This window comes from Acomys russatus, chromosome 24, assembly GCF_903995435.1.
Source record: "Acomys russatus chromosome 24, mAcoRus1.1, whole genome shotgun sequence".
Classification (NCBI taxonomy): domain Eukaryota; kingdom Metazoa; phylum Chordata; class Mammalia; order Rodentia; family Muridae; genus Acomys; species Acomys russatus.
The window spans coordinates 21,954,726-22,026,814 of NC_067160.1; the positions used below are offsets into that span (position 1 = coordinate 21,954,726).

At 38.4% G+C, this 72,089-nt stretch overlaps 1 pseudogene; it reads left to right on the forward strand.

Moving 5' to 3' along the window:
- Positions 1-24,601: 24,601 nt before the first annotated feature.
- LOC127207680 (glutamine amidotransferase-like class 1 domain-containing protein 1) lies at positions 24,602-33,891 on the forward strand (annotated as a pseudogene).
- The last annotated feature ends 38,198 nt before the right edge of the window (positions 33,892-72,089 follow it).

Consider the following 72,089-nt stretch of genomic DNA (forward strand, 5'->3'; position numbering starts at 1 on the left):
ATAGCAGCTGAGTAACTTCTGAGAAAGGCTTTAAGAGCAAATGTTTCTAATGCATGGTTGACATATTATGTTTCCAATTCATTATAATACTTACAATATTAACGAGTTTGCTATTCTTTCTCCCATGAAGGGCAATATTAGACTTGCCCAATGCTCTGTAGTGTGACCAATGCATGCTCTTTCCTTGGATAAGAGAGATGAGAAAGGTTAGCTTTACCTCTCTCATAGGTTGTCCTTGTAGTGCTAGGCACAGCTCATATGTTGGCTTGGTTCACAAAGCTCAAATTAGGTCACAGTCATTAATGTCTTGAATACCAAGTTGAGAGTCTTTTAGGTATTAAACCATCAGTATTACTTTCTTTAATAAACTTGAATTTTAGAAGTAAAATAATAGCCAAAATTTGTAATAAGAAATAAAATATCCAACTACATTAGCTGTATCTCTTAGAAGATTAGTCCATTAAAATTGTTGCCATTAGTGAATTATTAATGGATAAAATAAATTAAGATCCCTTTAGCAGAAGCTTTCCCCTTGCAGGCTGTGTCAGGCCTAATGTCAAAAGATCCAATTTTATATTCATTAATTTGTGTCCATTGGCATTTCCATTGTTAAATATTCACAACTAGGTTTTAAAAGTCTTGCCTAATCACCTGGGTAGTCCTTTTAGACAAGAAATGAACATAACTTCAGTTTCTTCATGCTGAATTGAATAAATGCCTCATTTATTTCAGTGTGACCGTTGGATGATAGCCATGGGCCTCCAAGTTAAAAGAGTGGCAGCGTTTGTGCTGGTTCTCTGTCAAAGTGACATACTCCTTTCCACAGTCTTACATAGTCTAAACTTGTGAGTCACAGGAGGCCCTGTAGTATTTCTGTCAAGTGCCTCTCCTCTAGCTGTTCATACCTCAAGGGTGACTCCTAAGAGCAGTTCAAATATGTGCAGATGGACTGCTTAAAAGTATCTTCCTACCAAGTTGTGATCCCAACCCTCAGTTGCAAAGAAGACAAAGAGGCAAATGAAATCTTACAGGCTTTGCGACAAGTGATTAAACCCACTCCTCCCTAAGGCTGGTCCTCAAAATAGGGAAAAGGAAGACAAAGTAGTTTTAATCTCTCTAGCATTGGAGGGACAGCTCTCTGGACACATGGGACCTATACTGGTTGTTTATATTTAGATTATGTAAGTACCACTTTAACAGTGTAGCCATCCTAATTATCATGGAACATTTAATAATTCATAGGCTCTCAAATGAGCTGGCATAGCATGCAGATTAGAAGGGATCCATATGATAATGAAGCCTACTTAGAGATCTGTATCTGAAAGAGACTTTCATAACGGTCAATGCTTTATCTTGAGTGCTAATACGGATTCAAATTGGTCTGCAGTTGGACATTTCTTCTTGTCTAGCTTTGCGTTTATAAATGAGCTGAGGATAAAAATGCTTTAGGAGAATCACCTGTTTGCATTGTTCTCACCTTTACCCTGATACTGTTATCTTCTTCGAAGTCACCATGATAGCTATTATGGTTACTGTTCATTGTCAACTTGACAACTCCTGGCATCACCTGAGAGACAGACCTCTGGCATGCATGTAGGGAATTGTCTACCTCGATTATAATGGATGTGGAATGTCTGTCCATTATAGAGATGATGGTTACCAGAACTGGGATCTTGGATTCCATAAGACAGAAGGCATAAGCTGAGCTGAGCACTTGTAGTCATCACTCTTTTTATCCATAATGTGGCCAACTCCCATAAGCTCTTGCCAATGTCTTCATGCAATGCTGGACTATTATCTGGAGCCAAATAAACCCTTTTTTCACGGAAGTTGTTTTGTCACAGTAGTTATCACAATAGTGACAGGAACTATGTCAGGAATTAGTACTGAGAGGTGGCACTGTTCCTCTGAAAATGTCAAGTGTGTGGTTCTAGACCTTCAGAACTGGCTCGTAGGAAGCTTGCTTGAGTAGTCTGGAACATTCAGGTGGAAAAGTTTTGAATGATCTAAACACATCCTAATGGGCCATTCCTGTGGGAACTTAAAAGTCATGAATTCTGGAAAAAATCACAACTGGGACCAGGGATGTGAGAATAGAAATTAGGGGGGGACCAAGGACTTGATGAGGAGCCAAGGTAAGGAACATTTGTGCAACATATCAGCCATTAATCTGGATTTAAAAAAAAAAAAAAAAAAAAAAAAGCAACTTTAAAGGCAGAGTTGCATTCAAGCTGGTGTTAAGAATAAGTTGTAGTTAGAAAGAACAGCACTGGGGAGCTGAACCAGGATGACTAGAAGTGTGTACTCAGGGTCAAACAGCGTCTATTGGAGGTTCCATCTTGTGAACATTCAAATTCATTTAAAGGAAGGCAGCCTAAGATGAAGGAGTTATTTTCTTCTTTAAAAAAAAAAAAAAAAATACAGCTTACACAGTACAGTGTTTCCTTAAGGTCAACACTCTGAAAGAGATACAACCATCTCAAGATAATGGCAAAGCTTGGTAATGACATCCATGTTGACCAATTTTGAAGCTATGGAGCTTACTAGGTTGAGTGTGTGGGGGAGACCAGTAGTAGTCAGGCAGTACATAGAAGGTCTGAGTTTCTGCCGAGAGGAGGCCATGAGAGACCATTGCATAATGCTGTGAAGGTGAAGCCCAAGATGCAATGTGGACACCAAGGTATTGGAGATGCCAGGATCCTTTAGCATTTGTCAAGGGATGTTGCAGACATGGAGTAGAGGTGGCCACGAGAAAGTCAAAGTACGCTGAAGGCAGCCGAGTGGGAAAGATAGGGATGCATAAACCTTTTGGAGTCTAGTGGGTTACATTTCAGGCTCCAGAAGCCAGGAAAGGATGGTAGGATTTAATATTTATTGTGATGGATTTTGTTTTGCTTTCATGTGATTAATCCTTGCTCTGTCTTATTCATGTATGTTGGAAGTATGGGTTTTTTTATTTGAAGAAGCTCACAATTAAGAAATGTTCAACAATAGAGTATTAGAATTGTTAAAGTCTATAGGTATATTTAACGTTGGACTATATTGTATATTATAGTATATAATGCATATAATATGATAGCATATAGTAAGCAGACAAATGCAAAACTTCTAGGACAAAAAGTGGAAGGTTATTCCTTAAAAGTGATGTGATTGACTATCAAGTTGACAAAGTGTGGAGGTGTCACAGGTTTTGCTAATTGTCAACTTGACAGAATCCAGAATATAGGCGTTTGGTCATGCCTGTGGGAAGTTATCTTGATCACAATGGTTGACCTGGGAAGACACATCTTAACTGTGGATAGGAGCATTCCTTGGCAGAGCAAGGAAAGCTGAGAAGCAGCATGCATGAGCTCATTGTTTCCTTCTGAGTGCAGACACTAGGTGACCTATTGCTGCTTTGATGTCCCTGCCCTGGTGGACCACACCTTGTAATGTGAGCTAAGATAAACCCTTTCTCCCCTTAAGCTGATTTTTGTCAGTGTTGTATTTTCTTACAGCAATAAAAAAGCAACCAAGGCAGAACTCTTCCAAAAGTGTACTGGAAAATAATGCACATTAGTAACAGAAGGAAAGCAAACAAGACATACAGGGAGAGCAGAGACATTCACCAGAGCACTTGACTAAAAATAATAATCTTTGCACTCCCTGTCTACTAAGGTAATTAATTTTATTCCTTCTCAAGTCTCTGAAGGGGTTGAAGGACAGATAGTTTAGTTTTACAATTAAGCTTAGTTGTTTAGGGGTTAAGGTGTTTTTTACATCTAGATAGATGTTTTAAGTTGATAATAATTAGATATGATAGATATTGATTTACATTCAGAATTTTAGACTCACCAAGATAGGAAAGATTTTTTTTCAAGGCTGCCAAATACAAATAGCCAGAACACTATGAATATAACATTTATATAATTCCTGATTGATTTGTGGTTCTTCTTCCTGTAGGTAGTTTATTGTATATATGTGTAATAATATAAGTGAACATGCACAAAATATTTAATAAAAATTGAAAAATAGTAATCTTGTCTCTGAATTGAACTCCTCTTTTATCAAAAACGTTAATACTGGTTAGCTCAGCCTTCATATTCCAAATCTTGAGTATTTGTGTATCATCAGTAATTAACATTAAATGAAGATGTTTCTGTTTGAATTTGTCCGGAGTAGAGAGAGAGCCAGTTTTATATCCACCATGAGTGATTCCACATCCCTTGATCCCATATCACCTCTTCCCCCAAACTGTGTCTTCATTATCTGTTATGGCTCTTCCTATCTGTCTGTATGTTGAGAGCTATTGCTTCATGGTATTTGTCTCCTCCGGATGTTTGCAATTGCTTAATTGGTTTCTAGACAATTGTGAATGCAAATGGTACATAAAAAGATATTATATCTCAATTATTAAGATTTTTTTCCTTAGCAGAAATTATTCATAGATCCTCTTGCTCACATTGAGTATTCACCTTGATTTGATGATTCTCTTGGGTCTAGTTTCTGTTCTCAATTTTTGGAGTACTTTCCACCATAAATACGTTTTAACTCACACCATGAGGTGATTTGCTCCATTTTGCTATGTATATAATTTAACCTACAAAGTATTATAGTCTGTGGAGCCAAACAGGTTAATAGGAAGGTTTTAAAGAGACATTTCTTTTTCATCTGATGGGATATAAGCATTCCGAAGAAGTTGTTATGGTCCATTGTATAAATGCTTCAAATTCATGGACTATTGGCCCAAAACATGGTAATGGATCCTGTAGAGCATTGAAAATCTATCATGTTAAAAAGCTGATACATGTGCAGGGTATGACTCTACATCCATGCCTTGGGGATTTGTGTGTAATTCTCATATTAGTAGAATAGCTTCCTATAACCTATGTAGGATGTTTTATCCAGCCCTTTATATGCTTAGGTGAAAAACAAACAAACAAACAAACAAAAAAAAAAAAAAAAAAAAAACAACCAGATCTCAGTATTTGCAATGAATTCAGTGACAATAACATATGCCTGGAAAATGCTGCCATGTCTAACAAAAATATTTGCTTGTTCAGAATTCCCACAGGAATCACAACACTTCACATTTGTAAAGCAACAAAGAGCTTTTTAAAATGTTGTTAGTTTACAAATCGACACCTGAAATCATTCAGTTGTATTCAGTAAAATGCCAAGTCCCTTCAAAAAGCCTTTCGCTGATGTTGGCAAGAATGGCTTTGTTCTGAACGCAGTATGTACATTTCTAGCTTTAAAGACAGATAGTTGGATTTTATTTCAGACAACATGAGAGGCTCAGTCTCACACTGCCCATCGTAGCTCTAAAGGTAAAGGCTATGGACATATTATACTGGCTTATTCATCACTCAGTATTAATCTGCAGTTAGAAAAGTCTTAACCCCAACCTCTCCTCACATCCTCAGATGCATAGACATAAAAAAATTTAAAGGGTGGGCCTAAAACAGGGCGTAACCAAATCTGCAATGCCAAATGTAAGCACCTGGTGGAGGGTGGCCATGGTTGAAGAAGGATTTCTAATCTGAATTAATCTGGCTAAAAAAAAATAGAGGAAGTAAAATAGACTATGAACACTCATCACCCATTTTATAGACGTACACTATCCTTATTAGATGTAATATTGTGTCTACATTTTAAGTGTTTATGTTTCATCATGCCAATCACTTGGCTAGTACCAGTTTCTTCATTATCATCTTTATCATCCTTTGTTGATTGAGCTGCCACAAGTGGTACAAGGATTGAACAGAGACCAAAGGAATGACTCAGCCCCTGGCATTCAAGACTCTCCCAGTTGCATATCTGAGGACTGTGGGAGTAAAACCAAAGGCATGCCTATGTGTGCCATGTGGATGCTTAAAATGCATCCGCATTCAAAGCTGAGACTGCCTGATTGATCTTGATGAACTTCTCAACATTTTTTTGAAAGCAATTATTTGAATGAGATGGGCTCAGTAAGGACTTACACTGAACACTTACTGTATACCCTGATATTTATATTATTTTTCTTTTCTCATAGACACTCTTTCCTGAAATCCATTACAAGATAGTAACTCTGCCACTAATTTAGCACAAATGAAGGAAAATGGCTAAAAATATATTTTACAAGGTATATTGTCCCTAGAAATTAGGGTAATCAAAAACAATTTGAGATTTCATTTTGCCTCAATCAGAGTGACACAGATTAACAAAATAACTGACAACAAATGCTGGAAGGAGGTATGAGGAAAAGGGAAACTTCATTCACTATTGGAGGTATTGCGAACTGGGGCAGCCACTATATAAATCAATGTTGAGAATTCTCAAAGCTGAAAATAAATCTACCATATTACCCTCTATACCATTCCTTGGCACATTCTGAAAGGACTTGCTATCCTACTCCACAGATACTTTCTCACATATGTTCATTGCTGCTCTTTTCACAATAGCTAGGGAATGGAGATAACCTAAATATTCTTCAACCAATGAATAAATAATGAAACCGTTGTACATACACAGTATGGAATACTATTCAGATGGCAAGAAAAATGAACTCATCAACTTTATAGGTAAATGGATGGAACAAGAAGAGACTATATAGAGTGAAGTATCCCAGACGCCCAAAGAGGAACATTACATGTTCTCTTTGTTTAAGGGGTCCTATCTCCAAATCTTTAGATGTGAGTACATATCCTGGACTAACAATAGGAACTAGGAAAGTACAAAGGAACCACCATGTAACCGTGGGAGAGCAATAGAGGGGGCAGGGGGTAACAGAATACAAGTGTTCTAATTAGGAGAATAGGAAAAAGGGATGACTTTAATTAGGGAGGGGAATGGAGCTAAATATAGAAAGATAGTACAATAGCAGCAAGGATGTCGAAAACACAAAGAATAATACTGTTAAATATCTATCTACAAACCCTATAATACATGTAAGTCTGTGTGTGTGTGTGTGTGTGTGTGTGTGTGTGTGTGTGTGTGTATTTTTAATGAAATGTTCTCATATAGGCTAACAATGCTCCCTCCAAAGCCAAAGACCGTCTTTAAAAAAAAACAACACTAAGGATGAGGAGTCCACTTTTGTGTTGTTGGTCAGGGTTGTCCAGGAGACTCCAAAAACATTACAGACTATTGCTGTTGCCCTTGGCTGCCTCACAAAAGTAGAAGGTAAGTCCCTACTTTTGAGGACACCCTGACCTTCAGACACAAAACCCAGCAATCCCTGAGTTAGAACTGACATGAATGACTTCCTCTCTAAGAACTAGATTTCATGTTACCAGAAGGTGTCATGAAAACGCACAAATGAGATAAACAACCAACAGTTCTACCTAGCCATGATGCCTATGAGCCACAACAAAGACCAGCAGGTTGCAGCACACATCCATTGGCAGTAACCAACATCTCTCTAATTGGATCTAAGACCTGCTCAATAAGAGGAAAACTATGCCTGGTACTAGAAACCTATCCACTACCCAAGGCTAGGGAAGTCATAGGTCTCAGAGAAGAAAATGCAACCACTAATTCACTAAACCAACATAATTCCAATCTGCATTCTAAATATTTGTTCTTGTTTCCACAGACAAGTAATTGTCACCCCTCACTAAGGAAACTTTTTTTTTTTTCAACAGATGGGGACCTTTACAGAAAACTTCAGCCAATCAAAATGCAGAATTGTGAATCTCAGTCCCAATGGATAGATCTACAAAGCAACTCTTACATGTACAGATTAGAGAAGACTGTGAAAGAGGGAGCAGAAAGATTCTAAAAGCCGATGAAGAAGGGAGTTTTCTGAAAGACTATCTTTTAGTGATGTCAGAGCTTCACCCATAAAGTCTCACCAACATGATTGCCTAAGCATAAGCTCAGCCAGGACAATAACAAAAGACATGACAACATGGACAGGAAAAAGATCCTCAATCCTACCCAAAAGCAACCAAAGAATGCTGAGAGTATGAGAAATAGTCTTCCCCAGAGAGGAGCACACCAACTGGTTATGCTATAGCAAATGGTCAGCACTAAAAACATTCATACAAGTAACATTATACAGACTGAGAAGGTTATAATTAGGACTATCTGTGTATATCGATATATGTATATTTATATACATATATTATGTATATAAGAATATATGTGATAACAATAATGAACAAAAACTCCATGAGTTTGAAAGAGAGTAATGAGAGGTATGTTATTTGGAGGGGAGGAACAGAAAAGAAAAATTATAGAATTACATTATAATCTCAAAAATGAAATTACCAACCAGCCAAACAATGGTCTAAGTGGCTGACCAGACAATTCTCCAACTATGAAATATAGATGACCAATAAATTTTTACAACTGTTCAATATCTTTGCTATCAGAAAAATGTAAATTAGAGCTACTTTTATTTTGTGTTTTATTCCAGTTAGAATGGCTATTGTCAAGAAAATAACAAATCCTAGTGAGAATGTGGAGAAAGGAAAATGATTATTTGCTGCTGGTGGGAGTATAGAATGGTCTAGTCAACATGGGAATCAATGTGGTGGTTAAGAGAGAGAGACAGAGAGAGAGAGAGAGAGAGAGAGAGGGAGGGACGCAGGGAGGGAGGGAGGGAGAGAAACTGCCCTTAACCCTAGGAAAAGAAACTTTACAGGCACCAGCTAACTTGATTCACAACCACCCACAATTCTATCTCCAGGGTAGCCACTGCTCTGTTCTGGATTATACAGGCATCTGCATTTATGTGCACACACCTAAACACAGACACTCATATACAGTCATGATAATTAGTAAGATTGGTAAAAAAAAAAAAAAATCTACATGGATACTTCACCAAGAACTAATAACAAAAATAAAGGGCCAGATTTCCAGCACATTTGGAAATCTGAATAGTAAGTCACAGATTGTTTGTTTCTAAGAAGAAGCTGAAGCTTCTTTGGTGCAAGATATTTTACAAGATCAAACCTAAAATGATAAGACACAGAATGTTGCACTAAGGAAATGTCATCAGTATGGTTGTCTAAACAAGACCCGAATAGTGACAACTTCATTCAACACGCTCAAAGAGATGAGAAGAAATCCACAAGCTCTGATCCTACATCAAGGGCTATAGTTACTCAATGGCTCTTGTGGGAGGGAGAATCAGGATTTTTCTGGGCATGAGTCCCCTCATAGGTTGTTCAATTGCAAATGTTTACACCTAAATGTATAAATGAATACACAAGCAACATTAAATGGACATTAAATGTTACATATCAGTTTGTTTTTAAATCTCTCTGACTACTAGCCAGGAGGAAACTGAACACGTCATTTGCAGGTCTTTTTGTAGAGGCTATAACCCTGCATGATGTCCTGGCTGTTCTTTTGGAAGATTGGGAAAGAAGCACTGTCTCCCCAGATTTAAATGTACTCACTGATATCAACAAGATTTTTCCAATGTGTCTCGAAATTTCGAAGTGTGAGTACTGAAAATGGAATAATTCACTGGCCTGGTATGAGTCATTGTGGGCTTCTTGGAACCTCTTTGACACCTGTAAGAAAGGCTTCTCTCCAGAAGGGAAGATGTTGTTGATTTGGAAATGGACCTCTTTCAAAGTGGTAGCTAGACTCTGATGTCAGCTCAGTAGGACATTTGTGAGACTCTGGTGGCAAGAGACTCTGCAGTACCTCCCATTAGAATTCCTTTATTGGGAATAGGCAAAGAAACTAGTACTAAGTTCTACCACTTTGACTTCAGACTCCATTTACCTATAGGGTAAAACAAAGGTCAAGTTCCCAAGCCCTAGGGGAGCTGGAGACTTTCCAGAAGGTGACCAGCTTCCTCTTTAAGCAACAATAGTTCCCCAAAACATGATGCCTGATCCGAACCACAAAAAGAACAAATGAATCTGATTGGTTGAACTAAAGATCTTACATTCTGTTCAAGTTGACAATGATGGAACACCTAGGGAAAGTTCCTAATCCCCAAATCCTGATGGATGAGGATTGAAACTATAACTTGGTACAGGTGCTTATGGTTTTTATGCTTATAAACTCAGCTTAAGCCCATGTTTGAGGCTGCTAGGAGAATCAAGTTTCCAAAGTCCTTGTCTGGTGGCCCAGATCAATCAGTGACCCCATTTGTGTGGTGTGAATAATAAAATGTTTTGCTATTTCCTGAGCCGGCAGGTGTATGGTCTTGCCTTCCTCATGACGTACAATGGACATGGTGTTACACCTTTTGCTTTGTATTTGGCCTTGGACTGTGCCAATACAGTGAAGCTTGAACTTGGCTGGGCATAATTTGCCAAATCTGATGCAGATCGGTCAGAGATAACTCTGAGAAATTTTCACATGAGGTCTAGATAATCGAAGAAAAGAATTAGGTCAAATTGTGCATGGTGGCCTACACCTTTAATTCTAGCCTTTGGTGGAAGACAGAGGCAATTAGATTTCTGAGTTTAAGCCCTTGTCTACAACATGAGATCCAGGACAATTAGTGCTACTATACAGAGAAAACCAGTCTTGAAAAATAGAACAAAACAAAACAAAAACTTGGAGCCAGGTCTACTCCCACGTTGCTTTTAGTGCACACATATTGTCTGATCAGCTGACTCAAGTTTTCTGGTGTGGGACAGGGACTGGGCCAGCAGTAAGTATCACTCCTTTTTTGTTTTGTTTTGTTTTGTTTTTTTGAGGCAGTGTTTCTCTGTGTAGCCTTGGCTGTCCTGGACTCACTTTGGAGACCTGGCTGGCCTTGAACTTACAAAGATCCTCCTGCCTCTACCTCCTGAGTGCTGGGATTAAAGGTGTGTGCCACCGCTGCCCGGCACAGTTGTTCCTCCTCGGTCATCTGCCTTCCCACCACTGTGTGGGCGCAGCTACAGGAACCCCAACCTTATCTCAGGCTGCAAGTCACCTGGACTACTAAAGTTAGACTCAGGGAGACACACATCAGTTCCTGTGTCCCGTATATGACTACTACCCAGCTGTCTGGCTTGTTGATATACGCTTTGTTGCAGTGCCTAACAGTTCCCAACACTGTGCCACATACCAGTGTAACAGCCTGTGTGCATGGTTAAGCTATCTCCCAAATTATATAAGAGAACTTTACAATAAGTCCTTCATTTGATGGGGTTCCGAACATCTCCTGATTGCTGGACAATAGGTAACTTATCACCACATACAGAGAATCCCTGTTGTCCATTCTCCACATAACAACCAGACAGGCAAAGCCTGTCCTCTCCTATGTCACTGATGAATCCTAGCTCTTTCCTCCTTCACAAGAAAGCTGTGGATGAATCCTAGCTCCCACTGCCTTGATGGGGAAGATGCTGAGCCTTTAATAAGTTATCCATGTCCCTCCCGCACGTTTGTGCTTCTGGCTAAGCAGAGACAGTAACTATCTGTCCCTTGGTAGATAAAATGCCAAACCACACACGACACCCTCTCTGCACTTCCTATTAAAATTTTACAGGTCAAAAAATCCAAAACCCACTTAATAAAAATTGTTCTTCATCATAAGTGACAGAAGAGAACAGGTCAATCTATGGAATAATGGCGCAGTAATTAGAAACTTTGTAGTTGATAAACTGTGACTGCTGATCAATGTTCTACTAATTAATCAATATTTTAAGCATTAGACCTTTTAAATTATTTTAATGAGCATTTCCTTTAATTCCCCTGATCCCATTGCTTCCAATAGATCTAAGCACTGTTAAAGAACAAAGGAAGTATCAGTGTGTTCAGTATCTAGCATATCTATAGACTTTGTAGAGCCATCTGCCTCACAAACCTAGTGATGGCTGAGAATGTTTAGCTGTAGATGATTAAATGAGAAGGGTATAAATTCACATGCTTTTATGGAACATTTGCTTAATGGTAGACATGATTTAGAACATGGTATTAAAATCATTATAACTTTTCCATTATCAAAGGGTGTTCTGAAACATGTGTTCCTTTCCCACTTTTGAGCTTGGGTACTGTCAGGAAATCACACTCTATTGTTTTAGAGTTCACTTTGCTTGTATGCTGTCTTTACTTCTATTGGCACACCTTTTTTTTTTTTTTTAATTCCTTTTCTCACTGAAAACTTTCTCTCTGTAACCCACTTCTTTTCCAACTACGCTTCCTCTGTGTGTTTCTCTGTTTATTTTCTAGCTAAACTCCAAACTCTTCTTATTATTATTCACCAACAGTCCCTCATTTATTGTCTTTATGCTGCCTAAAACCCTCCACAGGAACAGCACCAGAGATTTATGAGAACAGCATGGATTAGCCCTTCCTTTTATTTAAATGAGAAAAGAGGTGAGGTTTGGAAAGGTTCAAAGACATGTCCAAGGGACTCTTGGTATAAAACAGAACCAGATCCCCTAAGCACTCTTCTTAAATATTCAATATTCGTTAAATTGACTTGGAAATTTGGCTCGGGCAGGAGGTTTTCCAACAAGCTTGAAAGAAAATATAATTTATTTCCCTTCAGTTATCTTACTGCAGCTGTCATTTTCCACACTCTTCTCTCTAACTTTATTACACTGAAAGCAAAGATACAAGTTCAAACCTCTAGCAAGATGTGCACTTGTCCCTTTAAGGTGTTCTTGGGAAAGTGCCATGGGGATAGTACTGAGACTGACTCTAGACATCTGAGAATCTGTGGTTGCTGTGCTCAGGACTTGCTGAATGATGCTGTGTTAGCACAAGGCAGTGCCTGACATGAACAGATGGGAATCAGTCTTAGAGGGTATGAAATGACAAATACTAAATGCTGCACCATACAAAGAGTTAATGCCTAAACCAAAACCTTTTTGATATCCTGACTATTCCGAAAATTCAATATAGTTTGTAAATTAGCAAAGCCATTTGAGGAAAAGCTGTTTGTCCCCTCTTCTTTCAGCCACAACTCTAAAATTCCCTTTCACCTTGCTTTAGGTTGCCTAGTATTCAGTGTCCACCCATTACAAGTAAACAAATGGAATTGTTAATAAAATGCTTATAGTTTCATTGGGATATTTTTATGCTTTCTGGAAAAGGAATTAATTGATATTTAGGGGAAAACACATAAGCACATTTTGGGAATAAAATTACTTTTGTATTTCTTATTTTTAAAAATATGAAAGTATCGAAAATTTGATATTTAATTAGATATTGAAATTGATATCTGACTTAGTAATTTTTAAGCATAAAATGTGAGACTTCTACATAGCTGTCATTTCCGTATACCTAGGGAAGCTTATAACCAATCAACATACACTTCAAATAAGCAGGGAACCAGAGTTATTTTAAGGCATTTCAAAATAGGAGTCTTCCATGGGCTTTCAAGACTAGATATTTGTTTTTATTTTAAAGTTTTACTTATTTATAGCTTATGTATTGAGTGTTTTGCCTACATCCATACAGTGCCTATGGAGGCCAAAACATAACATCAGAACCTCTGAGATGCCTCATGGATGCTGTGAAGAGATCTTGGGTAATCCGCCTGGGGATAAAGTGTTCTTAGCCATGGAGTCATGTCTGTAGCCTCAAGACAGGATATTTCTAATGATTCTCTGACAGTCAAAATGTATTGTTGACAACTATTTAATCCCTTGGTAAGTGTCCCCTTTAGAATACTTATTAGTATTTTCATACCGCATTACTTATTTGATTTTATAATAATTATATATCTGAGATTACAATAATAATGAGACTATCACATATTAGTTAATGATCCATTTTAAAGTAAGTCTGTTTGGGGGAAACAAGTACTATTATGTCTATATACTATAAGATAATTCATGAACATTGTTGTCTATATAAATAGTGTTTCTGGTGTTTTGATATTGATAGTGTTTTGATAGTTTCTGTTTTATTTGGTGGATCTGAAGATACTGATTTAATTTCAATTAAGCTTAGTAGGTTAGGGGTTAAGATGTTTTTAGATAAAGATAGATGTTTTAAGTTAGTAGAGATGAGATATGATAGATATTAATCTCCATTCAGAAATTTAGACCCAACAATATAGGAAAGATGTTTACTTCAAGTTTGCCAAATACAAACGGCCAAATCACTATGAATGTAACATTTATATAATTCCTGATTGTCTTGTGGTTCTTCCTGCTGTATGTACTTTATGTTACTCATGTGTAATAATATAAATTTATATGTTAAAAAAGAAACATAGTAAAATATTTTTTAAAATGTGAGCCTTCTATTGTTGATTAGTTAGCACTATATTTATGTAAGAAATTCTCTGACATAAAAAACTAAGAATCCTGGAGGTAAGCCAGTAAGATCCTGTACCATCAGACAGTAACAGATTTGGGGTTTCTAGGGAGGGGTCAAAAATAATGCCCCTGCTCACAACCTGAGATCAGAACCAATTTACAGAGAATGATACAGGAGGCAGACAGTTAGAGATCAAAATGTCAGCTTTATTACTGATAAAAGCAATAGTGAGGGACATAGCCTAGATAAGTCCTAATACGCTGGCTAAGGCTCCTCTGAATTGAAGTTGCCCCTTTCCCATCACCAGCAAACAGACAACAAACAAAACCCCTGTGGACCACAGTGGTGGGGGTGCAGCCACTAGACCAACTTTATCACATGGCCAACAGCAGGTGGGAATCTACCTTCTCTGTGGGTTGTACAGTTCCAGAGAGAAAAGTAAAAGGCCAAACTGCAGCTAGCAAGCCCGAGTTACACTTGCAAACTAAATAAGCTGTTTCTTTTTCTTTTTTGGTAAAGAGAAAGGAGAGACAGTAAATGTGAATGGGGACCACACTGTCAGGCCAAGTTTCTCTACCTCCACACCGCTGGTGTTTGGGATTAGTAATTCTGATTTAGGTGACTGCCTCGGACACTGCAGGACCTACCCACTGAGTAGCAATGGTATCCCATCACTTGGGCTATGTGAAGTCTATCCACCCATGGGCAGGTGTCTGGATTCGGAAGAGAAATGCAGAGTTTCCCAATGGCAGGGGTTTTCCTCCACTTAGTAATATGAGAGCAGAAACAGTGTAGTCTCCATTATTGAAGGAAATAAAGCCACTGGAACCAGGCACTAAGGTTTTAGTACACTGATTCTTAGGTAAGTAGAGAATAGAACTTTTAAATGGGCAGCTGTAGTGCCTTAAAGGAGAAAGCCCTCCCTCCCCCACCGCCTGCCCCATAGAGTCATATATTTGAATGGAAAGAATCAGCAGGAGTGGATTTGTTGAGTAAGGTGTGTCATTCGGGGTGGGCTTTGAAGTTTCAAAAACCCATACCATTCCCAGTTAGCTTTGTTTTCCCCTCTCTTTCTCTCTGACTTGTGGTTATTGTCTCAACATGGAAGATCCCAGCTACTCTTCCAGCTCCATGCCTGTCTGCTGCCATGCTCCCTGGAGTGATGGTCATCCATCGGCTCACCCTCTGCAACTGTAAGCAAGCCCCTAACTAAATGTTTTCTTTCATCTGTTGTCTTGGTCCCAGTGCTTTCTCACAGCAATAGAAAAGTAACTAAGACATCAACTGAAAGACAAAGCCTAGTGAGCAATCACAGATAATTAGTAGAAATACAATAGTATTAAAAAAAGATCATAATATTTCTGGGGTTTTTTTTTCAGAGCAGATATTTGTATTGATATGTAAATTATTAATTTTACAAGACTAAATGGAAATAAAAATTACTAGAAGTAAATGAAGGCAAAGAGAGTGAAGTAGAGAGGACTGTGGGAAATTTATGCCTCAATAGTTAACTTATTCTCTACACACATAGTATCCTTCCAGATGTCAAGGAGAGTACAAATTCTTTCTTTACTGTGTTATGGAAACTGTATCTTCTCTAAAATCAAATATATATGTCTATATACGTACCAAGGAAAGGTTCAGCTTCTGTATTTGCAGGCTGTGATGCTGAGTATGTTCTACATTTTATTTTTATTTTGAACTCTACGTTTTAACTCTCTGATGGGAAGATGACCTTTGCTTGCTCCCTGTCCTTAGACACATAAGCTAAGAATTTTTGCATGTAATATCTGAAAAGAAAAATCTTACCTGTACCTGGTCTTACCTTTCTAAAGTTATGGAATAAGATGCAAAGGAAAAAAAAACCAACAATAAGAACATTAAGTGTGTTCATTGTAGGGTAAAGTGGGCCTCATCGTGACAGCAGACATAGAATTCACTCAGAGAGCAAATCAAGTCAGAAAAAATGGGGCAAAACCAGAGACCCAAATAATTCTCAACTTCCTTTTTATAACACACACACACCTTTCAGGAATCAGTAACATCACATCCTCTTTTGCTATGGAAACACATGCTCTCACAAAGGCAAATGACTTTTCCTAGTAATTTAGTGCATTCTCAGAATAGGGTAAAGTTTCTGCCCAAATTCTGGGTATCCAGGGCACAATCTCTCACCTCATAAGGGAACTCTCTCTCACAGTTGTTCCTTAGAATAGTGGTTGGACTGAAATCATCTCATCAAAATAGAGTGTGAACAGTTATACAGGCAATCTGGATCCATACCCATTTCTGAGGAAAAAAGATATACTTGACCTCAATTATTATTAATTACATATTTTATTTACCAAATTCACGAACTTCAGTTAGGTTTTTTTTTTTAATGGAGTTTTACTATGTATCACTTTGTTGTGGCTTTCCCCATTCTTTGGATGAACTGTTCTGAGATTATTTATTCCTTATATCCTCTGGAATATACTTAAGATGTTTTCTTGTCAAGGCCTTCTATAGAGATGGCTTGGTGGATAGTATTGTTTAAATTTGTTTTTATTGTGAAATGTTTCTCTTTCTCATCAGTTGTAAGAAATAGTTTGGGTGGGTGTAGCACTCTGGGCCGGAATCTGTAGTCTTTCAGAACTTGTAGAACACATGTCTAGGAACTTCTGGCTTTCAGAGTTTTCATTACAAAGTTCAGTGTTTTCTAATGGGCTGGACTTCATATTTGATTTCTTCTCTTTTCCCTTGCAGCTTTGAACGTCGTTTCTTTGTTCTATATATTTTATGCTTTGATTATTATGTGTTGTGGGGAATTTCCTTTCTGGTCTTGTCTATTTGGTATATTGTATGCTTCATGTTTTCTGATAGGTATTTCTTTCTTTAGATTGAGATGTTTTTCTTCTATGACTTTGTTAAAAATGTTTCTATTCTTTTGACTTCAGTTTCTTCTTCTTCCTCTATACCTATTATTTGTATGTTTTTTTCCCCTAGTGTTTCACATTTCCTGGATGTTTTATCCCTGAACTTTTTAGATTTGACATTTTCTTTGACTGAACTACTTTGTCTTCAAGACTTGAAATTCTCTCTTCCACATTTTTTCCCTTTGAGATTTTGTTTGAAAGCCTGAGCTCTTCATTTTCAGTTTTATTTTAGTTTAAATTTTCTTCAGTGCTTCTACTTTTTTGTTAAATTCTACTTTGACGTTGTGAATAGTTTTCATCCAACTGTTTGTGTTTCCATGGTCTTCATTAAGGCGTTTACTCAAGTCCTCTTTAAGGTCTTTGAATATATTCATAATTACTATTTTGAAGTCCTTGCCACAGGATTCAGCTATATTGCTTTTCTTAGGGCCTACATGACAAAGCTACTTGTTTCTGGAGTAGGCATATTGTCTTGGCTGCTCATGACTGTATTTTTGTACTGGGATCTATGCTTATGGAGATGCAGTGTTTGAAGTGTTTCTATATATGTCTCATCTTTGTTGGATGGGTAGTTCATTGATGGTTATTATCTACTCTGAGATCTAAGCTTAGTGTGGTGGCTGTGGGGTTCCTAATAGAAAGTGATTCTGAAGTTACTGGAAACCACAAAGGAATGGTGTGGAAAAGGAAGGGAACACTGAAAGGAGTGACAGAAAGCATTAGGGAGAACTGGGGTCTGAACCCATAGATTCTTATGGGGTGGAGGTAGGCTAGGAGGAGGAGCACTTTGAGGAAGACTGAAGCAGTCCCTTTGTTGCTTTTTATTAACTTCAGTCCTGACACAGCCCTTTTCTGAACTAGAATCAGAGGTGAGATACGATAGTGCTGACTGAACTGAGCAACTTCTGCATAGCATCTCATTTATTATCCAGACATCCTGCAAAGTAAAATCTTTTATGGTTATTCCTCACATATGGAATCTGAGGCTTACACAGTTGAATCACTTTGATCACCATGATGAAAAATGATGGGGCAGTAGTGAAAATCTGGGCATTTGTGCCCCAATCCTGAGCTTTCACTATCTCTATTACACTTGCTCCAAGTCATATAAATACTACAATTATTTGATTTTATGCTTCTCTTCTTGAAAACATTATTATAATTATTTTAATTTTTGTGTTCTTCTATATTTCTGTCTATATCATGTGTTCTGTATGTAACTTATCAACAATGTTAATGTTGGTGCTTCTCAAGTTATTCCTGGGGGAAGTAGCTGTTCTCTTATGGAAGGACCCAGTGCATTTGCACATAATTCTTGCTCCCTTTACTACTACTCTGTTCTAGTTCAAGCATTATTAAAACATGGTATAATATGTTTTTAAGGTCTACTTTACCTGTCTTAAAATTGCTTCTGCCTTTAGATCTAAAAATTCCGAGGTAGCATTTTAAAACATGATAACTTATTTTTCTTCTGTCTTTAAGGTTATTCTCATACCTCATTAGAGAGAGAGAGAGAGAGAGAGAGAGAGAGAGAGAGAGAAAGGGGGAGTAGTCAAGTGAAGAAAGCTCTTTAAAGGAGTTCAGAAGGCTGAGATTTCATTCCTGCCAGTGCCCCAGACCTCTTGTGTGCCCTTGGGTTCATGCTCGCAGCAGTGGGTTTGTGAAGAGGTGTAAAGACTTCTCTGTTAACACAGTACTCAATGGGCCAGATCCTTCAGATGAGCCAATTGCTCTTGGGATTAAGTGAAGTCATTTGGACAGGCATTAACCCTTTCTGGTCAATGAATTTTACTATGCACGAATAGAGCAACTTACTAAACACCAACTGTGGCCTTCAGTCTTCAGCCATCTCTCCCAATTGCCTAACTTTCACAGAAAGTGTCACACTCAGTCAATAACTTAGCAGTACTTGAGAGAAGTGCTGAGCAGTGGAAAAAGGGAATCGCAAGTAAATGAAACGACCCTCAACAAACAGGTGAACAAACTGTAGAAATCAATGGCATGAAAATAGCCTTCTCTCCGCTCCTCATTGAATTTAGTTGCCTTTTTTTTTTTTTTTTGTCTCCCTTTTGAAAGCACCCAGCATTCAAGAAGTAAAGACATCATAAAAGAACACTGCACAGCTGCCCCCCATCCTGTGTGAGACAGGCCCTATTTATTCAGCTCAGGGGTGACTGACTACCTTGTATCAAAGAGAAACTCCTGCTTGTGGCTGGAAACTCTCCTTCGGCAGCATCAGTCCATGAGCATCAGATCAATGCCACTCTAGCCATTTTCCCTGCTGTATTGGATCACAATGAGTTCATCCAATACCATGTCCTCTCTTGGTACTTACTGTCAATGTCGAGGCCCCTTATCACTTTCATATGAGTCACTAGACCTGCTCCTTCAAAGCTGTCCACAGTAGCTGCCCCCAAGAAGATCACCAAGGAATCCAGGATTCTTTAGAGTGTAAGCATAACATTCTTTCTGATAGAGATGGAATCCCTTGTTAGATTTGTATGCCTCTTGTATCTTGGAAACATGTTGAAATTGATTATGTAAAAGTCCAGTCCATGTCCACGTATCTCATTAATAGGTTCAGAAATAAGGGCACTAAATATTATAGCTTGAGGAAATGACAAGGTTGGTTTTAGATTTCAGAAGTCATAGTTAACATTATTTTTCAGTTTTGGAGGAAGAATTGCATATAAATATCTACTTTCATATCTGTTTGCCCATTATGTGTAGATGTGCATATCAAAAAAAAAATCTATCCAACCAAAAACAAATGAATGAGAAGCGCTGTGTTATTGCTGTTGTTTTAATGAATCTAAAATATTATTTTCAAGGTATGGTGCTTCATGCCTGTAATTATAGTACTCTAGTGGCAGAGACAGAGAATTGCCAAGAGCTAGGGATTGTTCTAGGTGGCACAGTGGGGCCTTGTCTCAAATTCGTAATGCTGAATTGAGTCATGGAGCCCAGAACTGGTGAATACATGATTCACAGTATAAATTCCTGGTCAGAGTGCAACTAATGCATAACCACGGCCTTATGCAAATTACCTGATTGCTTTGAACCTTAGTTAACTGTTTGACACAGAGAGGAGTTCATTTAACTCTGCGAGAATGCAAATATTTTGGCACATATATTGAACTGCAAAATAAAGGTTTTGTGATTGCCTCTGCTCTTTGTCTTTCTAGTTCTGCATGTGCTTCCTCCACTTTCAATTGTTAAATATACTAGAAAAGACAAAGAAAGAATAAAGCAACAATAAAGACAGGGAATGGACCATCAGAAGAGGGAGCAGGAAAGGGAAAGGGGCAGAATATGAGCAGAGTGCAATAATCTGAACTTGTAAAGAAACACATTACTTGTATGCTTATTTAAATGAATAACACACAAGCCTTAAAAAATCCTGGCCACTAAAGTACTTCGAGTGACAAATGGAAAGATTGATTTAAAATGAGGTCCCAACTGACAGCTTTGCTTTACCCCCTAAAATGTCCAAAAGAGTCAGAAACTAAAAACTGGTAACAACCCTGAGAACTACTACTCACTGTTTCTCTGTTGCCAAAATTTGGACTGCATTTTCAGTACCATTAAAGCAGATGAAACTCCACTGAACAATTGATAGATTTTTCTTGTCATAATGTAGAAAAGAAGCAATCCTCCTTTCTTGAAAGTTGTCAGAAACACCTTTCATCTCTCTCCTCATACTCTATTTCCTGGTTCAGAAACGCAAGGTCAATGCCAAGCGAAGCAACTATAAAGATGCTTTCTTCCCTTAAAGCAGCCAGAATTCTGGTAGACTGTATCCTAGCATCCTCAATAAATACTAGCAAGAGAAAAAAATAGATGGAGAGCTAGGCTGGGCCTTGAAAATACAATGCATGGTAAAGATTGTAATTTAATATGTGCTCCATCTGCACACAGTCTTGGACCACAAGAGTGTCAGGTTCATGTGAGATAAGGATAACCTCCACTCTCTGAATACCAGAGGCAGCAGGCATGAAGATGGAAGTCACACACTTCAAAGTGCCAACTGCATCTGGATCTGCACCTAGGGGGGCGTTCGGAGTTGTTAGACGCTGGGCTAAAAGTTTTATACATGGTATCACAAGATAAACACTGGCTATGGATATATCTCTGGTTGTGTAAGAATGAAAAAATCGAAAAAGAACTGGTGGATTATAAAGGAAAAAAAAAAAAAGAAGAAGAAGAAGAAGAAGAAGAAGAAGAAGAAGAAGAAGAAGAAGAAGAAGAAGAAGAAGAAGAAAGTTGGAGAGATATTATGGCATGTAGATCCACAGCAAACCCTGAAGATATTTAACCTCATATACTAGAAGCCATTGGAAATTTATATTTTTTAATTTGTGTGTTTGTGGTTTTGCCTGAATGTAAGGATGCTGTGACATGCGTGTCTGGTGTCCACAGAGGTCAGAAGAGGGTGTCTGACGTAGGCCCCTCTACAAGAGCAACAAGTGCTCTTAATTGTGAAGCCATCTCTTCAGTTCCAGAGTTTTACTTTATTTTTTAAGCCTTAAAGTTTTAAGTGGGTTAGTCTTGAGGTTTTCCACAGAGGGCAAAATGTGAGACAAAACGTATTTGTAAGGGTGTGTTGTCAGGACAGGGAAGGGTGAGCGCTGGCGCAGTGGAGAATTCTGAATAATCATGGGAGCAATTGAAACAATAAGGAAGATCTGGCAAACAGATCTTTAGGGCCCTGCTAAATTAGGGTTACTGCTTGCTAAATAGCAGGAGACTGGCTGGATACAATGTTGAACATCCAGGAAATCATTTCATTATCTCCAAGCACCATGTGCCAGGTCCTCTGCTCCCAGCTTTTTATGGGCAAATATCCCTATAGTTGTGAAACCATGAATAAATAGTGAGTGGCTTCCCAAGACAAATTATGACACAACTGTCAAAGGAGACAGAGAGAGGAATGTGGTCTAATCTGAGGGGAACTGTAGCTTGGCTTGAATGAGTTTCGCTCAGACCCATACTGCAGTACTTACTGGCTGAAGAAAAATATGATCAAGAACATAGCCCGTAGCTAACATAACATTTACATCATCCCCTCTAAAGCTTGCGTGGAAAGATTGTAAAAGCTGGAACTCCGAGAAAAGAGCAACAAGCCACCATCTTCTGGTCAAATTACCATTACACTTGTAAATTCATGGCTGCCACTGTTGCCTACACTATGTCTCCACAGGAACTGGCTTTTCCACAGTCAGAGTAGATGACTAGGAATTTAGGAGGCCATAATTCTCAGGGCTGAAGTGTTGGCCGCTGATGAATTCTGGGAGAGACAAAGCCATTGCCTTCAGTTGGCTGAGCTGACCTAGCTCAAGTGATTCACTCCAAAGTCCTGGTCACACAGAGGGCCCTGAGTGCAATCAGAGAGTCATGAAACAATAGACAGGAATCTGTGAAAGGGGCTTACAGTGAGGACAGGAGATTGACAGGGGTGAGAGGGAGATTAGAGAGGGTAGGAGCGGTTGGAGTAATCAGAATGCATTATATGCATGTATGAAAGTCTAGAGAACAAACTATCAAGTTTGTATCCACTTATAATGTTATTTAGTTTCTGTTGGGGGCTAAGTTCAAACTGAGGCAGAGAGGAGGATGTGGGAAGCTATGATAAGCTTTTAAGCAAGACTTGATGGTGCCTTAGCTTACAGTTCAAGTGAAAAATAACTAACACAGACAGAATAAAGAACTTGGACTCTACATTATGTTTAGGATGTCCAGGACATAATACAGATCACTTGGTACATGAACAATGGAAAACTGGAACACATATATCGAAAAGAAAAGAAAAGAAAGTAAAGAAAATTGGCTTAAAAATGTATCCGATGCTGCATCTAACAGACAAAGAAGTTAAAGCAACTATAATAAATTTCTTAAAAAAGTAAAGCAATCTGAGTTTCCAACATGCAAAAATCCCACCAAAGGATGAGAAGTCTCAGTAGAAACACAACACAAAGAACCAAATGTGATATGGCATCTGTGACGAGGGAGTAAGGGGTAAAGCAGCATTCTGCCTTCCTAAGCAACAGCCTAACTCAGAAATTTGCTTCTTGAAAATTGTTGAACTCATCTAGAGGTATCTTTAAGAGAATATAGGAAATATATATGTATATATTTATGTATAAATTTTACACATATAAAAGTTTATAAATTTATAAATGTATATACATATTTTTATATAAACTTATCTATATTTATATATTTCCAATATATGTATTTCAGAAATCTACTAGACCCTAGCATGTACATCAAGAATTAATGTTCCATGAGGTATGACTTGATTATCACCCTCTCCTAACATTGTGCGGCAGGGATTCTCCCTCATGTATATGCAGCCAAAACAGTGCACCTTCCCTCCAACTATAGTTTTCAGGCATAAGTGATAACTCTCCGTCCTGGTCCATCTAGCTCTCTATGCAGCAGAAATTGTTAAAGACTTGCATCGTAGCAGTATATAGCCGAAATGATCTTATTATTATATCCTTACCTCTGCTTGGAAAGTAGATGCTTTCCTGCAGGAACACCAAGCAGCAAATTCAGTAGCTCTGGTCAGACATCTTAAGACCCTATTTGAGGAGCAGCACACATAGGAGAGAGCTTGCTCTTCCTCCCTAGCACCTGTCACAGGTCATAACTCTAAGGTTACGTGGAAGGAACGAGAGGAGAGAAATCAGACCACATGGAACCAAATCTTTGAGATTGTTTTTGTTTTTGTTTTTGCCCGGTAGTTTAATTTGTTTGTATTAGACTAAAGAAGTCCATGTATGAAAGGTTAAAAAAAAAAAAAAAAAAAACAATGGTCTTGTTAGAATATTAGTAGGACCTTGGTGGTTGTGGTTTAAGCAGAGCAGTAGAACATTTGAAATGGGTAAAAGCCCTCCTGTGATCACAGACAACTTCAGTGGGTTGAAAAGGGTATAGTACCCATGCTAGACTGAACATATACAGAAACAATCAGAGAAGAACACAGGGCTGATGAGGCAAATCTTCTCAGGCCGGACATGGATTCACCAAAGTTAGGCTGAGTCCACGCTGGCATAAGTGGCTGAATACAACCTCTCAACAACACCGAAGAGTAAGGCGCTCTGATGCACAGGCACCTCACAGAAAACTGTATTTCATGATGAAAACATGCTCTCCCTTAGCAGTCTGGAAGACTGTGATCAAGTCCCACACTGTGTTGTTTCAAGAGAAACATGAGTGGCTCATCAAGCTAGTTTCCAAATAAAAATATGTAGAGGGAAATAGAGTAGATTCCAGAAACAATGACAGAGTCTTTCATGCCACCTACTGTGTGGTGGTTTGAATGAGAATGGCTCCCGTGTCCACATGTATTTGAATGCTTGTTCCATAGTAAATACAAAGAATTTGGAAGGATTAGGAGGTGTGGCCTTGTTGGAGGAGGTGTGCCACTGGGGTGAGCTTTGAGGTTGAAATAGCCCACACCATTTTCACTGAGTCCTCTCTCTCTGGCTCTGCCTCCTGGTTGTTGTCTCAACATGTAAGCTCTCAGCTAGTGTTCCCGCACCATGCCTGTCTTCCGGCTTGCCCACCTGCATCATGGAATTAGGCTCGGAATGTGGGAAGGACTGTAAGCTTTATCACAAGGGAAAGCAATCTTGGTGGGCTTTGCCCTTGGACACACCATGGATACTTCCTGAGATTAACCTTGAGATAGACTGGGTGGAGCCATTTTTGGCCTGGATTTCAGGAAGCGGACCTGGGTACTCTACCTGGACTATTGTGTTTCTAATCGACCCTCAATGGGAGAGGGAGACCACCCCTTGCACGTGACAGATAGGCAGGCGGACAGGAGAGAGGAGCAGCAGGTTCTGACTGGGCTTGAGCACATGTGGATTGGAAGGAGGATCAGTGAATAGGCCAGACCAGCGCGCAGGCCAGAGACACCTAGGGACCTGTCCCATGGAATGGCTACCGAAAGGTTCACTCTTTTTTCCCTTTAACCTTTTTTCCCTCTTGTGTAAGCTAGTTGGATTGTATAATAAAGTTTAATTGTTAAGAAACAGAGCCAACATCTTAAATTGTAAGCAAGTCCCCACCTAAATGCTTCCTTTTATAATTTGCCTTGGTCATATGTCTCTCCACAGCAATAGGATAGACACCGTGATAAGAATATTCAACACCACCAGAGTATTAAGTGTGTCTTTTTGACCAGTAAGTAGGTTATGCTGACTCATCAGCAATCCCTAGGAGTCTGTCCAAACAATGCAATTTACAGACCAAGGTTGAATTAGTAATATAGACTGCAGAATTAAATCAGCCAAGTCACCAAATAAATAAAGAAGCAAACCATTACCATGACTGAATGCACATATCTTGTCTTTAAAAACCGTATATGTAATGTGAAATTTTACCAAATACATATAAAATATGTAAAGAAAGAGGAACTGTGACTCATGGGGATAAAATAAATACATTGGTTTTAAGGGGACTAAACAACACACTTATTGAAGAAGCTCTAATGAGTATGTTTAAAGAACTAAAGAGTCCTTGTGAAACAAGCAACACACAGAAAGTAAAAAACTTTGCGATCTCACTTACTTACAAATGTTACTTTTTTGGTATCCTTCTTATTTGTCAAGATTCCTGTAGTAAGCATCCATTCATTTTATGATTAAACTTAAAAAAAAAAAAAAAAACCTAAACTAAAGAGTCCATGCTTTAAGGACTAAAGGAAAGTTTCCGCAGTAAAAATAATAATATCTATTTCAGAGAACTGAGTAGAAATTTGGCAGCAGAAAAATGTAATAAATTAAATGTCAGAATTCAATAAAGTTTTCCAGGGGATCTGAGCAAAGAACCAACAAATTTGACATTTTTACTTCATAATGAAGAGGGAAACAAAGGATAAACGAAACTAGCAGAGCTTTCGGGGAGTGTGTGGCTCCACTACATTTACCAGCCTCTATCTTGTGCAGTCCCTAGGGAAGATAGAGATAAAGGCACAAAATGGAGACTCTGAAATATAACTGAAAGCCTCCTTTGCTAGAAAACTCCACTCTACCAGCCACAGTAACCATAAACAAACAAACAAAACGAAATGAAAAAACAAAGAAACAAACAACAACAACAACAACAACAAAAACTACACCCAGTCGTGTCATAGATGTAGCTGCATGCTAAATTCAAAATTTTAAAAATCACAAAATTAGAAAGTGTAAGATGAGGTCATATACAGGAAACACCAGTAGGATTACCACCTGATTCTCATGCAAACACAGGAAGCTGGTAGACTAGAGTAACACAAAGTCTTGGAGTTCTTGTCATCTAAGAATTTAATATTAATTAATTTAGCTTTCAAAAGTGATTGTTGAGTAGGGACACGCCCAGAGAAAACAAGAGTAGGTCTGTTCCTAATGGTCCCTACTCCACAAGCAGATTTTAAGTGAAGTATTTTTATTAATTATTTGAAAGTTTTATACAACGCATTTTGATCAGATTCATCCAAACTCTTTCCTTCATTTTTCCCAGTTCCACCCTCCAGTCCTCTTTTATTCTTAGTAACTCATGGAATTCAATTTATGCTGACCACACCCATAAAGAACCTGATGTTCCCTCCTCCCGGAAGATATCAACTCTCAATAGCTCCTTAGTTAGGCTCATAAGCCTCTCCATGCCCCATGGGATAATGCTGGTTGGCTTGATTGTGTGGGTCTTAAGCAAGCAACTAACTGCTGCAAGTTCATGTGTGCAACAGTCCTGTCCTGCCCATAAATTTCTGTTTCCTTCAGCTCTCCCTGACTTCTGGCTCAAACATCTTTCTGCCCACTCTTTCTGTGATAGCCCCTGAGCCTTGTAGGGCAGTGATACAGACATTCCATTTCTACAAGCAGTTTTAAAAAGTTATGCAAGCATGAAGTAAGTGGCACCTGAGGGGAGCGAGGTGTATGTGGGGGGTAGGGTAGGGGGCCAGCAGGGAAGGAGAGAGAAAGGGGAGGGGTAGAGAGAAGAGAGAGAAGGAGAGCAAGCAGGGAGAGGAGGTGGAGAGAGAGAATGGGGGTAATTATGTAAGTACTATTTGATGATGTAATTGCATTTTCAAATCATCTTGAGCCTTTGTTAGTCAATTTCTTAACATACACGCATATAATGATGTTGCCCGTCATAATGTGATGTATTTGACAACGGCAGCACAATGAGAGTGGGTTGATATAAAATTGTTGCAGTAAAACAAATGACAACATGGTCACTGAAAACCATAGGTAGAACAGAAAAAAAAAAAAAAAAAAGCCAAAGGTAAACAGAAACAACTAATTATATGTATTCATTCACATTACACCTACAGTTTCATGCATTCCCCAGTTGTCCGCCAACTCACATATGTAGCCAAGGATGACCTGGAACTTGTGATCCTCCTGCTTCCTCTTCCCTCAGGGGTGCAGCAACAGGGTCAGTGTTTATGAGGTGCTGGGATGGAACTCAGTCCTTCATGAATGACACCTATGAACGACTCTACCAACTGAGCCATGTTTCCAGCCCCCGCTCCACTTAGCTTTCTAAACAGTTAGTTATGTAAAACGATAACTATGTCACTGAATTATTTATTTTATGTCATACATGACTATCACATGTGTAATAGCTGTGGCAAAAATGAGAGAGTGGAGTACTCTACAATATGGTAGTGGAATTTCACTATTTCATTGGAAATAAATCACAGCAAAATTGATATAGATTGAAATAAATAAGAATAAATTTGAGGATGTATAGATCGTCTACTAAGAAAATGGTTCAAAATACAATCTTAAGTATCACTACAGGAATTAAAATGTTACTCTATAAGCATATATACTTTCTACAAAATAAGACAGAAAGTAAAAATAAGTGAAGAGAGTCCAGGCTTCAATTCCCTGGTAATCAAATGTCTTGAGTCAAGTGTGGTGGTGCATGCCTTTAACCCCAGCACTTGGGAGGCAGAGGTAGGTGGATCTTTATGAGTTTGAGGCCAGCCTGGTCTACATGGCCAAGGCTACATAGCTACATAGAGAAACGCTGCCTTGAAAAAGCGGAAAAAAAAAAAAAAAGTGAAGAGAATCATGAGAATCATGAGAAATACAGAAAATTGAAAGAAAATTACAGCTTTAAATTCAACTTTATTTGTAAATAATTAAGAGGATGTGGAGTATCGATAATGATGCAGAGAAAATTTTGTATATAATATTTGTGAGATATAAATGCTATAGTAACTGAGAATAGTATGATATTCTTCAAAACAATTTGTAGACTTATCTCAAAATCAATTCTACGCTTTGGTTTATAATCAAGAGGAGTGAAAACACGTGCCTATATAAAACCTTGCAAAGAATATTCCCATGAGCAATATGCAAATGAAGAGCCCCAAATTTCCATCACTGATGAAGAGATGAGTAAGGTAAGATATGTCCACATGGCTCACCATAGAGAAACTTCAGGGTAAGAGCAGCAGTAAGAACCTGGAAACAGAAACCAAAAAAGAGGCCAAGGAAGAACTGTGAAGTGAGCTTGTTCTAGGGTAGGAGATGGGCCGGTTGTCTAGTGATGTTTATCATTTTTTCCTCTGGAGGAGATGAAAATGTCAGATAATAAGATTGTGAGGATTAATAAAGTCTTTGTTTTCTTATGGTGTTTCCTTTTATCGATAATAGATTATTTACTCACATAGTGTATCCTGAAAATAATTTCCTCTCCCTCTACTCCTTCCAGTTCCTCCGCTCTTTCTCTCCCTCTGAAAAGAACATGCTTCTAAGAGATAACAACCAAACACTACAAAATAAAATACAGTAAGATAAAGCAAAAGTCAACATATTGCAGTTGGACAAGGCAACCCAACAGGAGAAAAAGAATCCCAACAACAGGCACATGAGTCAGAGATGCACTTGTTCTTACACTCAGGAGTCCCAAGGAAAAAACCTAAGATAAAAGCTATAGTATATATGCAGAGGACCTGGTGCAAATTTGTGTAGGCCCTGTGCTTGCTAACTTAGTCTCTGCAATTTCATAAGTTCCTTGCTTAGTTCATTCAGAAAGCCTTGGTCTCTTGGGGTCCTCCGTCCCTCTGGCTCTTAAACTCTTTCTTCCTCCTCTTCCATGGGGTTTCTTGATCTCAGAGGTGGGGGTGTGATTTGATGGAGACCTCCAATTTAGTCTCTCTCTCCTCATGTCAGGCTTCGGGTCTCTGAATCTTTTCCCATTTGCTGGAAGAAGCTTCTCTCATGATTGCTCGCTAAGGCACTTGACTATAAGTATAGCAGAATATTATTAAGCATCAATTTGTTGGTATTTTTCCCATAGAATCCAAGAGGCTTTCACTGTACTTGGTTTCTATATCATCTCTCATACGCCCTACAATGCAAACTGTCTCTACTTATATTTTCTCCCTCTACCCTATCTACCATTCTCCCTCCTTCCTTTTCTTCCCATTCCATCTAACCCCAAGTCCACTGGTAAAATATATTCTATCCTGTGCCCAGGGGGAAATCCATGTGTCCCCAAGAAAGAATAAATACAACATCAGAAATGAACAAAATAAGAAAACAGGAAATAAGAAAGAAACAAATCTGCTGGCAAAGCAGTGCTTCTTGGATAAATCAGTAAAATTAAAAGGAAAATTAAAAGAAACTTTAATAACAGTTAAGAAAGAGAAACAAAGAGGGAATATACAAATTCTTTTGGGAGGAACAGGAGATGCCATTAATAATTATTAAGTGAGTTGTTTTCATAATTTAAAACCCTAAGGAAGAAGGTTCAAGTGGTTTCACTAAGTTTTCCAAATGCTAAAAATAATTAACCAATCCCAACTCTTTGTATTTACTTTCTAAAATAAAAGGAAAGAGTTTATAATTCTTTTATATGTTCTTGGTATTACACTGATTGCCAAACAAGACAAAATAGTACCAAAAAAAAAAAAAAAAAGTAAAAATAAAGGAAACTATTGAGCAGTACCCTGTAAAAACAAGGTGCAGAACTGTTTAAAGTATTAACAAGTTCAGTTCTAATGAATGTTACAGAAAACACACACACCTGAACAACTGAACTTTATTCCTGGGTTCCAGCTAGTGAGGTATTCTGTAATTAATCAGTGTGTTTCACAATTCAGCAAGTTAAAGGAGTGAGTACATTGTATGATTGCCTAATCAATGAAAGGTGATTGACAAAGTTCGATGGTTTTAACAAAGCTCTCGAGAAAGAGTTGAGGGAACATCCTCAGTGTGACCAAGGGTAGCTAAGAAAAGTCCAGCATGTGTTCTACAGAACAGGGCTAACTTAAGTGCCTTCTTCCTGCCTATTCAATACATAGAAGGATGGAAGGAATGTCCTTGCGTTTGACTTAATTGTGTGAAGAGAACACTAAACAGCCTAAAGCAAAATAATAAAATACAAAAATAGAAACTAATAAACGTGTTTACCTAAGTAACAAAGAACAACACAAAAATGCAATTATCAACCAGTATCAATAGCACACAGACCTAATATGAAAAAACAGAACACTATTTGGAAAAAACAATGCATTTGAGCACTATAAAATGTCCCTTAGATTCCAAAGGAAAGCCTTGAGAAAGGAGATCAGAAAAGTAGAATTTAATAAAAGTTGCAACTTTTGACTTACTTTCAAGTACTTACTGCTTTCAAAATTACTTCCTGAAAAATGCATATTATAACAGAAATCAGCATAAAACAAAGTGTTTTCAATGTATGTCACGCAAGAGTCACCCATGTTAAAGTTACAGAGTCTTCTTGGAGTAACAGGTCATCCGGCAAGCAACAAGTGGTTGTTGATTTGTAAACAATAACAGTATTGGATAAAATTAAAGACCACACTTTTATAAAAAATATTTCATAGATAGTCTAACTTTCACTATCAAAGAGCTTAACAAGGAAGTCAGTGAAAGAAACAGAGTCCTAAGTAGATCTGATCGACACCAGAAATGTTACATTAGCATTTTACCTCACAACCAAAGAAATAAGAATTAAAAGAGAAATTGAAATAGTTTACTTATCAAATCACAAGATGAAACGGTCTGGACACAGGTTCAATGAATGTACACTGTCTCTCTAGGGACGTGTGTAATATCTGTAGAGATTACTTACCTCATGCTTGGCCTGTTAAGTTCTTGCCAAGAGAATAGAAGAGCCAGAGTTCAATCCCCAGCATCCATTCACACCACACATCTGTATCTGCAAAAGCATGTATGTTCAAGTAGAATTAGAATATTCATTGATTATATGAAAACATTCATTCAACTTGCATTAGTAATTAAATTTCTAAAGTTCACAAAAATGTGCCAGGTTGGAGAGATTGCTCAGAGATTATGAGCACTGACTGCTCTTCCAGAGGTCCTGAGTTCAATTCCCAGCAACCACATGGTGGTTCATAACTATCTATAATGTGATCCAATGTCCTCTTCTGGCCTGCCGGTGCACATGCAGACAGACCACTGTATACATAAGTAAAAAATGAAAAAAAATCTTTAAAAATGTGAAAGATGTTGTTAATTATAAATTGGAAATACCCATTAGTAGTAGAAGAGTTAAATTTTATTTGGAGCAGCTGTTTGAAGAAATCACATAAATATACTAAAAACCCTAGGTCTTAAGGCTGTTTCTGCCTACCCAATATGTAAGTAATATATTAGATGGAATAAGCAGAAATCTATAAATACAGTTACTCAGTTAATGAGAACTAATTGAGTTATGTTAGCCGAACTCACTTCTTAGTCACCTAACAACACTGAACTTGCCATCACCACCACTGCTTTGGGAGGTTGGATTCTTGATGCTTCTATTCTCATCACGTGAACTGTTCAGTGGAGCTGAGTTTCATTAAATGAGCAAGAATCTTTCTATGTTTCTCAGATTTATCGTTATAATTCAATTAAACTTTGAATAGATAAAAATGAAATGTTTTATACAGAAGGGAAAGATTCTATTTATCTGTTTTGCTTGTGCACACATGTGAGTGCATACATGCATGAGTGCTTCTGTGTGTGTGTATGTGTATGTGCATGCGTACATATGCATGTTGAGGTCAGAGGACAACGTGCAGATATTTGGTTCTTCCCATATGTCATATGGATCTCAAGGATGGAACTCAGGTTCTGATCCTGGAAATACAAGCACTTCAAAGCATCTACTGGTCCCAGACTGAGTCTTCATACACAACTCTTATGATAAGTGACATAAGATTAATGGTTTGAAAGAATACAAAAATAAGAGTTCTTACATTGCAGGTATATTTACATTTTCATACAATTTTTAAGAAATTAGTTCTGGAAATAATTGAAATACAGATTTCAAAGGTAGAATTCTTTTAAAATTCCCTTCAACACTGAGCACCCTGATAAAAGCTTTGGCCCTATGTCGAGATGTTTTTGCATGCTTGTATATGTATTTTTGCTTTTAGCTAGAAGAGATGATTTTGAGTATACATGCGTCATTTTCCCTGCTTTTCATTTCTGCTAATGTTGCTGATGATCATAACACCAATCAGTCTTGATCACTCTTTGGCAAAGCCAGATGTGAATAAATCACTGAGTAACCAGAGGCACCTTTAGGCTCTTGATCATATGTGTGACCCAGAAACATGAAAGAACTATAGGGCAGGTGGAAACCTTGAGGAAGAAACAGGGTCAAGTTGATTTGCTAATTTGGTGGCACACACACTCGAGTCTTAAACAATGGGCAATAATTCTAAAAGTGATAGATTTTGCATATTAATACGATGTGGGGACGTGATGTCAAAGGAGAGCCATTTTCCATGTTTATATTCCCCTCCACAGTTAACATGTAGCATTTTCATGACCAGAGGAAAAAAGTAATGTCTTTCAGGTTCTATTTTCATTAGGTACATTACACTAATGAAATGCTGACACTTTTGTTTCAAAGTAAAGGAATATAGAGATGTAAATTTCAAGTCATTTTGTACCTCCTAACTTAAGAAGGAATGAAAAACAGATCTAGCTTGGACTCTTGCTGTGATGTTTATAGGTAGATACTCAAAAGGGAAGAAGAGCTTGAGGAAAGCCGCTGAGAGACACAGAGAAAAACTTACAAATAAAGAAACAAGTCGGAAGTCCACCCTCAGTAAGAGAAAACTGGAATGGCCCTTTCGGAGGATACCCACCAAGGGTAGAGACAAGCTCTTCAATTTCTGAATATTGGCTGCCTTGTTAATAAGAATTAGGGGAATATACAGCAGGTGTGAAGCCAGGTGTCAGAGCAGCTGCCAAGCAGGTCTGCAGCTGTCCTGGTAGCCAGTGGCACTACAGAAAGTGAGTCAGTCCAGTTCTTCTTCCACAGCTTCATATTGACCAGCGCTGCCTTCAGCCTACAGGTGGCCACACCTGGGGGAAAGCGATGAACTTTGTGAATGTGACTGACAACACTGCACATTGGGTACAAGATTTCTGCCTCAAGGAATAGGCCATCCTCACTAAGCTTCAGTCAACAGACTGTGCCCGGTACCAGGTACCATGTTCTCCTGATTCCCAGCTGTCCTGGCACCCTGGCTGACCTTGCCAATAGTGGGTTTCTGGCTCGAATATTACAGCACTTCCACTCTGAGAGCAACTCATCTGTGCCATTGGCCATGGTGTTGCTGCCCTGTGCTGTGATATCAGTGAAGACAGGTCCTAGGTGTTCCAGGGCTTTCTTTGATATGCTCCTTAAGGCACCTGGCTTCGCCAGCCTGCTACTGGTCATTGAAGACTCTGATGCCAGTGAGCCTGATGCTGTGTACAAGGCCCTGGACTGCTTGCTATCTGGTCAGTAGCCAGCATGCTAACTTTAGACTGTTCCTGCTGTCCAGAGCCTGTTCTTCTTCTGATGCAGCCAGAGGAAGTAAGCTTGGATGCTGCCCTGGTGGCCTAGAGACAACATTTGAATTCACTGTGGTCCCTTCCACTGGTCCTTACCCAACAGACTCCAAGCTTTCATCCGGGCCTTGTGGAACTCTGGAGACCTCCAGGAAATAAGATTTGTATTATCAGTTCTGATGTAGAGTGAACACCCCTTCCTCTGTTCCCAGCACACAGTGTGAAGTATCTTGGCTGTCTGGGCAATCCCTGAAAGCTCCAAGTTGAACATTCCAAGAATTGTTCATGGTAAGTAGCCAGCCTTGGTGTCTTAAGATGGGGTGTTGCTCTCCCATGGCTATTCCCATCCCTTTAGCTGTTCCTGGCAACCATGTGTGAGGAATCAACAGGCTGGAGTTTGCTCTGAACTCATCTTGCCAAATGTAAATAGCATGTGTTATCATAGCCCTAAACAGGCAGCATTCTTGATGAAGAAGGCCACATCTCACTTAACTTTGGCTGGTTTGTGGTTCTGACTGCAACAGAGGCATCATCTCAGCCTGACATGGTCCTGATCCCTTGGAGCAGGCACAGTGATGTCACGCTAACCTATATAGCATGGGAAAATATTAGTGTCACTTCTTAAGATCATCTGTCCAGTGGCCTCTGGCTTGCAGAAGCCTTAGCACAGGTCTTTCATCTACTCCTAGAAGAAATGGCCACAGATGGGATTGAGCTATATGGAGCAGGGGTAGCCATGAATACTGTCTTCCAGACCCCGGACAAGCTTTTGCTGAGGACATGATGTGGCCATATGGTGATCTCCCTCCTGGGCATGTTTGTGTGCTGTCGATCTTGTGGTACCCAGCCTGAACTATTACCCCTGGTAAGCAGCCTCTAGGCCTGGAATAGAGCCTTCTAGGCAACTTGGAGTTCTCATCTTCTCTCTCCACCTAGCTTTGCATATGTCAAGCTCCAGAGCAACATCGGTGTCAGAGACCTGGAGGAATGCACTTTGGTGGTTAATAACCTTTAATGAAGAAAGTCTGAAACAAAGTGGAAGAAAGAAACAAGAAAGTTCACTTGTCCTTCGATTCCTTCCTGGATTTTCACTGCCCACATCTGTTATGAACACTACATAATGATAAACATTCATGGAAGAAACCTTCAAAAATCTAAGGCTGCACCCCAGACATGGATAGTTCAGGCATAGGCTAGATGGTCTGCATATAGTAAATATATTTCACATACTTCTTGAAAAAATTATATCTTGGCACATAGGCATTCCCAGAAAATGGAGTATGTCTTCCCTTCTTAAATTCATATAGGCTACCCAGAAACTCACAAGTTCCTGGAATTTTTATTAAAATTTTTATATAAACAAGCAATCATCTTGAGGCTACAGTTCCTGGTAACACTTTCTAAGGATGCAATCAAAACATGCACTTGGACTAGAAAAAAAAGAGGATAAGGAGAACGGTTTAGAAATTTTCTTAAAGATAGATTCTTATTAAAATGCTTATTCTTTCTAAATTCATTCACATTGGGTGTTACAGCACCATTAGTAAATTGTTATTTTTATGAGACTGTTTCACTTAGGAAATTTCTTAATTCATTACATTTTATTAGATCAGCAGTAATGAACCAAAAACAATATCATTTATTTTTATTACTACTGTAGGTTAAATCACAATGATTTATACTGCCAGATTGAAGCAATGACTGTGTAATTACTCGGTTATTGTCAACGATATATTTTTTTTTAAATAAGACACTTTAACCACATGTAAAGTCGATAAATACAGAAACTTGCAAGTGAAAATATGCAGCAGCCATGTGCACCTGTTCTGGTTGGAGGGGGTGGGGGGGAGGGGACAGGGGGGCTGTTGGGCGATGCTAGAAAATGGGCAAATGGCTGGCATAATGAAGAGGCAATATGAGCATGCCACAGTCAAGTTATGCAGTATTAAAATGTTATTTATAGTGTTATAATCTGAACAGGGCTAATTTTCTTAAGTAGAAACCATACACAGCCATTCTACAGACAGAGTTTTCTGGATGCTTGCTTCTCTGGCAAGGAGGATATTTTCTATGACCATTTTTATTATGACCTCTAGCGCTACACTGCAGTTAGGCAATATTCTTCTGGTTGTACCTTCCCAAGACCTACGTCACTTCCACTAACCCTCCTTTCCAGGTAGGGAAGAATAGAGGTGCTCCAAACCTTTGTAATTCATGAGGTCTTGGCAACCTAAAAGAAGCTATTTCCTTTTTCTGGGCAAATAATCTCAATTCAGATAAACGTTAAGATAGCAAATCAGAAAAAATTTCTTGTTGTGATTTATTAATGATGTGCTAATATTTGCAGCTACCATGGGATGATTGCCTTCAAAATATGCAGAAGAAAAACAGTGATGGATCTGTCACCCATTATCTACACTCTGGTCCAAATAATGCCAAAAGCCAAGAAAGTTTTGCAGCTCATTTGGTGATAAAACCTGACCATAACAGTCATGGACTTGATTATGTTCTTTGTTCTTGTTAGTGTGATTAGCCAGCTATTTTGTTGTATATGCTCCAGAGTTTTGTAGAATTCACTCTGGCTATTCTCTAATATGTAGGTAATTTGCCATATTGTTTTCTGGAGTTGAGAAAAAAAATAACCCCAATCCAAAACCCCTTCAACTTCAAACATATCTTGCACAAAGGCTCTACATAAGTTTCTGGACTCTGGCAGTCTAGACACTATTAGGCATGGGCTCCCTCTCATAACGTGGGCCTCCAGGTAGATGAGTTGGCCACTCTCATAAGTCCTGAGCCATCATTGCCACAGCACGTCTTGCTGGCAGGATAGGCTGTAGGTTGAAGGTTTTGTAGTTGGGCTGGTGTCCTTGTTTCACCACTGGAAGCTTTGCATAGTTGTAGAAGATGGCAGGCTCATACTCTGCATTCTCCATGACTAGGACTCTTTTCTACTGTCACCTTTATAGGTTCCAGGAAATTTCCATTGATCTAGGTTTCCACGTCTCCCTGCAAATGCCCCCCAATCCCAGTTGCCTCTCCCAGTACTCTCTTCCTCCATTCCTCCTTCTCCCACCTGATCTTTCACTCCCAATCCACTTACAAAATCTGTTCTATTTCCCCTTCTCAGGAAGATCCATACATTTCTCTTTGAGCCCTCCTTATTACTTAGTTTCTCTGTGTCTGTGGATTGCAGCATGATTATTTTTTACTTAGCAACTGATATCTACTTGTGAGTCAGTACATATCATGCTTGTCTTTCTGGCTCTGGGTTGTCTTGCTCAGGATGATTTTTCTTTCAGTTCTATCCATTTGCCTGCAAATTTCCTGTTATTTTTTTCTAACAGCTGAGTAATGGTCCATTGTATAAATGTGCTACATTTTCTTTATTCATTCTTCCATTGAGGGATACTTAGGCTGTTTCCAGTTTCTTACTATTATGAATAAAGCCACTATGAACATACTTGAGCAAGTGTCCTTGTGGTAGGATAGAATGCCTTTTAGGTATCTGCCCAAGAGTGGTGTAGCTTGGTCAAGAGAATATGGATTCCCAATTGTCTGAGGAACCGCCATATTGATTCCAAAAGTGGTTGTACAAGTTTTCACTCCCACCAACAATGGAAGAGAGTTCTCCTTGCTCCATTGCCACTTGTGTTATTGATCTTACAGCCCAGGGACCAAGGGTAGAAGCAAACATGACTAGCAAAAAAAAAAAAAAAAAAAAAAAAAAAAAAAAAAAAAAAAAACAATTAAGTGTTTCCTAATGATATCCTGCTGTGAGGGTTGTCTTTGACTCCCTTGCCTGCTTTTGGGACTCTTTATTTCTTACTGAGTTTCTGTGTCCAGCTTTGATATGAAAGTTTGTGCCTAGCCTTATAATAACATCTTATGCTGTGTTCAACTGATATCTGTGGGAGGCCTGCTCTCTTCTTAAGGGAAAAGAAGGAACAGTAGATCTGGGGGAGAGGAGATAGGGGGAGGGGACTGGAAGGAGTGGAGGGATAGGAGGCTATAGTCATGACGTATTGTATGAAAGAATAACAATAATAATAAAGAAGAGTGTTTCTTGTGTGAATTTTGTAGGTGAAAATGTGCTGTAATGGCAAAAAGTTGGACACAACTGCATAATGTTATTCCTAAATAAACACGATTATTCTTTGGGACAAAAAAGTTTTACATAAGAGGTTGTAAAATTTTTTTTTTTTTCAATAAGTGGTGAATTTTCTTTGTGAGGAGAAGAATTTTGAATTCAGGTTTTCCGATTTCTCTTATTTTCAAGTATTTCATTTCATCGTGCACTAGTTAAAGAATTCTCCTACTCCGCCTAGTTAGTTCTGAACTATGGATGGCCCTGAGCCAGGCTCCCAAGCCTTTTTATCACTGGTCTTAAGACAGCATGAGCACGGCTAGTCGTTCAGCATTCAAGGCGTGCAAGAAGTGGTCTCATCATAAGTGACCTTGGGATTGTGAATATTCATCAGAATGTTTTTTTTTTAAACACGGGGAATCAACTTGGAGAACTGAAAAACTGAATTAGTGATTTATATTTAGATAGTTACCTTATAACAAAGCCTCCTAAAGTCTCAAAAGCAAACAGTGCTGCTCCCAGTGTGTTCTGGGCATTGCCAGTTTCCCAGGATCTTCTGACTTCACTGAAGTGTCCAATCTACTTCTCACACAGAGGCGTCTTCTCTTATTTTGTGTTCCAGACTACTGTGAGATAAGCGATGAACAAAATTTCTCTTTATATAATATAGAAAATGTTTAAAGTATTGAAAAAATCTTATTCTAAACCATACCATAAAACTTACTGTATTTTATTACTAAGGGCAGCTTCAGTGAAAACACAAAACATTCTCATTCTTTCTATATTCCCCAATTGTAGCTCTTTGACACATACATTTTGTCAGAGATTTCTAGGGACAAATAATTTCATTTCTTTTGTAATCATGTGACTCCCACAGTAGATGTGATGGTCAGTGTTTACTGTCAACTTGAATCTGGAATAGGAACTAAATTTCCAGTCACATCTATGGGTGGTTATCTAGATCAGGTTAGCCTCAGGACATGCCTGTGGGGGATTGTCTAGGTTAGGTTAGCCTCTGGCCTGTAGGAGATTATCTGGATCAGGTTAGCCTCTGGGTGCTAAAACCAGAAATCACTGCTTGGAAACCACCACTCACATATGCAATCAGCAAGAGTATTTTTAATTTCAAGGAAGCAAGAATCCTGCATGCAGGGGTCAGCCAGGTTATAAAATAGTGGTCCTGGATGTACACAAGCAGGCCTTTTTAGAGGTAAAGAGGGGAATTCCAGCAAGAGTCAGGTAATCTAAAACCTGATTGGTGGGCAGCAAAGCATTTATATTGGTTGGTTTTTGATTGGCCAAGGTCCCTGTGGCCAGCGGACCATATTTTTGTATCACGAAGGTTTAACCACAAAATGAGATACTTAAACTATATAAAGGTGTCAAGCATAGGTACCCAGTCTTGAGATAAGATTTCTTCAAGGTCCTGTGATTATCTCTGGGCTGCCCTTCAGGTGGGGGATTTTGTTGTTGTTTTGTTTTGTTTTGTTTTTCGAAACAGAGTTTCTCTGTGTGGCCTTGGCTGTTCTGGATTCACTTTGTAGACCAGGCTGGCCTCAAACTCACAGTGATTCACCTGCATCTGCCTCCCGAGTGCTGGGATTAAAGGCGTGCCCCACCATGGCTAGCTTAGGTGGAGGATTTTTATGGTCTGTTCCTGGAAGTGAACAGCATCAGGCCTAGGTCAGGTCTTGTTCTTTAATGGAGACTGAGCACAAAATGGAGTTAGTGTCTTCTTTCATTCCCTCCTCGAGTATTGTACTATCTAAAAATCTGTGAGTGGGATTTAAGGACTGATACTGGGATTTTAACACCAGAGTTCAATAGTAGAGATTCGATCAGGCTCATGTCTGTGTGTATGTGTGTGTGGGGGGGGCACGGATTGTCTAGATCAGGTTAGCCTCTGGGCAAGCCTGTGGGGGATTGTCTAGATTAGGTTAATTGAAACAGAAAGATCCACCCAAACCCTGGGCTGTACCATTTCCTAGGCTTTGATCCTGCACTGTCTATAAGGAGGAAGCTAACTCAGGACAGGCTTTCATTGTTCCCTTCTTCCTGACTGTGAGTGCAGTGTGAACAGCTGCCTCAGGCTCTTCTCATGTAGGCTTTTCTACCATGATGGATTGCACCCTCAAACCCTTCTTTCTTTAAATTGCTTTTGTCAGAGTGTTTTGCCACAATAACAAGAAAAATAACTAGGACTGCAGGTGAAACCCTATAGGCGTTGTTGAACCAAATGAACGCACAAGAGGTTGATCACTTCAAGTGTGCTCCTGCAGCTGGGGACTCTTAACCTTTAGGCAACTATGTGGTTTGCACTCTAAAAGGAAGAGAAAACACAAGCCATTTCAAATTCTCTCTCTCTCTCTCTCTCTTTTTTTTTTTTTTTTTTTGGTCACATATAGTATGTAGAATAAAACTAGAAATTTTAAAAATATTTAAATCTTTGTCTTATTACGCTATTGAACAGTGGTTGTGGATAGCAATGTGCTTCCTGTCATATTATATTCTTACTTACCTTTTCCCTGCTGTAAGTGTGAGTGAGCAAACATCTGGTCTTTGAAATACTCTCTCTCTCTCTCTCTCTCTCTCTCTCTCCCTACGTCCCTCCCTCCCTCTGTCCCTCCCTCCATCTCTCATTTTATTTTATGTGAGTTTAAGGCAGTACATCTTGAAGACTTAAGACCACCAAGGTAGACTTATTTAAGCATTACTTAAGTAAAAATATACCCATGCCTGGTAATCTCACAAACGAAAAGCTCTAAGAAACAAGGGGAGAAAACAAAACAGCTCTCCAAGACCAGTAAAAATTAAGCTCTAAAAATATTATTTCGGCTTTAAAATATTATTGAGAAAATGTTAAATTTATGAGCACTTCTTAATTCAATCAACAAGTTAATGATCCAAACGTTATGGTTTTATCAGCCTACTCTTGCTATTGTTAATCTAATCTGTCTGAATTATGGCTTCTTATTTAGCCTTTTTTGTTTTAGTTGGCTTATAATTTATGGTCTGTCAACCCATGCATTTCTGACAGATGACACAATCAGAACTTGTACTCATTAAGTTCAATGTTAAAAAATGAAAGGAAAAACTCAAACAGAAAAAATAAGAAGGAATGAAAACATTTACTTTATAGCTATGGCAGATAAGGCCACTTACTGTAGACCGAAGGGCCTGGGGAAACTGGGGACTCCATTGTAAATATCAAGTTGTTTCTACGACAAAGTACGGGTTTTACTGTCCTCTTTCCGTCTCTTTTTTTTTTTTTTTTCATTTGCTCTTTTATTAGGCACCACAACTGCGACGTCCTTAGTATGTCAATCCACAGCTTTTTAGTGAGGAGTCTCCACATGTGGAGAAGTGTTTAACCAGAGTAGGTGTCAATAGTCAAACTAAATATACCATCTACTTTGGAATCTCCCACTGCCGTCTACTGGGAAGAACGCTAATGGAATTGATAAAGTGACATGGGAATCTAGGGTAAAACCAAATACTACTGCCCTAAGAAACAAAAACATAGCCATAGAACGACTCCTCATGACATACTGCTGTACTCACAGATCAGTGCCTTCCTCAGCTGTCATCAGAGAAGCTTCTGCTACAGCAAATGCAGAGACCCACAGCCAGACAGAGAGTGAGAGACTTGGAATACTTGGCCCTAAATGGAATGTTTTCACTAAATCCCTCCCTTTAGGGTGCAGGGAACCTGCAGCAGAAGAGGCAGAAAGAGTATAAGAACATCAAAAAGTAAGGGCTTCCAAGTCAACAGAAGCAAAGCTCATATGAACTCCCAGACACTGAGGCAGTAAGCATGGGGCTTGCACAGGTAGCCACAGGTCCTCTCAGCTTATATTATTGCTTCCCGTTTAGTGTTTTTGTGGGATCCCTGGGTGTATGATGAGTGGGTTTCTGATTCTTATGCCTTCTCTTGTTTTTTTTTTTTTCTTTCTGTTTGCTTTTTGTGCCTAGTTATTATGTGTTAGTTTTTGTCTTATTTTATTATTAAAAGATACTTTAAATTTATGATGACAGGGATTGAAACCAAGGACTTAGAATGGCTGAGAATTTCAAAAACAAAATTAAGTTTCTTAAAAAAACAAAAACAAAAACAAAAACAAGTGTTAAGTAAAGGTAATATAGGTTAATTAATCTGAAATCTAAAAGCATCAAGTTTTACAAATGTAACTATAACCCTTGGTAATGTATAAATTTTTCGTATTCTAAAGTAGATAAATAGATTAAAATCTCAATAAACAAGTTCCTGAATTCCATCCTTTTTTAAGTATTCAGGATGTTAATGATGTGTAGAATAGCTGCTCTCCCCTGTAAAAATTGGAGACTATTTCAGACACATGTGCTTTGTATGTGTAGAACAACGCTACAATAAAAAGAAAAAAAAATCTCAAGAAAGGAAATAATTAAAGAAGTAAATAAAGTGAAAGGGCAAGGGGCTGTTCAGCTGAATCAGCAGAAAGTGGGATTTCTTCAGCGTTAAAATCCAGAAAGCATTTGGCTGTGTATCTCTATTTCTTCTCATGCCACACTTGTCCGTTACGCTAAGCTAACAGACAGGACCTCCCATGTTCTTCAATTCTTTCCTGCAGACTTCAGTGCCCCATTGGCTGTGGAGAGAAGAAGCTATACTTTATAACCAAGGCAGAGGTCATCGTTTGTTTGTGCTCACCCTGGATGTCACCGTTCCGAGGGGTTTCCAATTGAGGAGTCAATGCCTGTTCTGTTGAGAGCCCAGCTCACAAAGGAAACATCTTATTTTTGATACGTTCTACCTCAGGAGACAGAAGGTTCCATTAACCTATTAGAAAAGCTACTGGCAAACCTTGGTATTAGAAGAAAAAAAAATTAAAGTCAGCACTGTATTGTACAAATCTGAAAGGCTTAAGAATGTCACTGCTGGTGGCCCTTGGGGTGCTGCCCAGTCACATGGTAGGTGCTGTGAGAGAGTCCCTGGATGCATGTAATGTGCTTTTTAGTATTTTTAAAAATTAAGTGAAAGGTAATCTTTGTTCCTCCTTGTTTATTTATTTATTTATTATACATCATTCTGAGGTCCTCTCTCTTAATACTTACTGCAACATAGATTTCTGTAACTCTCAGGCAGACTTCAACATATCTGTGCTCTCAATATTTGGGCCAGAGTATCGAATCCCCAAGCAACATAGGCCATCAAGGAAACAACTTTGTCTTTCTAGACATAATGGTCAGAAAGAAGTTGTACCTGTGCCTGAGCACTCTGTTCCCTGTACTGCATGTCAAAAACTACCTCTCTCCAATTTAGAGGTGCCCTAGCCTAATTCAACGGGCCAAAGGTCCTAATTGCTAATTTGCTAAGCAATTTATCACATATTACCTATACCATCTCAAGTCAGACCGAGTGCGGCCACCAAATCATGGCAATGAATCGAGACAAGGGAAATTGCGATTAATTCACTGAGATGACTTGTTGCTAAATATTGAAAACACGGTTTTAATTTGAAACATTAGCTGTGCATTCTGTTATGTGACTGTTTCTGTAATATGTATATAAGACATGTTTAAAAATGTGCATCACGAAGCCTGAAATGTCTTTCTTGAAACAATTAAAATAAAACTGAAACTTAGAATTCAGGTTCAAGTAGTGAGTACTGAGAAATTTCGCACATATCTTTCCGGATAGGATGATGCTCTAAATAACAGAGAGATGTCCTTCTCAAGTAAGCCGCTAGCCTAGACAAAGGCCTGTAGAGAAGGAGTCTATTGTTCCTCTTTATTCAACAAGGACCACAAGACGTTTACAATCATCATGTCTGGATTCAGACAGCCTTTGTAGCTATGCTCTGTCATTCATTAATTGCTTAATTTTGTGAGCCTGGTTACCTGTCTACACAGTCGGGGGACTATGCCATGATCACAGCAATTATAACTACCTCACAAATGTTTATATTAAAACAATAGCTGTGGTATTTGATTGTTATTCTAATATTAAGTCTGAGCAACAATGCTCAGGGTTGATGACAATGGCTCTTAAAGTCCTCCAGTGCCATAGTGACAGCCATCAACCAAAGCTAGAAACATCCTGGGGATCTTGAAATTTGGTACTATAATGTGACCAGGAAAGCAAAGCCAATGTTTTCAAGAGAGATACAAACATTGAGGCATCTATGCCCACATCCAATGTTCATTTCAAGCTCCAGTGCTGAGCAACAGTGCCAGAAAATACCTCTAGAGTCTCACCTTTCCTGCTTTCTCCTGCATCTACCTCATAATCTAAGAATAAAGCTCTCTTGGCTGAGCTGGCCTAGCCATTCATCTGATGTCAGGTGGGGTGGCCATGGGGGTGATGTCCTATCATACTTCACCCCTCAACTCCTGTGGTATTCTGTAGAGCTGCCCCTCAGGGTATGAGAGTGGGAGAGATGGGATCCCCTTACCTCCTGCAGCACTTGGAAGAGTGAACCCTGGGCCTCAGTTGGGCAGCACAATGGAGCTGCTTTGGTTGCATGGGTGCCAGTGAGCAGGCCTGAGGATATGAGAGCAAGTGAGTTGACCCTGCCCTGCCACATTGCATGGCCTAGTGTGATTGTGTTGGTGGGTTCACTCTGGTGGTACAGGTAAGGGAAAGCCAGCAGCTTGACAAGCTCAGTTACAAGACAGGCCCAGACTTTGAGGCTTTGAGTTGACCCACCCCAACATCTACCCCCATCAATGAACTGCTGGAGCATATGAAGGGGCTGGCCCTGCAAATCGAACGCTGCAGGATCTCCATGACACAAGGCAACAACAGGATAACCAGAAGGAGGATACAATATCGATGTTGCTGAAGCTGGAGACCTCCAACCAGACCAACGACTCATTGCAATGAGCATTTGCAAGTGAAGATGTGTGGACAGAGGGGTGTACTGTGGGACACTGTGACAAACTTCAGCCTCCAGGAGATGTTTTCTGTGCTTTGATTTTTTTGTTTGTTTATTTTTTAATTTTCTTTTGGAAAGGAGGTTGCAAGGACAGATAAGAGGGGATGGGGAGATGAACGAGACTGAGGTGCATGATGCAAAAGTCACAAAGAGTCATTAAAAAGTTGAATAAAAGAAAAAAGAATAAAGTTATAATGGTAGTAATGAGAATAATCACTATTTTAAAGAGTTGTTTCCAAAGCTTCTGAGTTTGTTGAAGATTTGGTCTTGCTAGGCAAATGTGATAGAAGCAGGGTAGAGCTGCATATGTTTATGAATGTCATTCTGGCCTAATAGAGTGGAAAGTTTATTAAACATAATCTGAAAGCCATTATGTGGTTGTTTAGTGATACCAATAAACACTGAGGTGTTGGAGTGCCTTTTAGACTATGCTTTGAAAATTATTTTATTGCATAGAAAACATAGGCAGCTCCAATGAAGAACATTTGGTTTGAAAATACACTAACGAACATGTTCAACTATAACAAATCAGAGCTTTATAAATATGCTAAAAGCAAATCATACTTTCTTGTATTTTATAGATACTTATACTAAATAGAGGAAGGATTCGTCTCTTTAGAACCAGAGACTGATGGGAAAAGTCTAGCATAATTTACTGTCCAATTCAGTTGCTTTAGCCAACACTGTCCTTTTCAAAGTAAGGATGACAGTGACATTGCATACACATCCCAGGGTACTCTGGAAGTGAAATAGTCACATCTGGTCTGCTGGTTTCTCAAGGTAAGATGATCAGTAGTCCTTGGAGGAAGACAGTTTTACATAGCACCTTTGATTTTGCAGTTTTGAATTGCTCATCTGTAAAGCACTTTTGTTGACTGAAGGAGCTGTGAGTCAGAGTGAACAAAGATGTATTCACATTATAACAGAGACGTGGACCCACACTTCAGTCTAAGTGTCAAAGCTCAGTGGATATTTTTATAAAAGGAATATCTCACTTGCCAAGAGTGACACTTGAAAACTAGCTTCACTTAGCATCTCGGGTCTCATGAAGAACACACAGCAGCCCGAACACTGTGAAGGCATAACAAGAAATAAATAAGCACCTTAACCACTTAGTAACTACAGCTTGGTTTCCTTCTGAACGATGAGATGCATTTACAATTTCATAAGGCGTCGGTTGGGCATCCATGGCAGCTATTAATTAACCTGCATTTTGTTTATAAAAAGAATGATTGGCATCTGTGCCTATTTTACTGGAATCTATTTTACTGATGACTGTTCTAACATACTTTCTACACATCTACTAGAGAGGAAAGTACTAAGTAGGGCCGAATCGAATTGTTCCCCCCCCCTTTTTTTTTAATCCTCTCTTCCACTTTGGAGCACTTTCTCACTTTATACTTTCTGGAAACCTGTTGGTAGCAACCACTCAGGAAGAAATTATATATGCAAGCCTTCCTCAAGTCTTTCATTTGCTAGTTACACTTTTTGTTTCCACGGTGGAATAAAGATACATCTCACCTTCTGTAGCTGGTGTTTGCCCCAAGTTTGACTCTTGTCTCAAGAATTATGCATCACAGAAAGCATGAAGGTCTTCAGTGAGAAAACTAAGGCTGGAGATGGACTAGAATTATCTGCAGTCCCTCGGTGTTCAGGGGATATTTGTGAGGGATCAAGTTATAACACAACCCCAGAAACGGACTAGAAACTGAATCTTATACACCTTTGTTTTTTTTAATTTTCCTTAGACTTTCAGACATTCCTCTGTAGCATTGCTTTTACTCTGTTCTAGACAGACTCAGGTATCTCCACAGTTTGTGAACACTTATTTGCTTCTCTTTTAAATGCCCAAAGAAGTCAGGTGATCAGATAAGCAGGACTTGTGGAGAGGGGAGACTGCTCTTTACTCCCATAGCCTCCTGTCCCCACGACTTGCTAATGTCTCCATGGGTGTGTTGTCTCTGTTTCTTAATGAAAATAACAGTGGTCAAGCACTTTTGTTATTACTTCTAAATCACAAACATTTCTAAATCTCTCTCTCTCTCTCTCTCTCTCTCTCTCTCTCTCTCTCTCTCTCTCTCTCACACACACACACACACACACACACACACAGAGTTTTAGTTCAGAAATCAAAACAGCCTATGAATTCCACTGAGCTCAATTGGCACTAAATGTCTTCCTAGTCCCAATGGAAGGCCAGCTGAGAGCAGCAATCCTGGAGCTTGGCTCTGCTTAACCCGCTCCACTTCCCCACAGTGACCAGTTCTGCTTCTTACAGTGTTGAAAGCTGAGGAGGGAAGAGACGTAAAGGGTGGCAAAGACTGGCTACGAATGGAAGCCAGATACTTTGGTATCTCTTTGATCTAAGAGAGTAGACACTTTAAAATTGAGCCCTTTGCTTCTGTTTTTTTGTTGTATTCAAAGGTTCCTCAGTGAAGCCTTCAGCTCTGGAGAACCGACCTGTTTCATCGCTCTACTTTAGTTAACTATTTCCCTATAGTCCCCGCTTTCCTCTAACACTTTCTACGTGACCTCTCTCTTCCGCTCTCTGTCTCCTTCCCTCCCGCACCCTCAGTGCTGCGCTTGGCAAAGGTACTATTCAATTGAGGCCTGCCAGTCCCTCTGGCCTTCGATGCTCAGGTGTTAGTAGCGAAGCAGCAAGCCAACCAAGTACTGCAGACATGCCTAGCACATCTTGCTTCCCAGAAGCCATCGAGTCAGCATATCACCATTTTGGGAGAGGTGGGATGTGGTGCGTTGGGTAGAAACATAAGCTAAATTCCATGAAAAAAACAAAAACAAAACAAAAAGGAAAGTTCTTGAAACCCTTCTCACTAAGCCCAAAGAAGAACGCCTTCTTCTAGAGCTCAGTTTTATTTTTTTCCAATTGTCAATCATTGTTTCAAACCAGAAATAGGAATTTAATGGGTGGTGGCAGTCCCAACCCAGAATCCGCTCTTTAAAGGGTCCTGCTTCAGGATCTACATTTCACGGTGAGAGTAAGGTGGACGCCATCTTCTGAGGTACCTCAAGCAAAATTAAGGAAAATAGCATTCAATTTTGTCATCTTTACATTGAAAACCAAGCTCTAATTCTCTGCTGGAGAGGATTCTTTACCCTTTCCACTTGATTGACTTGCTAACAAGCTTTCTCTGTCCTTATGGATTTTTCATGATAGGCCACTTCTTACCATGTTGTTGAACTCAATTGACTCATCATGGTACCTCCATAGATCTCTGCTGTGAGTTTTTTAAATAAACATGTACATATGTTCAAATGTTTTCTGAGCTCCTTTGAAATTGCTGCTCTGTTATGAGAGAGAAAAGAAAATAGAAATCAAACTTTTCCTCTAGTGTAAGGAAAGAGTGTGTAGAAGGTTTGACGGCGTTTTCTTCATATGCTTGAAGACTGTGTCTGTTTCATGTGAGCGAACACACAGAACCAGCTCCTAGAAACAGAAACTGAGAAGTCTGTTAGCTGGAAATAGTAACATTCTCTCCTTCTTAGCATTGTCAAGATTATAACAGGCACAAAAAGTGTCCTGTAAGTAGTGAGTAGTTATTGACTTCCAGGCCTAGTTCCCATCAGCATTGTTAAAATAACTGCCAAAGTGTTGATCTTCACATCTGCAACCCAGGAGCCAGAAGCATTCTCCAGACTCCCATTTAAAAGAGTATAGCATGGTCGTGGATTGGATGACTGCCTCCTTAAAAGTGCCTCGCTATCTACAACTGAAGATACTAAATCAGATTTTACGCAAATATTGCTAGACTTTGTGGAGGTCACATTCTTCTTTCTTATTCACTGGTGTATACTCATGTCTGACATATGCTTTTCCATGCACTAAATGCTTAAAAGTATAAATATTTTGAATTAATAGGAGATATGTTTAGACATTTCTTCTTTAAACCAATAGCAGACATTTGGCAGAAAAGAGTAAGTTAAACTGAAAATCATCATTGTTGCTTCTCTTTTTTGCCATGATTTTCAAAACTTATGAAATAGTCAAAATTACTTAAAACTAAAATGTTTTTAAAATAAAAATTTATTTAAATACAACTCCTGGTGACAAGCTTCCCAAATTAATTTCCTTCCTTTTTTAGTAAAAAGAATCAATATCCTAAATTAATTATTTTTCATAAATATGTATATTCATATACATTAACAAATAATGTATAATGCTGTCTCTCATATTTTCAAATATGTAGATGGTTTTAATGAGAATTTTGCTATTCTTCTTTAATTTGATTTCTTGGAGCCACATTACATTTTTGAATTTTCATCACAAAGATTCATATGGTACATAGTCATTAATTTCAATAATCATCTAATTAAGTATATGAGTAGAAGAAAGAAAAACATTTGTCCATTTTCTAGCTAATGCGTATTTAAGTCATTTGCAAATTGCTTTCATCAGTGGTGCTGCAACAAACATACACTAAATAGCCACTTGCACATGGCACTAAGTTTCTCTCTGATGTGGGACAACAGGTGGAACAGCTGAATCAGCAATGGGAGCTAGATGCTGTCAGTGGTCTCGGAACTGCCTGTGTCAGCAAGCTTGCTCACTAACAGTGGATAAGCAATCTCAGTTTCTCAAGTCCTCATCAGCACATGATGCCTTTTGACTTAAAGCCTTTGCCTGTGAGACTGGGCTTTTGCTGGGGTGTTGTGGCTTCAACATGCTGTTCTTTCAATGTGTTCATATGTATTTCTCCATTCATGAGTAAGATTTAGTGTGTTAATTGATCACCCAATGATCTGTTTCATAAATAGACTTTAAGGGTACTTTTTGCTTGCTTGCTTTTACAATGGTTTAATTATTGCTCCTTTATGTTTGAGGATTCTTTTTTCTAATACCTTAATCTGTGAATCTTTTTCTTTTTTCCATATCTAATATCTAATTAGATTTTCATAATCACCTTTTTTTTTTAATCTCCTTTAAAAATGGCCAGACAGTGGTGGTGCATGCCTTTAATCTCAGAACTCAGGAGGCAGAGGCAGGTGGATTGCTGTGACTTTAAGGCCAGCCTGGTCTACAAAGTGAGTCCAGGAGAGCCAAGGCTATGCAGGGAAACCCTGTCTTGAAAAACCAACCAACCAACCAACCAACCAACCAACCAACCAACCAACAAACTACATGCACTTGAAGTGGTAGTACATACCTTTAAGCCCAGCACTCAGGAGACAAGGCCAACCTGGTCTACTGAAGTGCTAAGCCAGATAGGGCTACACAGGAAGGTCTTGTCTCAAAAATTACTCACATACACCACACACATACACATATGCACCAAACAAATAAAAATGTCACTATATGTAATTTTTTTTTATTTTCACAAAAACATTGTTTTTTCAAGAACTCAAAACTATTCAATAATTTTGCCCTGTGTAATAGAGTATGGAATTCAATATACTTCAACAATTGAATATCTAATAGTCCAGGCTCATAATATTTCACAATTTGGTTTTACCTTTAATAGACACGCATAGCAAGTGTTACAGGAACCAATATACATCAGTCTTTTTTATTATTGATTTTTTTTACATATACATTACATATATTGTTACACACACACATATAATCAGAAATAATCAGAAATTATATAAATGTTACATTCATAGTGTTTTGGTTATTTGTATTTGGCAGCCTTGAAGAAAACATCTTTCCTATCTTGGTGAGTCTAAAATTCTGAAAGTAAATCAATATCTATCATATCTCATCATTATCAACTTAAAACATCTGTCCAGACCTAAAATCATCTTAACTCTTAAACAACTAAGCTTAATTGTAAAACTAAACTATCTGGCCTTCAACCCCATCAGAGACTTGAGAAGGAATAAAATTAATTACCTGAGTATACAGGGAGTGCAGGTTAGCAGCTTCCCAAATGAGAAGATGACAGACACAGTTTTCTACCTGAATAGTCACCCAAATCTCTCTATAATGCTGGAGCATCTTCTTCAGCCTTCTGGCCCAGTATATCTGACAGACATATTTTTGAGGCAGGAATTATTGAGTACTTGCTTACCTTGTCCTGGCAGAGTTTGACTGTCTATGCCTGCATCCAAGCTTGCCCACTTTTAGTCAGAATTCTGTCTGTGGCAGAAATGAGGATATTTTGTCCAGTGGTTTGTTTGACACATTTGAAGCTATCTTCATAAGGAGATTTCTCGATGCTCATCATCTTCTTTGAGGTAGGCTGGGTGTTGCCAGGAGTTAACCTGTCTCATTTTCAATGAATCTTTAAAATAATAATAACATCTATAAATGACATATTCTGTATGTCTATGAAGTTTTTTGAAGACCTTATCTAACTATTTTACCGTACCTTTCTATAGAACCATATCTATCCATTACACCTAGAATGTATATTCTTATGATAAAAATAGACTAATAATTGATATGACAATGATTTTATCAACTAACAACTAACTTGTATAACTTACTTATCCTAAGCAGCCTGCCATAGCACTTTCAAATATTGGAAGTAAACCTTGTATTATAATTGAGATGTTATGGGTACAATACCTCATATTAGAGTAGAAATATATATATATGTATATATATATGTATATATATATATATAATGTGTGAAGAATAATCTTAAATTTGAATTCTCTACCAATGTATCTAATTAAACTTATTTTGCATCTATATACAAAAGTCTATACCCATGAATTCAAAATAATCTTTATTTGTAAGTAACAATTAAGGCCTTAAGTTGAGGAGTAGATTCACTAATGTACTTTTTGTTCTATCATCCCTATATATTTCTATATTCCCCCTTCTTTCTTTTCAACCCCTATCTTCAAACCTAAGAATGAAATGTAAAGGAAAAGAGAGACATATCTGAGTTAAACCTTTTTTTCTGTCTAAATTAAGACCAACAGAAACTTATAAACAACTCCAATGAAGATAAACATCTACAGCCCAAGAAAGCAACCAAAAACACACCCAACCCCTCTTAAAGGAAATGGAGCATTGTCCTCTTAAGGTTTCTTGCAGCTGCTTTGGGACAGATAATACCTTTGTATAAAATTGGGGAAAATGGTTAAACCAGCTAGGAATAGAATTTGTGGTCCAGTTTCTAAATGTTGAGAAGTTCCGGGCTTAATTAGAGTCCTGTGTAGGACAGTATGACACTTTTGGACCAGTTGGGATTGGAAGCTTTCTTTGAAGCTGTCTTGCAAGCTGCCCAGTTCTGATGAGGAACAGCAACTATAGGACTTGGTGCTGGAACATGAAGGATTCAGGATGTCCGTGTCCAGTACGCTGAGAGGAATGAAGATTGTCAGGTCGTATCCAGCATCAGTGTCCGATTCTTTTGTTCTGAAAACATATATTTTCTCACAGGCATTATACAGTCCTAAAATTATAAATGTTTAAGGTGTGCATGATGCACAGAACAATTAAAGCTGGTTCTCCGCTCTTTGTATGGAGCAGAAAAAAAAAGACATGTGTAAATCTTCATTCATGCCATATGAAGAATGGCATCTAATAGTAATTCATAGTGATTCTGTAGCCAACAAGAAGCATTGTCTATGCCTAGACATTCATGTCTCAGCCAGTCTCAGAGCAATTCCTATATAGTGGGATTATCAATATAAGTTACCTGTTTGTTCTTCAGTTAAAATTCTTCACATCCCCTTTGTATTCCCTACCCTCATGCCCTCTCAATACCCCTCCTCCCTCTCTCATGCCCTCTCCCTCCTCCTTTAGTCCTCAGAAAGGGGAGCCCTCCTCCACTAACATCTGACCTTAGCCTATCAAGTCTCATCTGTACTACCTGTAACCTCTTCCTCTGTAGCCTGACAAGGCCGCCCTGCTAAGCGGAATTGACCAAAGTTTGAGACCAGAGTCCACATCAGAAGTAGTCCCTACTCTCCAAATTGTGGGATACCTCAAGGAGATTGTGCTACTACATCTGAGCAGGGGGTCTAGTTCCATCATGCATGGTCCTTGGTTGGTGCATCAGTCTCTGTATGTAGTGGTTATCCTATATTATGTGGCTAATATCTGCGTATGAATGAGTATAAATACCATGCATGTCTTTCTGGGTCTGGGTTACCTAACACAGGATGATCTTTTCTAGTTCCATCCATTTGTCTACAAATGTCAAGATTTCCTCATTTTTTTTTTATAGCTGAGTAGTATTCTATTGTGTAAATGTACCACAGTTTCTTCATCCATTCTTCAGTCGAGGGACATCTAGATTGTTTCCAAATTCTGGCTATTACGAAGAAAACTTCTATGGACATAGAGAGCAAATGTCCTTGTTGTATGGTGGAGCATCTTTCAGGAAGATTCCCAGGAGTGGTATGGCTGGATCTCAAGATACAATTATTCCCCATTTCCTGAGGAAACATCAGATTGATTTCCAAGGTGGTTGTACAACTTTGCACTCCCACCAGCAATGGAGGAGTGTTCCTTTTTCTTTAGATCCTTGCCAGCACGTGCTTGAGTTTTTTTTATTTTAGTCATTTGGATAGGTGTAAGATGAATTCTCAGAGTAGTTTTGAGTTGCATTTCCATCCTTCACAAACCTTATTCTTTCTCCTTGATTGTATTTTCAGCACTTTCCTTTTTTAACTGTTTTCAGTGAAAATGTATGAGCGGTATGCTCATTGTGTTTGTAAAATTACATTTTTGTGATCATTACTTAATCTTTTATTATTGCTTTCTTTTATTTTATGCATGAGTATTTTCTCTATATGTGTGCTCCATACAGGTGCACTGACTGCAGAGATCTGAAGAGGGAGTCAGAACATTACATACAGCTGGTTGTCAATTGCTATGAGGATACTGGGACCTGGGTCCCATGCAAGAGCCATTTACTCTTGTATTATAAGCAACTCTATTGGGTTGTTACTGCAACTTACATACTGGCAATTTTATGGAGAGACAACAATGAGCCATGTCATAGCCGCTGAATCAAACAATAAGGAGCTAGCCTCATTGAGAAGATTCTAGTCTTTGTGCAGCTATTTTGATCTCTCACATTGTGCGTGTGTGTGTGTGTGTGTGTGTGTGTGTGTGTGTGTGTGTAGAGCTCAGAAATGTCACTCCTGTGAAGATGGAAGAAATACTTAAGGCTAAGGAAGACATCTTAAAACTCAGGCTACAAAGTCGGCATCAGCAAGCTGTCATTTCTACCTCTGTGGTCCAAAGCAAGACACACTATGTCCACAGTTGAAGGTCAAGGATCACTACACCACTTGCTCACTGAGTCAGGACAAAGAACTGGGGACAGAAAGCAAATCTCTCCAGCTAGTATTAACTCTTGCCTCAGCCATGAGAGCTGCCTCTCTGTCCTCTCCTGTCATCTGGTGCCAGGGATGCAGAGGGAGGTGACTGCTCTTATTTGACTTGCACCCCCTTTATGTGGCTATTTTTCTTTAAATACTGTCTCTTTAATAATATTCTGAAAATTAAATGTAGTGTCCCTGGGATTGGAGAGATGGCTCAGAGGTTAAGATCATTTGCTGCTCTTGTAGAGGACTTGAGTTTGATTCTTGGCACCTACTTGGTAAGGTAACTCAACTGTAACTCCTTACTGCCCTTTTCTGACATTTGATTTGCACCAGGCATGCAGGTAATACATGTACATACAAGCAGGCAGAACACACATACATATAAAATAAAAATGTAAAAACAAAATGATATCTAATTATTTTCATTTTACTACTGTGAGTGTAAGTTGTATACTTAATATATGCTCCATAGAGTTTAACTTTTCCCTCCCTCTGCTTTTGCCCTGTTCTACACAAGTATTTATAAGGAATTTTCTTGACTTTCTTTTGTCTCCTGTGGCTAAACTCAGTACAAATGAGCTGTTGGTGGTTTGTAACACCTATAACTGTTTATGCGTAAATCTTCATTTCATATAGAACAAATCCTAGAACAAGTATGCTCTTTGTGCTTCTCCATTTCTTACTTTATTTATTTACTATTTATTTATTGCATAGACTCTGTGGGTTGAATCCCCAGACACCGTACATCAAGTACACATTGTACTGATAAAGCTAAAGCCACAATCACTTTTGCTCTCTTTAAAATAGATGTCCTTCATCATCTCTCAGAGGAACTGAAGCAAATTTCTGTAGAAGTGTTTGTCAGAGAGTTAGATAAATATATTTTCTTCTACAGTGACACTTTCCTAATGATGTACAAACTAGTCTCCTGATGTTTATATTAAATGATGGATTTAGATTTAGTAGGCCTGGTGACATGTCTGGCTGTCTGTACTTCTGGAAAACTCCCTAGTGAAGCTAAGGTTTCTGGTCCAAAGGCTCCAGAAAGGAAATTATCTGATACAACTAGTCTTTTAAAATTTCTTTCCCCTGTTTGATACGATTGACATCAGACTCATTTTGCTTAACTTTCTTTTCTTCCTCAAGTTCTTGTCCCTCTCCTATCCACCTTTCTGCTGCTTTTGGTGGTTGGCTCTACCCAATTCTCCAGCCTTGTGGTCTGAAACCACGTCTGTCCCTGACCCTGACATTCTCGTTAACTGCAACACAGTGAGGAGACATTAGAGCCATTCGAAGATAGTTTTGCTCATTCCTACTAGTATGTCCTTGTCGCCTGCTTCCTCCTACAAGAAGCCAGAATTCCCTTTAAAAAAAGAAAGAAAATTTAGCTGTGTTTTATGAATGGAATTGTAGTTCTTTCAGGAACACTAGCATAAAAGAGTGAGTCCAGTTTCTTTTATGTTTTATCATCTCAGATGAAATGGTTTTAATTCATACATTTTCAAGTAAGCAAACTTCTTAGTACAGTAGGCTTTGGCTTTAATTATACTCACAGATTTGCATATACAAAGGGTTGCTCCAAAGATATATTTATCTTTCTTGTGAGGACATATGTGTGTGTCCTCAGTTTAACCCAACTGCTATTGTTATGTGTTTGAAAAGTAAAGAATGATTAGGTGTGTGAATTCAAAAACATCACAACCAGACAATCTGTCTCTTTATAAAGCCAAGACCAGAGTCTCCATCCTTGAAGTAATATCAAAGGTCAGATACTACAATGTAATTTTAAATACTCATAGGTAAGAAGTTGTTTTCATCATTTTATGTACCATTGAAACTAATCCCAAAATTTTGTTTTTTTTTTAAAAAAATGAGTCTAGCAAAATCAAGTTGTAAAACTACATTTATATGTAAAGATAATTTCAAAAGTCATACAAGGTCTTAGGAAGAAATAACACATATACAATGCAGTGTCTGGATGTAAAATATTCTGAGTTACTTAGTAGGTAACCAATAAGTGGGCACCACTTAATGTATTTGTCAGCGATACAGGAATGTATACTGGGTCAATTACAGCTAGTCTGTGTCACTAAATGGACCCTTATCTGGTAACATTCCTTTTTTTTTTTTTTCTTTTTTTTACAGGGCTTGTAAACTATTTCAGAAAAATCATTTAGGTAACATTTTATTGCAAAAATGTGAAAACAGCAGGTGTCTTTCCTTTCTTTCTGTAACATATTCTTAGGGTTTTCAGGCTAGCGATTTAAGTGGAATACAACAGTGTGCTAGACGGGCAAGGACCATAGACAGGTCTAATTCTGGAGCTAACAACAGACATGACTTTAAGATAACTTACTCTGACTTTGTGGACCTCAACGTCATCTTTCAAACACAGAGTGATATTTACTTCCCCCAACACATTATCATGAGGCTAAAATAAGGTAACGGAAACAACGGACTTTTACGCTAAAGAAACGGAATAAATTCAAAATAGGTAAAGGCCTTCAATACCTTACTATGAAGATGGTGGCTATCCCTTTCAGAAATAAGAGATGTAGAAATAATCAGTAAGGATTCTCCCCTTTGGTGGTGAAATCTCATTGTATAGCCAGATAGCACACATAGAATACAATCCTTTCCATCCCATCCCATGGCGTTCCCAGAAGCCACTGGTGAAACACTTTTTACTGCCACTCTTTGAACTTGTACTTTTATTTGAGTCTTTTATTCTGCCTCGCCTTTCTTGCCTTTTGGTTAGCAGGTCATAGCTTGGAATGCGTTCGGAAGGAAAAGCATATTTTAGCAATTAGCACTCTGGAAACTCAAGCGGCTTTTTGGCAACATTCTAAAAAGATGATTTCAGTGCCTTTCATCCCAGCTTGTTTGATAACTCATATTCCCATGTCCTTGGACTTGGCAGGCTCTTCAGTGCTGGAGGCACATTCTTAGGCTGGGGAGGAGAGTGAGAGCAACTTGACAATGCTAAATAGGGACATTAGTGGCATCTGAGCTAGATAGACTGAGTTAGTGAGGTTTTGTTCCCGTCCCGTCCTCCCTATTTTTAAATGTGATTGTACTCAGAACTATTCTGAACATTTCAGTTAACTCCCTGCCGTCCACCTACCTATCTTATTATTAGCCACCCTCTGCAGAAATATTTTTAAAGAAGTTAAAAAAGACATGAAACAAAACGTCTTCCAAACTGCTTTCCCCCTGGCTTCAGAGGAAAAAGCAGACTCTGGGTTCTTTTATACTTCCTCTCTGGGAGACAGGGATGACTGAATGCCAACAGACACTAGGAAATGTGGTTTCACATAGAAAGTGCTCTGTATTTTAAGGCATTTTCCATACTCAGACTGAGGTGTTGGGGGGGCGGTTATTCATAGCCAGGAAGAAATGTTTAGTTCTCCAGTCACTCAAAGAAGACTGGGCTTGTAAACATTAGCATAATTATAATTATATGTTGTTGAAAGGGCAGGTAGTCATTTCCCCTCTGCCTTATCAATCCATAAATGATCAGCAAGTCATCAAGCTCCTGCCTTTGATGGTTGTTTCTTAATATTGAGCATGATCATACTCAGATAATAAATTGTGAAAAATAAGTTTCAATTATTATTAGTCTGGGAAATACTTATGCTTTCACTCTGTGCAGGAAAGTATAAAAAGGTCACTCCACTAAGAAAATGAGAAACAAGTTCTGTTGCATGAATAATAAATGGTCAAAAAATAAATAATTGATAAGTAAACTCTGTTACTTTGGGTATTAGTGATTGTTACGATGTTCTAAGTCAGCAAGTAATATCACCGGTCGGAAGAGTTGTCATCTGACTGAGGGTCTAAGAAAGGTTCCTAAAAGAAGAACTCTAAATGGCAGGTGTCTGGGGAGGTCTTTCTCCTATCTCTAGAGCATGTTTGTCAGCTGAAGGCAATGTTGAGGTTAGCTAATATGTTTCTTGCTCTTTCTTTCTGAAATACATAAGACAACAAATTGAGATGGGCAAGAGATTTACTTGCTAGTAAAAGCACTGCTTGCTACTTGGTCTTCATTAGGGATTCCACAGACTATAAAAGATAAGCAACAAGATTAGGAAGCTAAATTCACAGAAACATAAAATGGTATACTAAATAAGTTTAAATAAGTTTTAAGAGAAAAAAAGGAAAGTGCAGAATACACAGAAAAGAATTGAGAAAAAGTACACTAAATCCAAACATGATAGTAACTGAACTAAATAGCTTTTTAAACACAGGGAATAAAAGAGATTTTCAGAAAAAAATTGAGAAGAGAACCCCTCATGTGTTACCAACAAGTGATTCATTTCCCTCTGAGTGCTGGGAAGGCCTCTTACGCAGGAGCAGTTGGACAGGGCAAAGCAAACTCCATGTTTCTTGTTTGGATTTTTTTTGTCATATTGGATTTTCTTTGTTTTGATTTTTATTTTTGTGAGTTAATGAGAGGGAGAAACAGAGATAGAGACAGAGATATAGAGAGATGAGATAGAGAAGAGAGAGAGACTGAGAGTTCAGGGAGAAGAAGAGAAAGGAGGAGCTTGGTGTTAGATGGGTGGGTAGGTGGTGGTAATCTGGGGGAAATGGAGGGTGGAGAAATCACGATTGTTATCGTGTATGGAAAAAGTTTAGTAAAAAAGGAAACAACAACAACAACACAACAACAACAACAAAAGAGACATTTCAAACACAATGGTAAGTTAAAGAAAAAAGGCTGGAAGAATATTTATTACGCAAACAAAAACACACACTTAAACCTGAAATATTTGCACTAAATATCATAAATAATGAATACCATAACACAGAACAAGGAAGAGATAGACACTGCATGATGATAAAAAGTAATTTGCTAAGATGACATAGCTATGCTAAGTATTTATGCACCTTACAGTAAAGCTTCAAAATATACGAGGAAAATAATGGACAGAATGTAAATGAAAAACGGGAAATGCATAGGCCCGGGAAGGTAGCATGTAGGTAGATGTTTTCCTAGTGTCCAAGCGACCCTGAGATCAAGCCCCAGTACTACAACAGAGAACAAAGACACAGTTCAGTTTGAGATTGCATACTTGCAATAAATAGCCCCAAAACGAGGAAGGATGATAGACAACTCAGGGCCACCAACAGGCACCTGTAAAGAACTGCCAATTTCTGAGCGCACCTAAGAACAATACGCTCTTACAGTCCTTCCAAGTACACATGGGAAAAGTTCACTAACATGGAAGCCAGCTTGGTTGTATTCAAATTTTACAGCCAGATTTTAATTTAATGGAAAGGAAATATCTCTGTTATTGCCAAGCTGTCTGGTCATGACAGAATGAAACAGAAGTGAGTAATGAAAGATTAATAGTTACCTACTAGCCACCGGAAGACCAAGTAAAATATTTGTAACCAAAGATTAAGTCTCAAGGGAAATTGGTGTGCGTGTGTGTGTGTTATATTTTTATTTATTGAAAATATATTTCTATCATATAATATATCCTAATTATGATTTTTCTTGTTCTAATTCCTCCCAGATCGGCCTTGCTTCCCAATCCACTCAAGTTCACAGTCTTTCTTTTTCTCTCTCATTAGAAAACTAAGTCATCTAAAATAATGATAATAATAATAAACAAATCAAAATAGTGATAAACAAACAAGGAAACATAAAAAAGAGCCAAATAAAAAACACAAGAGACACATACAGATGCAGAAACACATATATTTATGCACAAAGAAAGCCCATTAAAAACAAAAATTGAAATGATAATGTAGAAGCAAAAAGCCTGTAAGGTAAAGAAAATAAATTCCTTGACAAGCACTGTGAGACAAAAACCAAACCAAACCAAAACAAACTTCAAAAATACCATTGAGTTTGTTTTGTGCTGGCCATCCGCTTCTGGCCATTGGGTGTGGCCTTCAGGGTGGTTTGTATGCCTAGAGACTCCATTGCAGAAAAATTATTTTTCCTTTGTGAGTGGTTATCAACTCTGATACCTTCTGGGTTAGGGATGGGGCTTATGTACATTCCCCTCAGAGCATGGAACTCTTTCTGACTTAGACCTGTGCAGACCCTGCGCATGCTGCCGCTATCTCTGTGAGTGCTTTAATGTTGTGGCTAGGAGATCTTGTTTGCCTGGTGTCTTCCATCCCTGCTGGCTCTTACAAACTTTCTGCCTCCTCCACTCCAAGTCCTTTCACTCATTCATTGTTCACTGTCCAGTTGTGGGTTTCTGCATTAATTCCCGTCTATTGGAGAAGGAAGCTTCTCTGGTGATAGCTAAGCAACACACTAGTCTATTGGTATAGTAAAGCATTGTTAGAAGTCATTTTGTTACTTTTTTTTTTTTTTTTAACAGAACAGTTGTGTTGGTTTTTCTCAGTGTCGCTGTCCTAATTGGTCTCAGGTTCCTGGCCACCTGGGCAGTGTCAGGGATGAATTCCATTTCATGAAATTTGCCTTTATTCCAACCGCAAGGTTATTAGTTACTCTGACAACTTTGTGCCACTATTGCATCCGTGTATCTTACAGGCAGGAAATTTGGCATCTTTTTAATTTAATAAAGAAATGGAAGCACACTGTCATTGATAAAGGAATGAACAATTACATACATTATTATAATCATTTATTTTTTAATAATTCAATAAATATGGCATAATTAATCGCACTGTTGGTTCCTAATGTAATTGTTATGTAAAACTATAAGTAAATGTTATCAATAAGTTTTTCTTTCCAAGAGAAAAAAAGTAAAGCATACATCAAGGTAAAGAATATATGGAGGGAACTCTTCAGTAATACATTTTTCAAAGTTTCCAATTATTGATCCCCTTCCAGTTCTGAAAGTAGAGAAAGAGAGCAAAAGTGATTCTAAAGTAAAGAGAACCATAAAGATTAAAGAACCCTGGATGTCTCGCTTCCCTGGCAGAGGACCTGACTTTGGTTTCTAATACAACCTCAGGCAGCTCACAACTGCCCGTAATTTCAGATCCATGGAGACTCCATTGCCTCTGGCCTCCATGGGTACCCCTGCACATACCCACACATATAGACAGACACACAGACTCACATGTTAAAATGATGTAAGTATATCTGTTTTTTAGAGTGGTAGTCAATGAAATCTAAAACAGGAAAACAGTACTTAAAAATAAGAGTAACCACAAGCTGGCCCTTTAAAAAAAAATCTTTTTATTGTTTCTTTGTGAATTTCACATCATGCACCCTAATCTCACAGCTCCGCATCTTTTCATATCTATCCTCCACCCTTGCAACCTTCCACATAAAAGAAACCAAAACCAAAAATATTTATTACATCTCACTGTGAAAGCTGCAGTGTGTCACACAGTATATCCTTTTGCCCAAACAGCTTTACTTGTATATGTTCATTACAATGAGTCCTTGGGCTGGTTAGAGGCCTCTGGTTGTTGCTACACTATCAATACCGAATCGTCACTGGGACTCTTCTCAGATATCCATTTGTTGCCCTGTTCCGTGGAGATCTTGCAGCTTTGGATCTGCAGGGCTGGCTCCTTCACATCCTCCAGCAGTTTACACATGCAGTAGATGTTGGGGTGGGAAAACTCAAAAGTTCTGGATCTGGACCTGGGGGGTAGCTAAGTGGTTTAGCCCACCATCTATCTATCCTGCACCCACACCAGCAGGAGCAGCTGCCTGGCTTTACTCTAGTGAGGGGTAGGGCCAGCTCTTCTGCCTGTTTCAGCTGGCAGTGGATGGGACCTGCTTTCCAAAGCTCATGCCATCAGGGCCAGCTCTCCAGTACTGCCTCAGCAAAGGACAGGGACAGCTCACCTGAGTGCCAGCTCTCCAGCTCTCATCTCATGAGGCCAGATCTCCAGACCTCCTTGGTCCAAACCACTGGGCCCAGCTCTACCACTGCTTCCCAGGAGAGGTACTGAGCCTGAGGAGGGGGATGGCGGATATTCTCCCTACTTGTACAGCTAAAGGGCAGGGCCAGCTGACCTGAGCTCACACCCATTGGACCAGAGGAGGTAGCCTTTTAAAGAGTCTCCACACAACTTGTAAACTTTTAGCTAAACTAATAGAGAAGCAAAATTAGAGAATAAATTATAAATACCAACAGGGAAAAATTGTTAAAATTCTGATAATTATACATTTGAAAAGAACATGTGTTTGTCAACTATGAATAATGAAATATTGTACACCTGCATGATGGGATAATACTCAGCCATAAAGAATGTCATTTGAGAAAGCATGGATAAGAAGGGAGATCACTTTGTAAAGTGAGCATGCCAGGCTAAGACACACTACGTGATCACACTTATATTTAGAATAGAAACATGTTGGGATCTTGGCAATAGAAAGTAGAATAGATCTTCTACCCAGAGTGGGAGTGTGTATCAGGCAGGGAAGGATAGGCAGGTAGCTAAGGGGGTTGATAAACAGGTCCAAAGTTAAGTAAGAAGTTCCTACCTGTGCTACCAAGGAGAGTATGATATATATATTATATATTATATACATATATCTGAAAGATATCTTTATATATGTGTGTGTGTGTGTATACACTAACACAGACATATGAAAAAAATGGATTCAAATGTTTTCACAATATGAAAGTAATCCATGCATGAGGAGCCAGAGCTCTTTAACCTGACTTTGTCACTGTGGGGCCCATGAGATGGCTTGGTGGGTTAGAGCACTTGCTGCTGCCAAGGTTATCATCCTGAGTTTGATCCCAAAACCTCCAGTGCTGGAAAGAAAGCACTGAATCTGAAAAAAAAAATATTTTATTACCTATGTGCTGTGGTGTGTTTGCACCTCCCCCAGGCACATGTATGTTTGCACCCCTAATACACTGGAACCTGAACACAGAGAAAAATTACCGAAGAGATGTTAAAAAATCTGAACATTGCACAAAGCATGCTCATGTACAGAAACAGAAGGGATGCCTTTTTATGTAAACAGTTCTGTTTTTGATGACTATAAATAAGTAAAGAAAAAGACTTAAAATTATAACCCCAGAATGGATATGTATGTATGTATGTGTATATATATATATATATATATATATATATATATATATATATATATATATCAGTAAAATGAAATAATTCCTTAAACTCTCAGAGTTGGGAACAAGGAGATGGCTCAGTGAGTGAGCATGCTTGCTCTACAAACATATGGAACTGAGATGGAATCTCTAGAACTCCTATAAAATGCTGGGCATGGATGCCACTGCCAGTATCCCCAGCATTGTAACATAGAAACCACAAAGATCCTAAGAGATATCTGGCCAGCCAATCTTCCTGACATGGAGCTTCTCCTTCAGTGAGAGACTCTGTGTCAAGGAAGTAAGGTAGAAAGCAAAAGAGGATACCATACATCCTGCTCTGGACTCCATATGTATATTCATGGGCTGTTCACTCCCACAATCATGTGTATGTACTGTATACATTAACATCAGACATATACCATACTCACTCACAATAATAATAAATACGATATAAATTAAAATAAATAACAAATACGATAAAGCCCCCACATCACAGTCAAGATGAAATATAGTGGTTCTTCAGAAAGTTGGGAATCGATCAACCTCAAGATACAGCTATACCACTCTTAAGCATGTACCCAAAGGACCTTCAATCCTACTACAAGGACATTTGCTCAATTATATGTATTGCATATTTATTCATAATAACTAGAAAGTGAAAACAGTCCCTTAATGGAAGAATGGATAAAGAAAATCTGGTGCATTTACACAATGGAGTATTACTCTGCTGTTAAAAAAAATACATCATGAAAATTGTAGGTAAAAGGATGAAACTAAAGGAAAAAACACCCTGAATGAGGAAATCAGACTTATAAAGATAATTATGGTACATATTTGCTTATCCATATTTGCTTATCAGTGACTATTACACATTAAATAAACAATAGCCAAACTACAATCTGTAGACCTGGAGAGGTTAGGTAAAGAGGAGGGGAAAGGTCTGGGGTGGAGGGGAGACACATGGTTCTCCCTAGGAGGAGGGAGTAGAATAGATTTATGGGTAGACTGGGGGTAGATGAGGATGAGAGCATGAGGATCCAATGTGGGGGTTGAGAATAAGATGAGGTGGAAGGGGAGAGTGGAGGAAGAGATAGCTGGAATTGGGAGGTGTTTGGGAGATGATGTGGAATACTAGTGCAGTAGAAACTTCCAGAAATGTATGAAGATGATCCTAATGAGGACTCCCTAATGAGGATATATGGAATCTCACCTGGCTATGTCTTGTTACCAGGCACAGCTTCCATTGGTGGGACTGGATTGCATTCAACTAAGTTGTTGGCCAACATGGCACCATGGACATCTCCAAACAACCCAGGCTAACGTCAAAATACAGGATTAATCACACACTGACAATGAGTCCTCATTGCCAAGAACAATACCCACACAACTCTTTGAACATGGAGAAGTTGAGCTGGTGTCTAAATGAAGCCTTCACCCTTATGTACTACACCCTTTGGTGTACGGAAGGTACTCTGCATGCTATCTGCAGAGAAATATCAACACCGATCCAGCCACAAAACCTTTGTTTTACAATATGTTATGCATACAAAATATGCTAGGGAGCTGGGCAGTGGTGGTGCACACCTTTAATCCCATCACTTGGGAGGCAGAGGCAGGTGGCAGAGACAGAGAAATCCTGTCTCGAAAAAATCAAATATATATATATATATATGCTAGGGCAATGCTGGCACAGAATTGATGGGAATAGCCAATCAATGTCTGACTTAACTTGAGTCTGACTTCATGAAAAGGAATCCATGCTAGAAGCTTTTTGGCTAACCAAGAACTAAAGACTAGATATTCCAGAGACCTAGGGTAAAACCAAACACTACTGGTAAAAAAAGAAACGAAAAAGAAAAGAAATTCAATAAAAAGACTCTTAATGATACTCTGCTATACTCATAGATTGTCCAGTCATCAATCAGAGAGATTCCCTCCAACAGCAAATGAGAATAGATGAGAGACCCACAGCCAGACATAATGTGGAGAGAGTCTATGTGGGAGGTCTCCATCAAATCTCCCCACCAGAGCTCAGGGAATCACAGCAGAGACTGTTAGAACCAACAAGGATGGAGGATACCAGGAGAACATGGCTCTTTGAATCAACTAAGCATGGTGCATATGACTTCACAGACTGAATTAGCAAGATCAGGGCCTAAGTGGCTCTGCACCAGGTCCTCTGTGTGTATGTTATAGCTATTAGTTTAGCATTTTTATGGTTCTGCTGACTGTGAGAATGAGTGGGTCTCTGGCACTTTTACCTGTGTCCAACTTCTATATAATAGAAGTTGCTTCATCTTTTCATATTTCATTTTGGCACGTTTGGTTGTTATCTCTTAGAAGCACGTTCCTTTCTAATGATAGACATATAGGGAGTGGATGCAGAGGTGGGGGGGGGGGGGAACTGGGTGGAGCAGAGTAAGATGAAATTATAATCAGGATATTCTAGATAAAAAATAATCTATTTTCAATAATAGGAAAAATTGTCAAAATGAAATAGATAACCCAAATAAGCTGACAACTCTTCAATGAATTATACTTATATTTTATGACCTTACCAAAAGAAAAAAAAAAAGAAATCTCTATGAACAGATGATTTCACTGGCAAATTTAAAGGAATAATAGCATTGACCCTTATATAATATTTCTTCAGAAACATGAAGGAAACTTTACAGATTGTTTTATAAAGCCATAAAAAGACAATATGAGAGCAATAATGCTTAGAAAACTGATGTTAATATTATTTTTTAAAAGCAAATGATATCCAAAAACATCTTCAGAGAAGAATATACTACTATCAAATTGAGGTTTTTTTTCAGAATTTTTAATGCTAACATAGACTTTAAAAGTCAATCAGTCACTCAATCAATTAATTGATCAATAAATCTAATATTCTATATCAACAATAGCTTTAGGGAGAAAAGTCATTGTTATATCATAAAATATAAAAATATGTGTCAAGTGTCATTGTATGACTTAAGAAAGAAAAACTCTTAACAAACGAGGAAAAGAAAGATAAAGCAGCAGCTAGGTAAGAGGTATCTATCAAAACTAAAATACAGGGCTAGCTTAAGCAGGTAAGAACATGTATTGTCCTTCCAGAAGACCTCAGTTCAGTTTCCGCTACTCATCTCCAACCACCTGCTGGTCCAGGAATCTGATGATGTCTTCTGGACCCTGAAAGGTGACTACTCTCATACATGTACACAGATATGTACATGTAGAAAAAGTATTTAATACTATAAGTCTTTTAAAAATTCCTTAAATAAACAAGTTGTGCCATCATTAATGATGAGACCCTTAATGCTTTCCCCAAACCATGGGAATATTCAGGAGTGTCACTCTTACAGCTTCTAGCCAGAGTCTCACTGGACATAATGGGCAGAGCAATATTCTAGATAACTTCAAGAATAATGCTCAAACACTGGGCAACAAATAATCTAAGTTTCTATACATAGAAAACAATGACTGACAACTCCCTCAATGGGTGTAAAAAACAAATCCATAAAAAAGGAGAGAATTTAACAAAGCCACAAGAAAAAACATTCAGCACACAGAAGTCAATTATATCACTGTATAACAAGTAATGACAAAGTCAGACCCTTAAATTTAAAATATCCATCTGAAACAATCTAAAAAGCTACATTAACTTGCAAGACATGGATTTTTGCAAACCTCGTCACTATTTGCATGGGAAAATTATAAAATACTGATGAAGGAAGATTAGGAAGGGACCTGCATGGATGCAAATTAGAAGACTCAACATAGCAATGGTGTAAGTAGTCTCTCAATATGTTCTACAGAGACATGGCGATTCCTATTAACACCCCTCTGCTACATGTAATCTTATTTTAACATTCACATGGGACATCTAAAGAATCAGAAGAGACAAAGCAATTTTTGTTTTGTTTTATTGTGTCTTTCTAGACAGGGTTTCTCTGTGCCCTGGCTATCTTGCATCTTATTCTGAAGATCACGTGCCAAGATCTACCTGCTTCTGCCTCCCAAATACTGGTATAAAAGTTGTGCACCACCACTGGCCAGATACATTTGAGGGTATTTTTGTGTTTTTATCTCTGTCTGTCTGTCTGTCTGTCTGTCTGTCTGTCTGTCTGTCTGTCTGTCTATCTATCTATCTATCTATCTATCTATCTATCTATCTATCTATCTGACTGTTCTGGAATTCAGTGTGAATCCCCAGTTGGCCTTGAACTCTTTGATGTACTTCTTTTGCAGTGCTGGGACTAATGGTGTGTGCCACTATGCTTGGCTGAAATTAAGCAATTTTTAAAGAAAGAATAGAATTAGAAAAAAAATTACACAACCTGTTTTAAGACTTAATCTAGAATTTTAGCCAACCAGACAGAGAAATGTTGACTAAAGTACAGAGACATAGATCAAAGGAAGTGGGTGGAGTTTAGAGAACATCTATGCAAATATAAACTAATGACTGACTAAAACGCAAGCAAAATTCAAGTAAGGAACTATTGTCTCTCAACAAAACAACTGCACATCCGTGAACAAAGCATTCAAAAAAGAACAGACTTGCCTAAATGTATGAATGTCACACAGAAATCCAAATGTAATATTAGCAAATTATTGGAAGAAAAAAAACCTAAGAAACCTCATAACCAATATTAGGCAGAATGGTTTTAGGACAAGCTGCAAAGCCATGATGAAACCCAGAAAAACTGATATTGAACTTCCCTGAAATGTAAACTTGAACTTTATGGAGCCCATTGGTAAGTATATGAAAAGACAAGTACAGTGCATTCAATTAAAAACAAACAAACAAACAAACAAAAAACGTAAAGGGCTCAGATGATGGCTCAGTGACTTGCTGAACAAGCATCACACCTTTTGATCCTCAGCACTTGCATGGAAAGCAGGCATGGTGGTCAGTACTGAAGACTTGATTGCGAGGCAGTATTGATGAAATCCATACCAAGCTCCTGATTCAGTGGAGCTGAATTCTGTGTCAAAACATAAAATGAAGAGTATTAGAGGAAGATATTGGAAGTCAACCTCTGGCCTGCACAGATGCACACACAGGGTAGACCACCACACACACACTTCAACAGCTTACCAGAAAGGACATGGATAGGATAAATAAACATCCAAATGCTATCCTACATTATTAATGCAAGTGGGGGAACAGACAGGAGAGCCAAGATAAGATGTCATGCTGCATCAGTGAGAAAGACAGAAATGAAGCCTGGTGCTGCTGATTTGGGCCTCTGGAGGGAATATAGGAAATCAAGGGCTGTCATTCATTGTTGATGGGCATAAAAATTACTTAGAACACCGTGGAAGGCAGCTTGCCAGTTTCTCCTAACGTTAAAGCTGTGTTACAGTAAACCCACTGTGTGACTGTAATCCCACTGCGTGGCTGTAATCCCACTGTGCTTCAGTAATCTCTTTCAATGTATTTACCTAGAACACATGAAAAGATCCTTAGGCGAATCCTTTTCATAGATACTGTAGCAAATTTATTTATAATAGACATACCTACAAACAATCCCAAATGTCCTTTAACAGATCAATGCATAGATGAACTGCAGTATATTTACATAGTAAAATAATAGAAATAAAAGAACAAATTATTGACAACTGCAACAAGATAGATTAATTTCCAAGGCATCGTTCTTAGTAAAAGTAGCCAGGCTCAGATGATTAAAATCTGCTTGGTGTCACTCAGATGGTGCTTTCAAATCAAATCAAAATACCAGTGCTGGAGAATGGATCACTGCTTCTTGAGAGGGCAAAGGAGGATGCTGTGTCCAAGCAGAATTATGAAGGAGTTTTGAGATATGACAAAATTGTTTGTGTCCTAGTTTAGGTGGCTATACACATATATGTACGTGTTAATGATGTCACAATGTTAATTCTATAACACTGAGCATCTGTAAGAATATGCCAAACATTCAAAACACTGATTTGAAATGCTGCTAAGGGTTTATAGAAACAGAAATCACATCTTTTGCTACAGGATGTAAAATGGTATAGGTGCATTGGGGGGCATTTTGTTACTTTCCGTCCAAGCTAAATATGATCTAACTCTAAAGCCAGACATTCTGCTTTCGATGCCCAAATGAAGTCCCCACTTGTTGACCACTTTCCCAGGGTGGGTTGGCCTTACCAGGGCACAGAGGAAGAGGATGCAGGAAGTCCAGAGGAGACATGAGAGGCTGGGGCCAGATGATAGGGCTCCTCCTTACTGAGGATTAGGAGAGTGGGGGACATAGAATGAGGGAGGAAAGGTAGGACTGGGAGGAGAGGAGGGAAGGGGCCTACAATCAGGATGTAAAGTGAATAACTTAAAAATTAAAAAAAAATTTTTTTAAAGAAAATACACTCACAGAGGATCCTGCACATGAGTTTTGAAGAAGCAGCAAAAATTCAACGGACTCATGATGCCCTTTATTAAGTGAATTTATAAGCCAGTTGTGAGACTACCACATCGTGGGATATGATTCATTGATAAAATAGTCAACAAAACTTCCAATAAAACAAATGTGATGTTGCATTACCTGTGAGCTGAGAAACCTGGAGGAAGAGGCAGTAGGATAAGTTCAATGTCATCCTCAGCTATATAGTGAGTTTAATGCCACTCCGGAATAACTAAAAGCCTCTCTGTAAGTAAACAAACAGATCTTGACATACTTTACAGAAAGCTTAATGAATACTTATTCTGCAGGGCAAAGGCCACTTTCGGTGAAGGTTCAGTGGCTATGAGAGGGTGGGTTTAGATATGAGAGAAATAAACTGGTGGAATACGGGAGGTCTTGAAGGCGGTGAAATTTTTGACTATAAAATACCAATGGTGGACCCACGACATTAAATATTTGGCAAAATGTATAGAATGCTACAAGTAGTGAGCTCCAATGTGCACTGTAGACATGAACTAGTAATCGTGCATCATGGTGGGCTCAATTACAGCACACTAATGAAAGGCGATAATAGAGAAACAGTCTGTCTGTGTGTGCCTGAAGGGGCCAAGGGGTAAGGGGGGGGTAAATGACAATGCTCCAAACTTTCTACTCAAAATTTTCTACCACAGCTAACACTGCTGCAAGGAAAATCATCTATTAATAAGTCAAATTTATATAATTTAATCTAAAAAATAAAAAAAAATTTAGAGATACAAAGATGTCATAATAGTTCAAGCATCAAAAATTACAACATGCAAGAAGACCCAGTGAGAAAAGACACAAGAAATGAAGTCTCAATACTTCTTATACCTAAGGGACATGCATTTAATTAGATTTCTTATTCCCTCAATTGGCAGTAACAGTGGACTTTATATATATATATGAAGGTGGTTTGTAACCTTGCTAATGTTTTAAGTAGGAATATTGGTAGGTACTCATACTGTTAGCAATAGGTGGAACCACTGAGCTATCCTTTTCTAGAAACTTCTTTTCAGACAGTACACATCCTTTTTAAATCATTGCTACCTTTTGAGAGTGGTTGATATATCTTTAGATATTCCTCAACTACTGTTATGATCCTCCACACTTTCCGTGATGATATTTCATTGGGATGGCAACATGTCTATATTAATATACACTGAACATCTTTTAAAGGAGTGGTCAGTCCTTTTTTTGATTTGGCTTGGCTACACTAGGATGATAAATTATTTTAAACAAGTTCAACTTGATAACTGTGGAAAAGGTGACAGTTTCTTCAATTATCCATTTAATCAATCTCCCAGGATAATCATTCTGCCTAAAAATATGTTTCTCAATACTAATTTCATTATCCAGGTGATTCTCATCGCTAATCATTAAAGTACAATTCGCCAGATTCTTAACAACTGTTACTTGAACTTAAATGGGTGATTAGATTCAATATGCAGGATATTACCTGCACGGTGGTCTTAATAATATATCCTCTATTGTAACTATCTTTGCTCCATCATACTAATGGATGTTCAAAAAGAACAAAACTCTCTATTAAACTCTCCCCCAGTAAATCATATATATAAATGACGATTATGTTTGAAAAAGTGATAATAAAAGACCTTCTTGCCTTTACACCAAAAAAAATAAAAAACCCTCTTGGTACTGAATGTCAGTCAGCCTTTCAAAATCACAGACGTTGGTGAAGCCTCAGCCCTCCCATGTTGCTGTGACTGTTGGTGGCTTGTTGGCTTGTTCTAAATATGTGGCAGGAACATGCTTTATAGAAACCAGAAGAGTATTGTGCCCTTCCTGCTTTTCTTCCATATGTATTCCTAACTGGGCCTTATCCAGCATAGTCTTCAATGGGTATCCCTGTGTTTCTGGGTCAGAAAATGTACTACATACTGACAACTAAAGGAGTTTACATGTAGATCTTGGTGAGGTACTGCTAAAACACACAAACCCTAAAACTATGTCTTTCTTAACCTCTACCTTTGACATAGCAGGGAGATACAGAGTGTTCCACTTGTATATGTTTTCCTCCCCAAAATAACGTTCTTCTCAAACTTGTTCTGGTACAAAAGCTGTATTTATAACTGTCAGCAAATTTTTCTTGAGTTTTAAGAAAATATCATAAGCTTATTGATATGCAAGTCTTAGTCTATGTGAAACAGTAATTTCTGAGCCAGTTCTCAAGACAAAGTGAAATGGAAAGTGCATCTTGACACTTTCATGTGTTTGTTGACTAGAACCCATGATTTAGTTGATTGACTATTGTTGTTAATATTATTGCTACTTGTGTTCTAGATTATTTTTAAATATTACAAACATTTTTTCTTAATAAGTAAACATTTTTGGAAGTTATTTGTGATGGTTTCTTCTTTTTGTCTATCATAGTTTAACTTCTGTTAAGTGCTACATAAATGTATATGTATTTTAGATATTTACAGAGTGCAGGTGGTGTCCCTCTAATGCACACATTAAGTAGTGGTAATATAAGGGTAAACACACATATCTCCCCAGGAAGCTGTCTCTTTT